This window comes from Vigna unguiculata, chromosome 5 (assembly GCF_037176805.1).
Source record: "Vigna unguiculata cultivar grain cowpea cultivar isolate G323 ecotype 2 chromosome 5, ASM3717680v1, whole genome shotgun sequence".
NCBI classification, from domain to species: Eukaryota; Viridiplantae; Streptophyta; class Magnoliopsida; order Fabales; family Fabaceae; genus Vigna; species Vigna unguiculata.
In genome coordinates, this window is record NC_140796.1 from 22,518,580 (window position 1) to 22,590,668 (window position 72,089).

At 36.1% G+C, this 72,089-nt stretch overlaps 2 protein-coding genes and 2 pseudogenes across 2 annotated transcripts; all 4 read left to right on the plus strand.

Annotated features, from left to right (window-relative positions):
- Window positions 1-4,866: 4,866 nt before the first annotated feature.
- Window positions 4,867-7,407, plus strand: LOC114184486 (uncharacterized). Its single transcript, XM_085673042.1, has 2 exons — window positions 4,867-5,332; window positions 5,420-7,407. Exon 2 carries the CDS (start codon window positions 6,454-6,456, stop codon window positions 7,405-7,407), a length of 954 nt encoding a protein of 317 aa, XP_085529168.1. The 5' UTR covers window positions 4,867-5,332; window positions 5,420-6,453.
- Window positions 7,408-13,680: 6,273 nt separating this feature from the next.
- On the plus strand, window positions 13,681-43,618 carry LOC146886240 (uncharacterized; annotated as a pseudogene).
- A 137-nt stretch (window positions 43,619-43,755) lies between these two features.
- Window positions 43,756-45,663, plus strand: LOC114184487 (uncharacterized; annotated as a pseudogene).
- Window positions 45,664-62,333: 16,670 nt separating this feature from the next.
- LOC114183953 (uncharacterized) lies at window positions 62,334-63,469 on the plus strand. Its single transcript, XM_028071160.2, has 2 exons — window positions 62,334-62,628; window positions 62,919-63,469. Exons 1-2 carry the CDS (start codon window positions 62,531-62,533, stop codon window positions 63,193-63,195), a joined length of 375 nt encoding a protein of 124 aa, XP_027926961.1. The 5' UTR covers window positions 62,334-62,530; the 3' UTR covers window positions 63,196-63,469.
- The last annotated feature ends 8,620 nt before the right edge of the window (window positions 63,470-72,089 follow it).

The following is a 72,089-nucleotide window of genomic DNA, read 5'->3' on the forward strand; positions in this document are numbered from 1 at the left end:
CTTGATACCCCCCCCCCCCTCGCAAAACCGTCAACCCCCAAACGCCGACATGACCAAATATTGCAAATACCATCGCAATAACGGTCACATCACAAACGAATGCAAGGCGCTACAGGATAAAATTGAAGAACTGATACGCGTCGGCCACTTAAAAAGATTCGTTAAACGAGAAAGTCATCCTAATACCAGACCCATCAGCCATCGTGACTCAACCAATACTAGACCTACCGGCACCCACCAACAACATGATGACACAACAACAACGCGCAAGCCCACACCAATATCGCCTCTGCAGACCCTCCCCGCTTATGCAGCACTATCAACACCATATCTAGCAGATTCGCTGGTGGGGGGGTCAACTTCCTCTGCCAGGAAGAAACATCTTCAAAGGGCACAATCCGTCAACTCCATCTTTTGATCTCATAGAGGCCATCGAATGCCGCCAATTACCTTCACTGATGCCGACTTCCAAGGCATGGATCACGAACAGGATGACCCCATGGTCATCATCTTGGAAATCAAAAACTTTGCGGTTAAAAAGGTGTTGATCGACCAAGGCAGCTTAGTTGACATTTTGTATTGGGCAACCTATCAAAAGTTACAGTTACCTACAAAGGCTATGATCCCCTATGATGAGCCCATTTACGGATTCTCTGGAGAAAAATTATACACACGCGGGTATATCGACCTACATACCCTTTTTCGCGAAGGCCACCAAACCAAAACCATTCCTATTTGTTACCTTGTGGTCGATGCCCACACATCATACAACGTTCTTTTGGGACGACCCTCGCTAAACAAACTATGAGCTATCGTATCCACACCCCACCTCGCCATGAAATTCCCATCCTCATCCGGATACATCATCACAATTCACGGCGATGAAAGGCTGGTGCGGGAATGCTATATTGCCATCTTGCAACCCAAAGAACCCGCTCTGGTTACAAACATTGAGCGACATCCCGACGTCGGCCTGACCCTAGCCAACGAAGATCTAGACCCTAGAATATGCTATGATTCTCACATCAAACCAATAAAAGCCTTAAACTTGGTGTCGGTTTAAGCCGTAGTAACCAAGCCCTGATCGAGGCAACCCTCAACGACAACATAGACTTATTCACCTAGTCAACGACAGACTTGCCCGGCGTAGACCCTCAAATAGCTGTCCTCAAACTCTCAATATACAAAGAAGCCAGGTACGTCTCCCAAAAGAAAAGAAAGTTAGGAGACGAATGAAGCCTTGCAACAAAAGCAGAAGCAACAAAACTTCTTGAGGTCGGATTCATCTTTGAGGCCCATTACACCACCTGGTTAGCCAATGTCGTCCTCGTCAAAAAATCCAGCGGCAAATGGAGGATGTGCATTGACTATACTGACCTCAACAAAGCATGTCCAAAGGACGCATATCCCCTACCTAGCATCGACAGGCTCGTAGATGCCGCAGCCGGTAACCGTGTACTCAACTTCCTGGACGCCTACTTTGGTTACAACTAGATACCCATGGCCCTAGATGACATGTTTAAAACTGCCTTCGTTACTGAAGACACCAACTACTTTTACAAAGTCATGCCTTTCAGCCTAAAGAACGCATACGCCACTTACCAAAGGCTAATGGATAAAGTATTCAACCACCTGTTGGGCAAGTGTGTCGAAGTATACGTAGACGACATGGTTGTCAAATCTCCTAGCCACCTGCAACACTCAAAGGACTTGGCCGAGGTGTTCACATCACTTCGAAAATACAACCTGTGGTTAAACCCTGACAAATATGTCTTCGGCGTTGATAGCTGGAAGTTCTTGCTCTTCATGCTCACACAATGAGGAATTGAAGCGAACCCTGAAAAATGCAGAGCTATCATCAAAATGCGAAGCCCAATGAACATCAAGGAGGTGCACCAATTAGTAGGTCGTCTTACCGCCATATCAAGATTTCACCCCAAACTAGCCGACAAAACCAGACCCATCATCCACCTCCTCAAGAAATCAACAAAGTTTGCATAGAACGACGAATACGAGCATATTTTTCAAGACCTCAAAACAACCCTGGCATCCCCTCCAATCCTACAAAAGCCAAACATCAACCTCCCACTAATAGTTTACATCACAGCCACTAAAGGAACAGTTGGCGTTGCCATCACCCAAGAATCTGCTAGCACCGAATACCTAGTATACTTTGTTAGTCGATCCTTGCAAGACCCTGAAACCAGATACTAGGTGGTCGAGCAGCTGGCCCTATCTTTAGTAAACGCTGCAAGACGACTCAAACCCTACTTTCAGAATCACCAATTCATCGTGAGGATAGTCTATCCTATCTAGAGAATACTCCAGAAGCCAGAATTAGTCGGTCGAATGTCTTCATGGGCGGTGGAACTATTTGAATTCAATATCTGTTATGAACCGCACGGACCTGTCAAATCTCAATGCCTCCTAGACTTCGTCAATGACCTACAACACGCGCCGCAAGAAGAACAATGGACTTTGAATACTGACAGATCTTTTAATCAAAGAGGAGTAGGCATCGACATTGTTCTCAAAGGTCCAAACTAGATACTCATCGAAAAATCACTGCACTTCGCCTTCAAGACCTCCAACAATCAAGCCGAATATGAAGCCATCTTAATTGGCCTGTCCCTAGCAAAGGAAGTTGGAATACGCATCCTCACATGCAAGACAGATTCCAAACTGACCGTGGGACACCTAAATGACGAACTCCAAATTAAAGACTCCACACTCCTCCAATATTACCCACCTGGTCTGAAATGTCATACAGTCCGGATTCGAAAACGTCAAAATAGAGCATATACCAAGAGGACAAAACGCCCAGGCTGATGCCTTATCTAAGCTAGCAAGTACGAAGCATAAAGGAAAGTACAAGTCCCTACTACAACAAACATTGGCGCCACCCTCCACAGCAAACACATGTTTGGTACTCGAACCAACTCACGATTGGATGTCACCATATGTGCACTATTTGAAAACTGGACACTTACCTACTAATGCCAACAAAGAGTGGCAAACCAAAGCGGCACGATTCATGATGATTGACAACGACCTATATAAACGAGGGTATGGACAACCATTACTCAAGTGTGTTACCAAACAAGAAGCTCAATATGTCATAAAGGAAATTTACAAAGGAATATAAGGGTATCATTCAGGCTCGCGGTCCATGGCAACTAGAATCTTAAGAGCCAGTTACTATTGGCCAACTATGGAGTCTGATTGCCACGACTTCGTCAAGAAGTGTATATCGTGCCAAAAACATGGCAATCTTATTCATCAAAAACAAGAGGAGTTACATTCCATATTATCCCCACGACCTTTCGCAAAGTGGGGAATGGACATCTTAAGACTGTTCACTCTTGGTAAACGGCAAGTTAAATTCCTCATCGTAGGGGTCGATTACTTCACAAAATGGGTCGAAGCCAAACCACTCGCCACCATCACAACACAACAGGTTCAACAATTCATCTAGAAAGACATAATATGCAGATACAAGTTGTCGCATACCATCATAACGAACAATGGACGACAATTCATAGATAAAGAGCTCGCGAAATTCTTCACGGGTCTAGGAATCAAACACATAACAAGCTCCGTGGAACATCCGCAAACTAACGGACAGGTAGAAGCCGCCAACAAGGTCATCCTAATAGAACTTCGAAAACGATTAGATGGAGCAAAGGGGAAATGGCCAGAAGAATTACCTGAAGTCTTATGGGCCTATAGATGAATGCCTCAGTCAGCAACCAACGAATCCTCCATCAGCCTAGTTTACGGAACCGATGCTATGTTACCAGTCGAAATTGGAGAACCATGCTTGAGAAAGGAAACGTATGATGAAAACATGAACCAACACAATCTATGTGTCAGCCTCGAATTACTAGTAGAACTCCGAGATAAAGCACAAATCAGAAACATGACGGCCAAATAAAGAGCGGCAAGAAGACACAATTCAAAACTCCACCCACGAACGTTCACTAAAGGAGAGTTATTAGCCAACTAGGAAGGACCCTTCAGGATCCGTGAAGACAATGGCGGAAGTATGAAGGGACAAGGGGAGCCACGGCTCCCCCAACCATTTTTTTTTAATTTTATTTTCTATATATTTAAAAAATAATATTTATAAATTATTACTTTATTTATATTAATTGATTTTTATTTTATTTTCTATATATTTTAAAAAAATAATTTATACATTACTACTTTATTTATATATTATTACTTTATTTATATATTATTACTTTATTTATATATTATTATTTTATTTACATATTATTACCTTATTTATATTAATTTAGTTTGAAAAATCTTTTTTAAAATTTAAAAATCACGTTTTTTTCTCTATTATAATTTTTTATATTCTTTTATTTGGTTTCTCTCTTCCGTGCCTTCATCTCTTTCTCCCGTTTTATTTCCATCTCAATTTTCACCATCAATTCCTTATTATTTTCAAAATCAAATTGCACTACGACAAAATTGAAGAGTTAAGGAACATTTTGGACCGAACAATTTCTTCTTTTGAGTAAGTTCATATTTTCCTTTTTATTTTTGAAGCAATATGTTTCTCTCTTGTATGTGGCTTTTCTACGCTCTAGGCATATCTCTATCTGTTAGAGATCAAAAAATCATGCTTTAATTGTTGATCAAACTCTTCTTTGTGTAGATAGAGCTATTTTAGGCTTTGAAGTTGTGTAAGGGAAGAACAAGATTAGGAATCTACTCTAAGGTAAGGGAAGCTAATCATTTAGAAGTTATTAGTTTTCTTAAAATATTGAGTCTTGCTTTTAAGATTTAATTTGGAATATTCATAATTTTATCTTTTTGTAAATAGGTGAGAGGTGAAAAATTTATATTAGAAAAATTATGATAAAGAGTAAAAGAATTGATTATTTTTTCAAGAGGAAGGCTTGTGATGAAGATGAAAAAAATGCATTTACGTCATCTAAAATTGAGAAACTTCATGAGAATCCAAATATTGAAGAAAACAAAAAACAACTCTCTAAGGTTCCTAAAGTTAAATATAATGAATTTGAAAATACTTTAGAACATGATCCGGGAAAGCGTCTTCAAATTTGGCAATACCCAGCAAATCAAATTGATGAGGTACGAAGGACTTATCTAAAATGGGGTCCATATCAAATGAGTCTAGAAAATTATCCATTGTCTGGTAAAGATGATCATCCAAGAAGATTTCAGTACACATGGTTTAGCTTATTTCCTTCATGGTTAAAGTATTCGCCATTAAAAGATGCTGCATATTGCTTACCATGCTAACGTTTTAGTAAAAAACCAAGTGGACGACCTGACTCAGATGTTTTCATTGTTACAAGTAATTAAGTTTATTTTCATTGAATTCTAATTGGCAATAAGTTTATTGTCATCAACATGTTTTAACTTTTTGAATGTTATTTTATAGGTTTTTAAAATTGGAGGAAAGTTAATAATGGAAAAAATTGTGCTTTCCTTAAACAAATTAGGAAGGATCCTTGTTCACCACACAATATTGCAGTGTCTACTTGTCAAGACTTGTTAAATCAAAATTGTCACATTAGGAATGTTTTGGAAGTGCAAAGCTTAGATCAAATTATGAAGACTCGGTTACATCTCAAGACTTCAATCGACACTGTTCATTTTTTATCACTTCAAGCTTGTGCTTTTAGAGGTCATGATGAAAGTACTGAATCGAGGTACCAAGGTAATTTTCTTGAGATGATAAAACTCATAGCATCATACAATGATGAAGTTGCAAAAGTTGTGTTGGAAAATGCTCCATTCAATTCCAAATATACTTCACCTAAAATTCAAAAGGAGTTATTGAATATTCTTTCTAGTGAAGTGAAAAATCATATTCGTGAGGAAATTGGGGATTCTAAGTTTTGTATAGTTGTTGATGAAGCTCGTGATGAATCAAAAAAAGAGCAAATGGCTCTTGTTTTGAGATTTGTTGATAAAAATGGTTTTATTCAAGAGCGATTTTTTGATATTGTGCATGCTAAAGACACTACAACAATAACTTTGAAGAATGAATTGTGTGTTGTACTATCGCGACATAATCTTAATTGTTTCTAATATTCGTGGTCAAGTGTATAATGGTGCTAGCAATATGAAAGGAGAATGGAATGGATTACAAACATTATTTTTGACTGATTATCCTTATGCATATTATGTTCATTATTTTGCTCATCGGTTACAACTTGCCTTGGTTGCTACATCAAGAGAAGTTATTCCAATTCACCAATTCTTTTCAAAATTGACTTTTTTGTCAATATTGTTTGCTCTTCTAGTAAACGTCATGATGAGTTACAGGCTGCCAAGTTAGATGAAATTGCATATTTGTTAGAAATTGATGAGCTTGAAAAGGGTAAAGGGGCAAATCAAATTGGTACTTTAAAACGAGCTGGAGATACTCGTTGGAGCTCCCATTTCTCTTCTATTTGCAGCTTGATCAATATGTATGATGCAACCTGTTTAGTTCTAGAAAAAATTACTATTGATGGATCCACTTATTCACAACGTGGTGATGCTGATAATGCTTACAAAAGCTTGACCTCATTTGAGTTTATACTAATCTTGTATTTGATGAGAGAAATTATGGGGATAATAGATGTTCTTTGTCAAGCATTACAACAACAATCTCAGGATATAGTTAATGCTATGCATCTAGTTTGTTCTACAAAAGGACTTATTCAAAACTTGAGAGAAAATGGTTGGGATAAGTTATTAAAAAATGTGACTTCTTTTTGTGAAAAACATCATATTGAGGTACCTAATTTTGGGGCTTCTTATGTAGCAAGGAAAGGACGCTCTCGTCACCAAAAGGATCATATTATAGTGGAGCATTATTTCAAAGTTGAAATATTCTTTGTTACCATTGATAAGAAATTACAAGAGTTAAATTGTAGATTTAATGACCAAGCAATGGAGTTATTAATTTTAAGCTTTGCTTTGGATCCTAAGGATGCTTATAAAGCTTTTAATATTGATAAAATTTGCACTCTTGTGGAAAAATATTATCCCATGGATTTCAATGAGCAAGAGAAGATTAATTTGACTTTTCAACTTCAACATTTCATTATTGATGCTCGTCAAGATTCAAATTTGAAGAATTTATCAACAATACAAGAGTTATGTACATGTTTGGCAACAACAAAAAAGTCTGAAGTTTACTACTTGATAGATAGATTACTTCGTCTTATCATGACTCTTCTAGTTTCTACAGCTACAACTGAAAGATCTTTTTCTGCAATGAAAATAATCAAGAACAAGTTGAGAAATAAGATGGAGGCTGAATTTTTAGCAAGCACTATGATAATCTATATTCAAAAGGATATTGCAACTAACTTTAGCTCTGATTCAATTATTGAAGATTTCAAGTCATTGAAAGAGCATAAAGGAGCACTCTGAATAAAGGTAACTTTTATTGATAAACTTTATGTTACTCTTTCATATATATTATTGTTATATTGTTTAGATTCTATTGTCATGAGTGCTTATTTTGAATAAAAAAAATGATGTAAGGAAATTAATTTTTTTAATTAAAAAAATAATTTATATGTAACAAATATAATTTAGCCCCCCTAGAATTTTTGGTCAAGTTCTGCCACTACGTGAACACACAAGAGGAGGTGCTTACAAGTTAGAACAATTATCAGGAGATGAGATATTGAACACGTGGAATGTATCTCACTTAAAATTTTACTTTAGTTAAACTTGCCAATGTAATCATGACAAACAACTTGTAACCTAAGGTGTACTCTTTTTCCTCACGTGACATTTTTTCCCTAAGGAGGGTTTTGGCTGAGGAGTTTTTAACGAGACACCCCAAGTTATCAATAAAAACAAGGGTTTATTACAGATTCATCTGTCAATAAATAATTTTATTAAGTTCCCCATCCCTTACCAAAGTAAGCGACCTGGGTCGAACACTCGCTCGAAATAATTTTATTAAGTTTCCCACTGCTTACCAAAAGTAAGCGGCCTAGGTCAAACACTCGCTCGAAATAATTTTATTAAGTTCCCCACCACTTACCAAAGTAAGCGGCCTGGGTCAAACACTCTCTCTGAATAATTTTCTTAAGTTCCTCACCACTTACCAAAGTAAGTAGCCTAGGTGGAATACTCACTCTCAATGAATAATTTTCTTAAGTTCCCCACTACTTACCAAAGTAAACGGCCTAGATCGAACAATCACTCTCAATGAATAATTTTCTTAAGTCCCCAACCACTTACCAAATTAAGCGGCCCGGGTCGAATACTCACTCTCACTAAATAATTTTCTTAAGCTCTCCCATCACTTGCCAAAGTAAGCGACCTGGGTCGAGCTCATTACATAATCACATCCAACGAAATGAACAATCAATAAATCGTAAGTGCTTCACACACGATCAAAGTAAAAAAATAAATGGTATCAAAACAACACGATAGATGCAACAAAGCAACCATCAAATTATAATATCACGGACGAATAAATGTGAAAATTATTACAAACTTGTACTGAATAAAAATCAAAATATAAAAAGGATCCTAAGCAGCAACATCAGCATCCACTTCCACCACTTTGGCCCTATCATCCGCAAGATTCACGTAATCAGTACTGGCCACGTTTATGTGCTGTTGAATGATATGACCCTTTAAATGTTCAAGCTCACTCTCGAGACCATCGTTCTTTTCTTTCAACTCATCATAATTTGTCTTCATATAAGAATTTTTTCATTGAGCTTTTTCTCAAAGCCCAGACACCTAACCTTCTATGAGCCCAACCGCTTCCTCCCCGCCAGCCACTCTTCCCGCTCTTTTTCCCAGGCAGCTTTCTCTTCAGCATGCTTGGCGGCCTGCACCTTCAACTCCTCCTGAAGCTCTTCCACCTTGGCTTGTCCACCTTCCTTTATCTCTTCTTTCCTGACTAAGCCATGTGACCTACAACATAAACGGTTATCTCTCTCGAATAAAACATGACGATGAAAACACAAAATGATACCTTCTAAATCAACAAGTGGATGCATGGATAAATAAACCCTAACTATATCGTTAGTGGACATTTTATCGCTAAATCTCATCAAACCTCCACCACTTCTCTATCAGCCACCGATAACTCCTCCCTCTTCATATCCTTATACCGCCACGGGTTGTCGGTCCAATTGAACGGAAATTTTGTACTTCCATCTTCATTATTAAAAAGTGAACGATCTCGCTTGTTTACTACAACTTTGAAAAACTTGTCTTTGAAATGCTTGAAAGATTGGGAGCAGGCGTCCAACTTGCTTATCCCTAGGCGGCTTATTAATGACAGCCAAGTAATTGGACTTTTAGGCCGAGTATCGTAAAAATATAGGAAACATTGTGGGGAAGGCTGGAGGTATAGACACCGGCACAAAACCCGGAATGCTTGAAGATAGCCCTAGCTATTATGATGCAGCTTGGTAGTGGCAATGTTCAGTAAGCAAAGCACCCCCATCATGAAGTCGTCGAATGGCACTCGCATATGTAGTTGGGATAAGTGGCACATGTACATGTAAAAGAAACCTTCCTTGGCCCCTTCCTGGCCGTGACATACACAATCAATGATGCTCACTCTTTCCAGAATGAATGTTGCGTTCGCACGTCAGTGGCCACCCATTCATACCCGCCTTTTTCGGCAAATTGTTCTCAGCAATCTCCTCTGCTGGATCCTCTCTAGTTTTGAGAGTAACCTCCATTGGAATTCCCCCCTCACCGGTCAGATGGCCACTATCCTCATCCCTTGACCTTCCACTCCCACTACCCGAATCAGACGAAGACATGCTATCGCTATCACTAGACATACGTTTTTGTAAAGTAAAGATGGCGGTAGATATAGGAAATATATCGAACAAGACACAAATGAAAATGAGGCACTTTTCTCAAATTTGAGCGAATGAAGCAGAATAAACAAATCCTATTCTTGACCTCTATTTATAAGAACATCTATGCTCCAATAAATTTTTTCCCACCTAAACGTTATGAATGCGAAACATCACAAACAAAAGGTGATTGCACAAACCCTTTTGATAAGACCCCTGACAACATATGTCTCTTCAATTACTCCCATCACTTCTGACAGTCTTAGCGACGTTCCCACTTTTCAAGACTGGAGGACTATTATACCCCAAGGAATACCAAGAAAGGAACAATTTTTCTTGCAAAAGTCGACGGAACAACATATAACCTTCGACATGACCTATCCTGCCAAAGGTTGGGGGACTGATGTACTATACCTAGGCGGTCAGGACCGATATGGATGACTATCCAGCCCCAACCACCTACGACTAGTCCTAAAATAAAAAGAATAGATGGTTAGTTAGCTGCACAAGATAATGACGCATACATAGCGGCTAACGCCGCCTACTCCAAAGAATAACACACAAGTAAAAGCCATCAACTCCAAACTTAGTAAATCATAGTGAGGTTTCTAGTGACAAATATCAAACATGGAGTGTGGGCCTGGCCCAGGCCCAGTCAAAGCCTGAACATTGGCCCGACGCAATAAAGAGGGGCCCAACCCATAAAGTGGGAAAACCATAGTTAATATCTCTATAAATACAATGAGAGGTATGCTTTCATTAATTCACTAATCCATGATTTGACTTTTGAAAGCCTTTGCTGACTTGATCGTCAGAGTTCTTTTTGCAAGTAACCCCTTATGGGTCCAATCTGCCAACACTAAAAGAGAACATATCCAAACCAAGGAGCAACCAGTCTGAGAAGTCAACGATTGGGGTAAGATATGATTTGTGATCCCTGATACTTTGTTATTGTTTTCGCAGGAACAGTGTCTAAGTTGTATATTGAGTAAAATGAAAAAATTGAACACCATATATAAAGATCTTTAAATTTATTATCTTTAAGTTTTGGATTGGAGTGGTATTGATATCTTATGTATGAATTGGACTCATATTTTATTGGTGTCGTATCTCTTTGATGAATCTTTTCTTGAAGACCAATCAATTAAATAGTTCAATCAAAAAATCTTACAAGCAGCTTACTCATAATTGCGTTGAACTGAGTCTGAGAGTTGCAAGCAGACACGATGGTTTTAAGTGAAGCATATTGTGCATGTTTGGTGCAATTTGCTTGAACGATTCATATTTAGAAGTCAAAACAAAATTTTGTAGAAGCAACCAACCTTAACAATTCAAGTGTACATGATTAGAAAGCTCGTGAAGGTTAGTGGCTTTGAATTCAAAGTCATGCGAAGAGAGGTTCTCAGAGAAGTATTTTCTTGATAGCGCTAAATTTGAGAGGGAGACATAGTTCATGACCTTGCAGTAAGGAAAGATGTATGTGCACGACTATGTTGCTAGGTTTGAGTACCTAGCAAGATTTTATACTTAGAACATGACTGAAGCATGGAGATGGCAAAAGTTTTAGAAATGACTAAGGCATGAGCTTTGGGAATAAGGAAGTTTCCAATATTGATCGAGAATGCCAAAATGATATAATAATTGGAAGGTGAACCAAGTCGGGTGATCTGAACTCAGTGGGGAGGATCTTCTAAAGGGGTCTTTGATGGTGAGTGGCAAAAGAAACCTTACGACAAGCCACGATAAGGAGGTTTGATGTGTTATCAATGTTGAGACGCACATTACAAAAGAGATTGTCCTTAACTCTCTGGGAATGTGACAAATGTAAAGAAATGTTATACTTGTGAGAAGACATGACATTGCTCTAATAACAAAATGGATGCAGTCAGCGTACACCAATAACAAAATTTTGGGGCTAGTAAGTCTCAAGTAGTTGGAAAAGACTTTTGTTGACTGGAACTAAATTCAATAGGCTAGGTAATCTCATTTGAGATGTATGTTTCTTAGTTGGGCAATATTTAAAAAAGTGTTGCTTAAATAATCATCAGTTTATAAAATGTGACCTTTAATAATTTTAAGCCAGACTTATATATTTGTGGCATTTTCTATGTTTACGCAATAATTTTATACATGTGGGCTAGTTCAGTGTGGTTTAGAGTAAAAATGATGTAGTGCCTCAATTATCTGTTTACTTTTCCCCTTAACCACAACAATGAGAGTCTTTCCTTTAGAAATACTCTCAATACAGTTATCATAACATGCTCATCATGCCCACACAAGTAGCATTCGAACCCTAGGCCCTAACTCTATTTAACCTTCCAATCATGATTGTATGTGTCTAATTGCCTTGAACCATTCTCTTTGGGTTCCCTCGTGCCTCTTGCTCAAGCAACTCAGTAGTTTTGGCCGTAGGACACTACTCAACCGCCTTGATTTTGGCACTACTCAGCCCTAGGTAGGGATGGCAACGGGGCGGGGCGGGGACGGGTTTCGCATCTTATACCCATCCTCATAGAAAAAATTCATCCTCATCCCCAAACCCAAATTCAACGAGTATCAAACTTTTGTCCCATCCCTATCCCCACCGGGTAACAGGTATAATCTCGTACCCATACCCATACCCGTTTTCTTACTACTTCAATATTAATTTTAATTAATTTTTATAAAATAATAAAAAATTACGATAAAGGAAACATAATATTATCAAATATTCAATATTAGGAGTACAATTGTTTCTTTGATATAAAATACTTTGAAATAAATTATAATTATTTACATTTTAGATTAGAATACCAAATAAAATTTTATGAGAATCAAAACATTTATTAAATTTGCAAACGTCAATGGTACAATTTAAAAATTAGTTGATAAAATTTAAAAATACTTTTAAAAAAATATAAAAAGAAAAATAAATATTCAAATAAATATATTTTAAATATTTGTTTACTTCAATTTTTTAATTTCTAATGAATCTATTTTTTATAAACTAATAAAAGTTATAATACATCACTTCATCAAAATGACGTAAAGAACAAATATTAAACATAATAATAACATTTTTGACATAGATCTTGTATCTTTTGAATTCTAATATATCTTGGATGGTGATAAAAAATATTCATGGCAATTACATTCAATTTTTATATTGTAGTAAATTGAAGTTATTTATAAAATTATAGTGAAAAAATTACAATATGATTGATAATAAGTTAGAAAATAAAAAATAATTAGATAAAATATATTGAAATAGTATTCCACATGATGAAAATAAACAAAATATAAAAATATAAAAAAATTAACAAATGTGTGTCTTAGAAACAATTTGAGAGACCAGTGAAATAAATCGCACAAAAATAAATAAATGTAAAATTAAAGGTATGATAAGATGAAAAATACCTTCGAGATCTAAGCAAATTTTCAAATATCAACAACATATATACTTAATGGTTGAGAAATAACGAAATTTATTTTAGCAAAAGAAAATATTTCTTCAAATGAAACAAAAATGAATAATAATAAATATATAATATATTTTTATATATTACCTAGTAAATGAAAGGTTTATGCTATTAAACAATTAAACTAAAAGTATCAAACATTCTCATGTGAAAGGAAAATATATAATAAATAAAAATATGAAAAAATAATAGAAATATTCAAGTGTGAGACATACAATTTTCTTAATTGACATACATCATTTTAACATAATTACATAAAAGTTATGATAAGATGAAAAATATATTGGATATGCAGATGATTTTCATGACAAACCAAATAATTAGAAGAAATAAAAAATAAAAAGTATATATATTACTTAATTAATTGTGAATGTTTTAATAATTCAAATGGGGGCAGAGATATGGCGGGGACGGGTATTATGGCGGGGATATGTACATCCCCATACCCATCCCCATACCCAATTGAAAAAGTCGGGAATTCCCCATACCCATACCCATACCCATTCAATGCAGGGATTCTCCGTCAAAACAGGGACGGGTTCGGACAATACCCACGAGGACGGATTTATTTGCCATCTCTAGCCCTAGGCTACATGCATACCAATGGCATTGCTAATACATGGCAAAAGTTCAAAACTGTCTCTCTGATCACTCATATAATTGGTACCTCATTTAGTGATCCACTAGACTATCGATCACTCATATAATGGGTACCTCATTTAGTGATCCACTAGACTATCACACGTCTAACGACTAAGTTGTCTAATAACACCAAATCGTCTAGTAGCTTGAATTGTCTAATGGACAGGGTAGTCTAATAGCCCAAATCATCTAATAGCACAAAATCGTTTAACAGTCCAAGTTGTCTAATGGCACAAGGTCATCTAATGACAACTGAATCTGGTAATCTGGTTTGACTCATCATATTAACATTTGTCCATCTTATGCCACCTTCAACACATGATGCCTCATTTGGCCTTACTCATTTTTATCCTCCCAGCCAAATAAGTCTAACCCCACACCTAATCTTCGTAGTTTTATACTCACCCTTCTCATCTCCCTTTGGTATTCCCCTTAAAACCTTTCCTTATGGGTTTTGATTGGAACCACCCCGAGTTCTCCACTAGAATCTCAAATTTGAAGTGCACCATTAATGGCTAACATAACCATGCTCATGGCATCATGCAAACAACATTCAACACCCCATACAAGTACCACTGTGTTTTTATCATAGTTATACATTCTCAAATACATAATATCATGTCATCACATAACATCTTGTTATCATCAGCTCACGTGCTCAACGATAATATTATACATACTCATATCCTTCAGCTCATCAAAGTCATCATGCATTCAAGATAAGCAATCATTTTCACGAAGAAAACATTCAAGATAAAAAAAAAAATCACCATTGCAAGCTTCCCTCACCTCTCAACACAAATTTTCTCAAGCTCAATGCACAACTACAAGCTCAACATAACCTTCTCTCAAATGGGAAATTCTCTTCAAAGATAATGCGTAGATAAAATCGAATTACCTACGAAAATTATCCATTACCTATGAAATTTTGCGTAGATAATAAACATATTTCTTGTAGTAATCTGACACCTAGAGGTCTAACACTCTAGCGCATCTAACATTGTAGTCGTCTAATAGACACTTGTCTAACAACACTGGGATCACACCACTCAAAGCATCTAACCACACTCAAAGTGTCTAACTGGAGTAGCCATGCATCTCATTTACTCCTAGCTTCCTTGCTCTTCCTCAAGAGGTCTTACACAAATCATAAAACAAATCAACATCAATTAAGACACAAGAAAGAAACCTTAATACTTATTTATAGTGTAATCATATACATGATAGTAAGAAAAGCCATGAATATAATCTTAACATTGAGTTTTCATGAGTTTCGTATATATGAAAAAAAAATCTTTGATAAAAAAAATAACACAAGGATAATACCAAAAGATAACTTCCAAATGCAAATAGCCAAAACCCTTCTCTTATTGCATAATTTCCGAATGTAGAGGAAGTCGTCCCATCATAGTAAAAACCGCACCACTCTGTCAACAAGAAAATGTGAAACTGCCTAGTAGCAAACAAACAAAATGCAATTTAGAATGACACCATGATGAAGTGCAAGCCTTGGTGAACCTATGAAGCCGCCACCTATCACATATATTGACAACGCAAAGAAATTGCACCCAACAACCTGACAATCAGACATGACATGATAAAGGAAGCAACCAATCTTCGAACGCAACACCATCTCTACTACAGCCCACACGATGTTAGGACTAATCAGCATCCAAGAAAAGCAATCAAACAAAGTCGCAAAGTGCACATATGTGGCAACCAAGCTGCATGCAATGTGGCATCCAAACTACACTGCTACTCGCAATCCCACATCCAAGACCAAGATATGAAACGAGCACACAACATCTCCAACCCATAATCAAGAAACTCTATGATGCCATATTTTATCTCGTGGGAAAATGCGAATGCGACAACTACGTCGCTCTGTACTTTACTTCACATGACTCCCCTAACCTCATTGAACCTAAATGGTCATCACACATACGTCATCAATATGTTGTGAAAATAAAACATTTTGTATAAATATCAATTTTGTATTAAATAAAAGGCTAAATAAAACAATCGCAATATTTCAAATTTTGAAAATAAAAAATTTTGTATATATATCAATTATTTTATAATTTATAAATATTTTATATTTTAATAAAAAAATTTACTATAACAAATAAAAAGTGAACATACACGTGTTTCCATTAGTGTTATATAATTAAAAATATTTTTATTGTTTATAAAATTATAAAATTATAAAATATTAATAATATATATATATATATATATATAATATTTCCTATTTAATTTATAGAATTCGAAATTCATTCATATTAAATTTTATTTTCTATTTTTAATTATAATCATTTTAGTCTTTATTAACTCAGTTATATAATTTTTTAATATTAATTTAAAATGTGTAAATAAATCTTTTTGAAATTAAAAAGTGAAAATTAAGTAAATTTATCAAACAAAATATATTATTTGCAACACACAAATTTCAAAACTATTTTGATAAAATAAAATAGGAACAATTAAGTTAAATTAAAAAAAAACTTTTAGCGTTTAACATTTTCAGCCTTTGACGTCAGATCAAACTCAAATGGCATATTGGGAGATGTCAAATTCTCGTTGGTGTGCAAAACAGACATCTAAGAACGTTGATTTTGTTAAGATCCAATGTACCTTAATGACGGATGCCTCAAAACATTGAGGTCCAATTGTCACCATTTCAAATTAAATTTGGGCAACTTTTGACGTTTGATGGTGCAGTAATCCCTAGAAAAAACAATCGGTTAAAATGCTAAAAAATGTGAACCAAGGTACCTAATCAACTTCCATTTGAATTAAATGAAGGAAAACTCACCTTTCGTGGTGGTCGAAAATGACGTTGTTGTTGTTGTTTGCCTTTAGAAGAGAGAGCAAAGTGCCACTATGTTTTTTTACTAATTAAAGGCGTTTGATATCGGGCATTTGGGGAGCCGACATTCTTGGATGTCGAATATGGTAGAGTTACATTCTTTGATGTCAGATTTATAGTGGATGACATTCTTAGACGTCAAATTTGTGTGATGCTGATGTCAATTTCATATTAGACATCTGTATCACCCGTAGTCGACATCAATATTAACGTTTTAATTACAAAAACGCCACCGATCATTTTCAACGTTGGGTTTTCATGGATGGATGTTGAATGGGTGACGTTATAGAGCCCACCGTGGATCCTGGTAAAACTACTCCTCAACCACATGCTTTCATGGTCACCATTAGAAGTCAAGCATTAGTGTTTGAGCCTTCCACTCCACCAAATGAGATGGAGTCTAGCCTCGTGGCACCTATCCAAAAGCGTCCACAATATCACCTGAAACATCATCTGGTCTCGTGTGACAAGTCACACGATCATCGCCAAACACAAATAGAAAAGGTGAGCTAAATAATTCAAACATACATAAAAGAAGGTAAATCCCCTAACCCAAAATACCTTAATCATTTTCTCATTTAAACATAACCTTTATACCATTCCACTTCGATCTGATAACCTATATGAGATGAGCACACACTCAACCTTAGTCTTAGGGATTGCAATGCTTCCACGAACATGCCCGCTCGTGGTCCAACTCTACGAACCTCCCTTCTCGTAGTCCAACTCTACGAACCTCTTCACTCGTAGTCTAATATGTGTGAACACTTGTTATGAACCTCCCCACTCATAACAACCTCAAGTGTGAGCATAGAACATACGAACCTCCTCGTTCGTATCCCCACACAAGAGTACATCCAATATGAACCTCCCCGTCTATATTAATCACACGTTTCCAACTCCATTATGAACCTCCCCACTCGTAATTTGTCCAAGCATATCCTAGACCAGACCCTCACAACAAACCATGCAAAACGCTTCACTAAAGCCCTTTACCCCTACACTATCGCCTAGCGCAGCATAAGCACCGCTAGGAAAAATTGTGTTGCAGACCGCCTAGCAGTTTCGACTCATCGCCATGAGCCACATGCTCTCGAACCCTTTGTTGGTAGCTATCGCCTGGCGATCTAATCCGCACCATCCAACGCTACACTAGTATGCGATTTTACTAGTTTAATTACTACAAAATCCATGTTTTTACCACCCCAATTATCATAGACACATGTTCAAAATACCAAATTGCATATTTTTACCTTTCAACATACATCAAATTACATCATCACCAATCATATGCATCAATTTTGTTTTAACACCCATACATTGCTAATTTGCACCCTTGAATTTAGCCACACATACAATTATCAAGAGATTCATCATGCTCATATTAGGATTCACAAATAACAACACATTTAAATTGAAAACAACAACAACATTGCAAATAAACAACAACAACAACATTTGCTATAAAAAAACAGCAACAACATTGAAAATAAACAAACAACAACAACAACAATCAAAATAAACAAACAACACCAACAACATTGAAAATAAACAAACAACAACAACAACAATCAAAATAAACAAACAGCACCAACAACATTGAAACAACAACAACAACAATCAAAATAAACAAACATCACCAACAACATTGAAAATAGATAAATAGCAGTAGTAACATTGTTATAAAAAAATAGCAGCAACAACATTTAAAATAACCCAAGAGCAACTATAATATTGTTAAAAAAAAAATCAATAGTAGCAGCATTGAAAATAAACAAACAACAACATTGCCATTATTTAACATTTTTCACAATCACATACACTCTTTAATATTTCTAAAATCTTATACAAGATACCTTAACTTTTATAAACTGTATATTATATCAATTCAATCAAATAACCTTTTATCCCAAATAAAATAATAATTATTTTTTTATTTATAGCCTACCACCACGCTAAAGAAATGATCCCAATTTATATATGAAACAAGGTATACCATCTATAGAGTAATTATAATATATTATAAACATATATAAAATAGATTATAATCACAACGTTCCATTCCTACACACCGCTTTACGTATTCTATCATGTAATATAAACCTTTAATTTTGTTTTGCAACTACGATTTAATCCCCATAAAATTTTAATTTATATTCTAAGATTATATATGTATAAATACCCACATTCCAGCCAAATAAAACCCCAAGCTCATAAAAAATATTATTTTTCCCTTAATATAAGAATTTGAATGGAAGTAGAGAGGCAAAGAATAGTATTGTCAATGCTTTATCTTAGGGTTAGTATGCACAAAACCACGTGTACACATTCAGTTGAAATCATGCCGAAATTTTATCACTACGCATACAACGTTACATAATAAACGCCATAAAATTAACAAAGGAATCATACACAATCAAACCCATTAAGAAAACCCACCGCATTTCCTCAAGCTTAATAATTCTATACCAACCGAGAGTACTTTTATGAGAGATGAAAACGACAATGTCAATATATTATTTCCAATAACAATTTTCGTAGCTGCCTCCCCAAAAACCAAAAACTTAACTCACGCTTATATATATATATATATATATATATATATATATATATATATATATATATATATATATATATATATATATATATATATATATATATATATATATCCTGCCACCACTTCACCAATTTTGATCCCAAAAAAAAATAGTTTTTCTTTCATACCATATAAAATAAAAAACACTGTATGCCCAATGAATCACCATACTTCCAGAATAAAACAAAAATCAAAACCACCATGATACATGAGATAACTCTAAAAGACAAATAATTTACAAAACTAGAAGTAGCTCCCCTTACTTGGAATTTCCTACTCTTAGACCAATTCTAGTGATTTTCTTTGTTCAGGAATTACTCTAGCCTTTGTCTTTATCACCTGGAACCCTTTCTAGTCGTCTATGCACCTCTTAGGTCCCCTTTTGGTGTTCTAAAAATTTTGCCCCCTTTTGGTGTTCTAAAAATTCTGCCCTATGAGCTACACGAATTTCCCCTTTAATTCCTAACTAATTAACCTATTAAATCATTTTTCAGCCATAAAAATATTAAAATTAATAAAAACGCGAAATGATTAATTGTCATTCAATTTTGCATTAACATGGAGGTTTTGTGTGTACTTCCAACTCCATAATTGTTGCTCCTCTACTTCCCCTAAGCACGGCTAGGGTTTTCGATCACTTACCAACATATCAAAATAATTCAAGCGTAAAAGAAAGATTACTTAGCGCTAACCAAGGTTCGAACTCCCAACCACACAATTACCAAGTGATAATGTTAATTTTTACCATTATTTAAGTTACATTTTATTAGCAAAATCATCTCTTCCATAACTTTTAACCTACTTAATCCTAACTTTTACCCTACATTTGTAAATAAATACATTTTGGGTTACATTGATATAATTTTATCATTAATCACCATTTTTTTCTTTTTGTAGATCAGAAGCTTTGTTCCAAAAACCCAAACAAGTGAGTGATAATGAGTAGCAAGAAGAAATCCAAAAACACTAAAATATGGAAGAAACATAAGGCCAAAGCCAAGCGACACCATGGTTCCAGGGACTTAGCGCCTGACAAGCCATAACAAGCGCCATGTGCCAGCCATTCCGGTGGCTCACCGCCTGTCGACACCAGGAGACTGTCGGGCGTTACATGCATATTTTCGAACCTTGTTTTTAGAGGTCGTGCTTGGTGGTGAAAGGCTTCTACCAAGCACCACTTTTTGTGATATGGCAAGTTGGCCCTTTTTCTTCTATTTTCGTGAGGGGAAACTCATCTTGGACGTTTTGGAGCTCGAGCAACACGTTTTGGAGCCTTGGAGGTCTGGTAGGGCTAGTGGGAACTATCCCTTCTTCCTCTTTGTATCTCTTCCCTCTTCCACCTTCATTTTGTAAGCTTGTGCTCTCGATGACAATGAAGTGTTAAACCTATTTTGTTAGGGTTAGATGTTGCCACTAAATTTATATGCTTCTTCCATTAATTGTTAGTATCTTTGTTTCTTTAGTTATTGCTTGCTTTCTTTTAACCATTCATTGCATGATATTTGGGTCATTACGTATTGGAATGGAGATACCTAATGGAACTTGTATCTAGGAATAGAGCTTGACCCATTAGTTGTCTTAAACCCTAGTTTGTAAAGCGGGTTTGCTTATTTAGGGATTCAAGGAATTGACTTTTAATAAGGAAATCTAGGCTCATTCAACTATGGGATTAGGGTTTGAGTAGACTTGTGGGTTGACATTAATGGCGTACATAGGATTTGAACCCACATCCTCTCAACACCACTCCACATACTCAACCACTTGGGCTACCATTTCTCCTTGGTCATAACTCTCCGCATTAATTAATTTATACCTTCCCCCATATTTATTAAATAAATATTTATTTATGTATTTAACTTTCTCGGGTCTTACACACGAAAATCACAAGGCATCAGTTGCTCACTTGAGCGACGAGGAGAACTTCAACATAGTCCTAGGAGGGACCGTAGTACTAGAGGAGATCATAATCCACCACACTAGCACAATTCCAAGGGAAATCGCACTCCTCCCCCATAGTGCGAGAGACCAAAGGAATCCCCAAATTCCATTTTAGGATCCAATAAGCACCTAAATTAGGAAGGAGATCATTAGGCTTCTTGGGTTTTTCCTTAACATATATATTTTCAAGACATGCCTATGCAACCATGTCCTCCCAATGATGAAGACTTCCACCCCTTCACACCATACATAGCCCAAGTTGGCATCCTGAGAGGGTTCACCATGAATATCCACAAGTATGTCAACATGATTGATTTGACACCACATATAAAGGCCTATTGGACCCAAGTTCACATCCACACTAGGGACAAGAAGGTGTATTGTTGACTATTCCCTACTACATTAAACGTTAGGCTTTAGATTGGTATTATGTGTTACCGCCCAACACGATGAACTCCTTTAACATGCTTAACACCATGTTCAAAGCCTAATTAGCGGATTGCAAGGTGAGGCCTACCATTTTGACCTTTTGGAAGTAAGTAGAGCAAAGAGAGAACAAAACCCTAAGAATTTCATGGAGAGGTTTGTTACTACGACGATTAGCATCCTGAACCTTACTCCATCATTGATGATGCATTCATTATTATGTGATCTCCAGCCTTGATTGTTTTGGATTCACTCTTCAAGAAAAATCCAACCAGGATGGATGACATTCGAGAGCAGGAGTGAAATACATCACCATCAAAGAGAGTAGGCTAAAAAGGACAAAGAAGCCCAAAACACTAGTCTCGGGCAAGGTCAAGAAAGGGAAAAGTATTGAGCGAGCTACTACTCAATATAGCCAACACATTCCTCTTAATGCTAGCATGGACACGATAGTCGAATAGGCATGCAACTTAGAGCTCGTTCAACTTCCTAAACCTCGACCACCCCACCCCTCTACGGACCCAACCAAGAAATTCTCTTCACTAGAGCATGAATCACACTACAAAAGAATGTAGGTACATTAATAACCTCATTGAAGAGCTAATTTACTCTAGTGTGTTATGGGGGTTTATACAACAAGGTGGTAGTAGTCAAGGTTGAGGCCATAGAGGTCAACATGGAGGATTCGTCGGTTGTGGTTGGGGACATGCGAAATAATCAAACTTGGTGCTTCAAATCCTCAATCTTGATCTGTAGCCTCAACAACACGGGCAAACCCAATAGCCCGTTCAACCTCAACACTCCGCTAAAAAACAGTGGAACCGCGCTCATGTCCGAGGGAGCATTAACATGATACCATAGGGAGTTGTAGGAAGAGATAGCTCCCGAGGAGTTCAAAAGAGATACCAAAGAAGTATTAACTTAGTAAGCCAGTATCCACCTCGAAGCCTACCTCCCATAACTTTCTCAAATGAAAACTTTTGAATCAACAACATAGATTAAGGTAATTTAGTGGCTGTCACAACAACAATTGCAAACTAGTGTGCGCATAAGACTCTTATCAATCACGGCAACTCAAGCAATGTCTTGGTTTGTCAAACCTTCCAAAAGCTAGGCGTCCCATCCACCTTGTTCTAACCATACCAAGAGTCATTGCTCGGATCTTTTGGAAAGCATATACAAACCAAAAGTTACATTGATCTGTTGACAACTTTTGGTACGCCTAAAGCTTATCACACTGTAATGGTTGAATACCCCTTAGTGGAGGCGGACACTTCATAAACCATTTTGATAGGCCGAAAGACATTGAACAAGTTGGGAGCCATTGTGTCCACCCTACACATGGCCATGAATTCCCAGTCAAAGACCACTCCACAATCATCATTGTTAAGGCAGATCCCAAAGAAGCAAAGAGTTGCTACATGTTGAGCTCAAAGTTAAGACAACCTGCACGCCTTCTACCAGCCCGACAATCATTGGAATTATGCCCCTTGCAACAACCATGGAATAACCTGCCTCTCTAAAAATTGAATGGCAAAATGATAAACAGTGCCACTATGCCAATTAGTGTCTTCACATCACAGTAAAGGAGGACAACCTAAGCAATAAGACCATGGACCTCTACCTCGTGCTCAAGCTCTTTGATGACAAACAACCTTCATTTGACAAACACATGATGGTTTGTCCGTTGGGAGCCAAGCCAACCCAAGTCATGTAGGTCGGTACTGACATAAATGAACCCATCCAAGGTTAGAGATTGTAAGTTCTTAAGCAAAATGCAGACCTATTTCCCTAGTTTCCACTAACATGCTAGGCATTGATCCCGGATTCTTGGGCCACCATATATCCACCCTCTCATAGGCTAAATGTGTGGCCTAGAGGAAGAGAAAGCTTGGAAAGGAGTTTCGAGCCACCATCATGAAAAAGACCGTCAAACCCCTAAAGTCAACTTCATTAGAGAAATAACGTACACCACATTGCTTGCCAATGTCATCATGGTGAAGAAACCTGGTGGCAAATGGTGCATGTGTGTCAATTACACAAACCTCAAAAAGGCATGCTCGAAGTAAGCTTATCCACTACCTAACATAGACTACTAAGTATTCAAGATGCATACTCCAAATACAACTAGATTCAAATGTATCCATCAGACGAGGAAAAGATGACATTCGTGAAAAAAGGGGCCAACTACTGCTACAAAGTCATGCCTTTCGACATGAAGAATGTAGTTGCCACCTATCAGTGCTTTATGGATAAAGTGTTCGCCAACCACATTAGAAGCATAAAGGAGGTCTACATGGACAACATGGTCATGAAATCTATAATTTCAAATGACCATCTACCACACCTGTAGGTCATATTTGATAAGGTACGTCTTTATAACATGAGAGTAAACATAAAAAAGTGCTTTTTTGGTGTAGATGGCATAAAGTTCGTAGGATTCATGATAACCCAATGTGGAATAAAGGGCACCCAAACAAGTGCGAAGCCATACTCATTATAAGTTGTCCTAACAACCTAAAAGAAGTACAAAGCCCCCACGAAAGATTAGTCTCACCCTCTTGATTTTTACCATGCTTGGGATAGAAAGAAAAAACTGATCTTCAAGCTATAAAAAGGAGTTCAAACACAGAACTAGAATTACGAATGCAATGTCATGTTCTAGCAACTAAAGAAGGAGGTGGCTGTCGTCCTAGTCTTAAGTTGTCCTAGGCCAAATACGCCCTTGGTACTATACGTACTTGTGTCATATTCACTAGTCAATTCGATTCTTGTCATGGAGGACGACAACAAGTAATATCTAATCTATTTCACTAGATGAATGCCCCAACTTGTTGAAGAGTGGTATCATACTATAGAAAAGCTAGTTTTGGTACTAGTCTTCTCAACTCAGTGGTTACATGACTACTTTCATAACTTTAGCATTTGTGTTCACACAAATTATCCTATCAAGCAAATTTTGCATAAGCTTTAGTTAGTTGGCCGGATTAGTGCATGGTTGGTATAACTTTCCGATTTTGGATTTATTTACCATAATCATGGCCGATGAAAGCACAATTCTTGGCAGACTTTCTTTCCAAGCTCTAATTGCTAATGGTGACTTATTTTCATGGACAACGACTAATCTACCAAGAGTCAATCCCAGAATAACATAATATTGTTTATCTATTTTCAAAGGAGTCAAGAGAATTTCGTAAAAGAAGAGGAAAATGGGAGAAGAAAGAAAACAAGCTACCAAGGTTGATGTTGACAAATTGTTAAATGTTGGATTCAATAAAGAAGCAAGATACGCAACATCGCTAGCCAATGTTGTGCTAAAAGCAAGTAGAAAGTGGCGCATGTGCATAGACTATATAAACTTCAAGGCTTAATTAACATTTTGGTCTCAAATTAGAGAGGATAAAATTGAATCATTTTAAAAAATTGGGGGACTAAATTGAATCAAAATTGTAAATAGAGGGACTAAATTGAAAACAATAAATGTCAACTTGACACGTGGCACAATCGTGACCTACTACGTGGCACCTTTTTATTTTTAAATTAAAAAAATTAAAATTAAAAAATTTATCAAGTTGACATGTGGCACAACCATGACGTGACACGTGGCACTTTAATTTTTTTAAAATAAAAAAAATTTAAAAATTAAAAATTCCACAAAATGACACGTGGCATGTATGAAAATGGTGTTAACGTCAACTTAACGGCAAAGACCAAATTGAACCTTTTTAAAGAATTAAACGACCAAATTGAACCAAAAAATAATAAGGGGACCAAAATGAACCGAACCAACAAATTAGTGAACCAAAATGGTAATTAAGCCAAACTTCAACAAGGTATGCCCCAAGGACGCATAACCCTTACCAAACATTGACAATTTAGTAGATGATGTTGTCGGCCACAACATTTTGAGGTTTTGGGACGTTTACTCAAGCTATAATCAAATTCCTATGGTAGAAGATGATAACATAAAAATCGCCTTCATCACAAAAGAGCTCAACTATTATTATGAGGTCATTCCTTTTGGCCTAAAAAATGTTGGAGCAACATACCAGAGATTGATGGATAGAGTATTCAGCCATTTAATTGAAAAACATAGAAGTAATGTTGACAACATGGTCGTTGAGTCTCCAACCCCGGTCTAATACTCTCAAGACTTGTTTGAGGTCTTCTTAACCTTGCGTGCATACAACTTACATTTAAACCTAGAAAGGTGTGTTTGTAGTGGATGACAACACATTTCTTGGATTCATGTTGACGCATAGAGGTATTGAAGCCAACCCAGAGAAATACAAAAGAGTGATCGGGATGAGAAGCCCAAAAAACATGAAAGAGAAATAATGGCTCATTGGGAGATTAACGACAATATCATAATTTTTGCTGAGATTAGCAAAGAAGTTGGAAAATTTTGTTAAGGATGACACATACCAGGAGAAATTCGAATAGTTGAAATAGTTGGTAACATCACCTCTAATTTTATGCAAGCTAGATACCACCCAGCTAGTGTTAGTTCACAAAGAGGCCACTACAGACGCCATTAGTGCAAGCCTAGTCCAGGAAATTGATAATGAACACAAGCCAATATATTTCATAAGTTAGACATTATAGGACTCAGAAACAAGAAACCAAATGGTGGAGGAGGTCAAACTATCTTTAGTAACCACAACAAGACGAACCAAACCTTACTTTCAAAGTCATTCCATCATCGTCAAAGTTGATTACCACATATAAAAGATTCTACAAAAACCAAACCTTGTAGGCCACATGCCTTCATGGCTCGTCGAATTATCAGAATTCAACATCCATTATGTGTCACAAGGGCAAATAAAGGCCTAATGTTTGACCTACTTTGCCACTGATATACAAGGAGATCATCTTTTCAAAGAAGAGTGGTGGACCCTATATGTGGAAAACTCTTCCAATCCTAAGGGGCAACAATTGACATAGTCTTGGAAAGTTGAAATGATGTGGTCATAGAAGAATCACTCCACTTTAGTTTTAAGATGTCTAACAATCAGGTCATGTATGAAACCATCATAGGCAGCTTCACCTTATCCAAAGAAGTAGGGGGTACAAAAGTTGATATGTATTATCGATTTCAAGTTGGTTTTTCGTCACTTCATAGGAGAATATCAGGTGAAGGATGCTTTGTTGTTGCAATACTACCACATAGTGAAAGTGCTCCTATGGGGTACTCGGCCTTACTTGATACATGTCGACCCTCTAGGATGATATGTAGTCGACCCACACCAACAAATCGAGACGAGACCATTACCATTCAAAATAATTAAACCTAAGGTTATTACGCTAATCCAATTATCAAGTAATTAGTGATTTGGATCAAAGCCCAATGGTAAGACGCATGAATAGTGGTATAAAAGACACATTTTACGAAGTACATTGATTACGTATTCCTTAGCACTTATTCTCTAACATATCAGACTAACTTGGGAATCAGAGTTTCTTTTGCAGGCACATACCCCTTTCCCCAGTTCGTGACGTTCGAGGATGAGTACTTTCAAAGTTCAATGACGTAGACCCTTGGAAGTTTTGGCATTTGAAGCATCTTAGGAGACTTTATAAGGTATACTTCAGTCACACAAGAACAAAGTAAATTGTGTGTTGTCCACTCAATTATCCTACTTTTATGTTGTCTAAAGTAAAGAGAAATCATGGGCCTTAACTAATTTGAAATGGACATACACAAAAATTGTATTGAATTAAAAGGTAAAATTACCTCTATGTAAATTTTTCGCAAAAATTTACTCTTTATTGTGACTTTTTGAGATTTATTTCAATCAGTTGAAGACTCCAAACATTGTGCTCCAATATTTAAATTAAAGCTCTTTAAGTTAGTAATCCATTGCAACAAAAAACAAGTCAATCAAACATCTAGAAAAAAGGTCTCACATAATCAACAAAGGCCAGTGGGAAATAATTAGAGTATTATAACAAAAAACATAGTATGTTGAAACCAGACGATACAAGATAACCATTTACACTACAAAAAACAGTGTAAATTACGACAATTTTAAAATGATGATTATTTAAAACCGCCACATTTTACAATATAATATGACATTTATTGAACTGCCATATTTTACATGTAAAATATGGCGGTTTTAACCGCCATTTTATTAATCTTGGGAAACTGCCACAATTTCTATGTAAAATATGGCGTTTTAAACTAACATCTTTTAATAAATTTTAGCTTCCCACACTTTAGCTTCTCAAATTTTTATTTCCCTCTACGTGTTTTAATTAGAGTAGCAACTTTTCGACATCATTTCCACTTCGCGGGTTCCGTTTCTCCCTTCCCACTGTTCGACTTGTGGTTAGGGTTCTCTTTCTCCAATGGTTATCCCTTTCCAAGTTCAATCAAATTTCATCTGGATATCTTCCATTGATCGGTAAGTTAATTTTTGTTTTTGATTTAGGGTTTTCATCCTTTGATTTAGAGTACGTTTTGAAGCTTTCAAGTTTTCCCCTCAGTTTGGCATTGATGCTCTCGCTTTTTCACTGAACCCATCACCCACTTGTGCTTCTTTGACTTAGTCTCACATTCGCAAAAGTGTTTTTATACTATTCCCACCAATAAAACGGCAAATACGGTGTGCAAAGGTGTTCATCGACTCAGACTCAGTTTCACTCTTCCTCTCTCTCAACTCACTTTGCCTGCAAAGGTTAGAATTTTTTTTTTTCATTTTGCTTATCGTTTGTGTGGTTACCATATGAATAAAGGGATGGGTTGTTTTGCTTATTGAAAAAATATGCACAATATTTAATATTTAGTATTTATATCATTATGTCAAACTGAAAATATCCTTAGATTATTATGTACTATTTTATAAGCGGAAAATACTAACAATTGTATATCTGTTATTGCATATGATATATATAATTGTAGTTTTGATTACAAGTTGTATGAAATATTGTCATAATTTTTAAAAGGATTTCATTCCAAGGAAAAATTATGTGACTATAACATCATATGACTTATTAGATGTTTGAAAAACACGAACCTAGTATATCAGTAGATATTTCAATCCAATTGTGTCAATCCATTTCTTAGATTTAGGTTATTAGTCAACCTACTGCCCACAAGTTCCAACTTTATTGAACTCATGTCTTTAATTCTTAGAAGAATTTGCTTCCTTTAAACTTTAGACTCCTAATCAGATGAATGAAGTCCTGCAACTCTAGAGTTTGCTATTATTTTACTATTTTGTAGATATATAGTCTTGCGATCAACATCAAAATAATGAAACATCACCTCAAAAGGAGAGGATGCACCATAATAAAACTAAAGAAACAAAGAGATACACTGAATCTCTTCTATTTTATCAATTATGATTACATTGTAATTACACCACAATATTTATAAAAGATCTACATCTCGTTTTTTTAATTATAAAGTTTCAAAGTATTTGATGAATGTTGTTCTTTTACTGTTTTGTTGTATTTCATGCTAGGTTGATTTTGCTTTTTGAATTATAGGTTACAATTTTGCTAGACAATCCTAACATCAGTATCCTTCTTTATTAGCAAAGGTTAGAAATTTTGTTCATTTCTTATAGGGTGTGTGGTTAGCATAAAATAATTGAAATTAGTTGTGGATTGTTACTATTTCTTATCTTTAAAAACTTTTACAAGGTGCATGAGTATCATTTTGCCGGTATGTTGTAAGTTTTACTAATTAATCTTAGTTGATAGATTCTAAATGTGAAATCAACATACTTAGTGTTTCCTAATCTTTTTCTATGTTAAATGGTTAAATGTTAACTAATAATAGGATTCATCAATAACTCACATCCATATAGTATAACATAAACCTGGACCAGAGAAACTAAGATAAGAATGACTTGCATTTCACATATAGAAGAAAACCTTATAGATAATAAGAATATCAGAAAAACCACCCAAAAATAGAAAATGTAGATGTGAATTGTTTCGAAATATCATAAAAAATCTTCAAAGATCAAGAAATTAAAAATCAAATTTAAATAAAAAGTTATATTTAGCATAAATTTCTTAATAGAAAATATTCATATATATAACGAGAAGGAAAGAGAGAACTAACTTTTCAAAGACCCTAGTTCATTTCACTCCCACCCATTCCAATCAACCACACTAATTATTGATAGAATTCATTTTAAACTTCCGTACATAGCATATTAAAGCAATGAACGACTTAATTTAAGAATAAATTGGGACAGTTTTCAAAATGCATCACTATGAAGCATAAAGTATCGTAGCTAGCAAAATTCTTCTTTGGGTAGGCTAACTTACACCAAGAATGTATAGATGTCAATGACATAGTATAATTATCAAAGTGATAATTTTTTATTACTTCAATTCAAGTTTGGATAACAGTAATAATAATAGGTAAACATGCATGCTCATGTGAATTACCCCTAAAAAGGAGACAAATCATTGACTCCACAAATCAATTAACACATGTATATAATAACTAGGATCAAATTACTAGCAACTTATAAACACTGCAGTAAATATTAACCAAAAAAGTAAACGAAGTATTCATCATTAAGATGACCAATGTAAAATTGAAACATTTATATTATATCAAATTACTTGCATGTTTATGCCAAAGAAGGTTGTCAGGGGCGCTATTATCCCTCCCAATCTTCTTTTAATCACCCTTGCCCCATCTTTGTATGATTCCCTTGATAAATAATTATTTTTTTTTTACTTTTTTTGTTTCTTTTGTAGTCAGGGCAATAGATAAATCATGGATTTCTAAACCTCAAAACACCATTGAATATGCAAATGGGTTGAATGTTTTTTTTGGATTTTGCTTTTGAACATGGTAATGGTCTTGTCATTAAGTGTCCATGTTCAAAATGTGGATTCAAAAAATGGCAAACTAGGGATGTAGCTCACGAACACTTAACATGTAGACCCTTCCCTGAAAACTACAAAACATGGTTTTTCCATGGTGAAAAGTAAGTGAGACTACAACTATTAGAAGTGCCGTTGTGGTTGAAGATTTATTAGAATCTCAAAATCAAATGGAAGACATGTTAAATGATGCCTTCGGCTGTTTGCGTAATAATGTCAATGATTTTGACGGGACTACTTGAAGATGCTGGTATGCAAACTAGTACGGTGCAAGATGAAGGGAATACAGATTTTGATGTGTTGTTGAACGAAAATAACCAACCATTATATGAAGGTTGTACAAAGTATTCAAAGCTATCATTCATTTTGAGGTTGTATCATATAAAGTGTATGTGTAGAATGAGTGACAAAGCAATGACGATGATTTTGGAGTTGCTAAATAACGCTTTTTAACATGCTAAGCTTCCTAGCTCATTCTATAAGGCAAAAAATGTTATTAGCAAACTTGGTCTTAATTATGTGAAAATACCAGCTTGCCCAAAAGACTGCATGTTATATTGGGGTGAGGATAATGACGACTTAGAAGAATGCAAACGGTGCAAGACGTCTAAATGGAAAGATAATAAGAAGAAACAATATGCAAGGATATTGCGCTACTTTCCCTTAAAGCCAAGATTGCAAAGGTTGTTCATGTGTTCTAAGACAGTTGATTCTATGACATGGCATGCATCAGAAAAAAAACCTAGATCAATTGATGAGGCATCCTAGAGATTCTGAGGCTTGGAAAAGATTTGATCTATTGCATCCAGAATTTGCAAATGACCCTCAAAATGTACGATTAGGCTTAGCTAATGATGGTTTCAACCCTTTTGGAAACATGAGTACAAGTCATAGTATATGGCCAATGGTCCTCATCCCATATAATCGTCCTCCTTGGGAGTGTATGAAGCAAACCTCCTTTATCCTCTCCATGATAATTCCTAGTAAACAAATGGTAGGGAATGACATTGATGTCTACTTAAAACCATTGATCAAAGAATTGAAGGAGTTATGGTTTGATGGAGTGCAAACATATGACTATTCGAAAAAAGAAATGTTTACATTGCGAGCAGCTTTGATATGGACAATTAGTGACTTCCCTAGACTAGGGACTTTGTCATGATGGAACACACACACTAGTCTTGCTTGCCCTACTTGTAACTTTGATACAGAATCTTCTTGGCTATAAGGGCAAATTTAGTTTTATGGGACATTTTCGTTTTTTACAAAAGGATCACAGATTTACATTCAATCGGTCTCTTTTTAATGGAAGAACTGAACGAAGGGATGCATCAATTCCATTGACAGGGGCAGAAATATTTAAACAAGTTGAGGATTTGAATGTTACATTTGGAAAACCATTAGAAACTACAAATTCAAGTAAGAGGTCTCGAACAAAAAATTTTGAAGTGGTTAGAGCGCCACAATGGAGAAAGAGAAGTATATTTTTTTACCTTCCTTATTGGGAGACCAACTTGTTGCACCATTGTCTAGATGTCATGCATATTGAGTAGAATGTTTGTGACAATGTTTTGTATACTTTGCTTAATGATCCTACAAAATCAAAGGATCATCTTAAAGCCCGAAAGGTTTGTTTATCCTTATGGTGTTAAAATTTATAGGTATTTGGGACACTTAAAATCCTATGTTCGAAACACGGCACAACCCGAAGGTTCTATTGTTGAAGGATACATAGCTAAAGAGGTTTTAACCTTTTACGCTCAATATATGGAAGGGATGGAGACAAGAACTAATAGACCTTCACGTGTGGATGATTATTCTAATTCGGAATGTTCACAACTGAGTACCCTATTTCCACCAATTGGTAGAGTAGTTAGTGCCTCTTCAACTTTTGAATTGTCAACCACGGAGAAAACTCAAGCACATCGATATGTAATATTTAACTGCTCTCAAGTTAAGCCTTATATTCAGTGACTACAAACCTCTTCGATAAATAAAATTATATTTACAATATGTTTTTTATGGTATTATTAATAATATGTTGACATATTGTGCTAGGGAATTTAAAGATCATTTGTGAAGAGGGTCTCAAAGGCGAAGAATTTCTAGTACAGAGATAGAAAGGATAGTGTTCCTGCAGAGAACAAATAAGATAGGTTAGGCACAAACGTCACCTTACCACGTAGTCCGCTATCTCCTTGGTTGGCCTCTTCCCAGTCGATACATGTCAGCTTGAACCCAGGAGGGGTTACCTGCAAAAGAGTCTCTGAAGCTCAAGTAAGTCAAAGCTCTCAGAGAGTCAAATCAGTGATTAATGAATGCGTACCTTTAAATGATGGGGTCCACGTGTATTTATAGAGCATTAATGACGTTTGACCATTTCATAGGCCGGGCCTTGACTTGGGCTCTAGTTTGGGCCATGAGTGGGCCTGGGCCCTAGCCCAGGCCCTTGAGACCTATGGAACGTGGGGGCTTCGATTTTCGCTAAGTTTATTGGAGTAGTCGGCCTGGGCCTTAACCTTACCAGATATGCTCGAGTAATCGGTCTAGACCGACTACTTGCCTAGATGGCTTTTGTTGGTGATATGAGGTGTAGGTTGTCCTCTTAGACATTTAGGTTAGGTTAAAACCGGTACAAGTTAGGCTAACTTGGCCTAGCCTGGGTACTTGGAGGTCTCGATATGCACATTGTTTACTTGGTCGAGTTTGGCTAGGTACGGTACACCAGTCCCCCAGCCTTGTCCGATATGGGTTGTCGGTCAAGGATGATATGTGTTGATAAGCTAGCAGAACCGGCTAGGTGTGATACACCACTCCCCAGCCTTTAAGTGTGGTGAACAGTGTTAAGGCTTAGAATTTGTAACCGTTAGAAGGTAGGTGAAAGGGTGTCAGTTGGTCAAATCGAAAAAGTTTTGGCACCGTCGTTTTGAGGTGTCATATCTTTTGCAATGATGGTGTCGATTGGTCTATGGTATGGTTTTGGCGGGAAGAGGTTCGTCGTTTGGGATTGTGGGCTATAAATATGTGTTTGCAAACAGATGAGGGGTTACTTGTTTCATTTGTGAATTCTGAATTTAAAGACCTTGTGCGCGTAAAAATGTCCGACTAGTCCTCAATTTCGACCGACATCTTCTCGTAAAAAACAAAATCAGGTATGTCCAGTAGTGGTAGCGTGTGTTCGTCTAGTAGTAGTGAAAGTACTGAGTCAGATAGAAGTAAGAATGGGCGACTTGGAGGTGAGGGTACGAGTTCTGGAGTTGTCACGAGCAGGATGTCGATGGAGGTAGTGAGGGAGGTTCGAGAGGATCCTCCCGAAGAGTTGGAGGAGAGTAACTGGCCGGCGAAAGGCGGCTATGGGTGGGTTGCTGCTGATGTTCGTGATCAATCCTCTTTATTCAGGTGGTCTCAACTGTTGAACTCTTGGCTGAACTGCACACCCGTCATGTCCATGGGTGTCAGTGGAGACATTGTTTCACTAGAGAGGGTGAGTGCCGTCGACCGGGTATGCCACGGGCAGGAGGGGGCTACCGAAAAATTCTTCTACATGTATATGTGCCACTTTTCTCAACTTCATGTGCGACTGCCCTTAGACGATTTCATTATAGGTGTGCTGCGGGCGTTCAATGTGGCACCTACCCAGCTACATCCTAATAGCTGGGCCTACTTGCAGGCCTTCCGCATTCTGTGCGAGTCCTTATATTTGGAGCCTACTCCCTATGCTTTCTTATATTTTTATGACACCAGGCCCCGGAGGCCGGCTACTTGGCTTTCTTTAATCAGTCGTCCCAACATCAGCAGACTGGATGCTTTCTTCCAGTCTTTCAAGCATTTCAAAGACGGGTACTTCAAAGTCGTCGTTAAGGAACGGGGTAAATCTCATTTTTTGAATTCGGATGGGAGTACCAAGTTTCCCTTTAGCTGGACCAACAATCCTTCTCGATATAAAGACATGGGAGTGGAGGAGTTGTCGGCTGGTGACAAGGAGGTGGTGGGGATGTTGTTGAAGTTTGTGGATAAGTTGCCCACTAAGGGCCTAGTTAGGGTTTATAATTTGGTGCATCCGATAATAGATATTGAAGGTATCTGTTTATTACTTAAGTTGTGTTAATAATGCTAAGTTGTTTTGATCCGAGTCGTGATATGTTATTGTAGGGCATATGGCGCAATCTGGCAAGAAGAATCTAGCGCTCTTTCAATCACTGAGGAAGGAAATGGCCGCTAAGGCCAAGGCGACTAGGAAAGCTGACGTTCTCAATCTGCAGGAATCGGTTGTGGAAGTGCATGTACATGGCGGGACGAAAAGGAAAGCTGAGCTTCCGCCTCGACCCGGGAGGGCAAAGACGTGAAGAAGATAAAGGCAGCTCTTCTTGCTTGAAGCCGGGTTGATCGAGTTGTCGGAGATATCTGTTAGGAAGGATATCTCGATCGACCTTCCAGATACCGTTGTTAACTCTATTGATAATATGGAGGTGGATCATATTGTGAGAACAATGGTAGAGTTTGGAAGTAAGGCCTTAGTCCTGAGTCGGCGTGTAGGGTCTCTTTACAGAAGGGAAGTAAAGGAGGTGGGGGAGTTGCAGGGTAAGGTGGATAAGCTTGAGGAGGAGAAGGAGACTTTAGAAAAGGAGAAAGAAGGCTAGGAAGCGGAAAGGAAAAGGCTGGCAACATGGAAGGTGCGTTGCTTGGACTCTGAGGAAAAGCTAAACAAGCGTATAGGGGAGTTGGAGGAAGACTATGAGGATTTGAAGGATAAGTATGATGGGGCTGTTGGGGAACTTGATGATCTGAAGAACAGCGTCATCCAAGAGCATATTAATGGTTTCGAGAAGGGGTTGCGGCAGGCGGCCTTCTTCCATCCGGATGTGGATGTCTCGGATTCAAGATTTGACGTAGATAAGGACATAGTTGGTGGGAAGTTGGTGAGGGAGGATGAGGGGGATGCTGAGGAGGTGGAGGAGAAGGCGGCAGAGGAGAAGGATGCGGAGGCTGCCGTGAGGGGTGATGAGAACAAGGGGATGTAGGAACTTTATTTTTTATAATTTGAAACTTGAATTCTGTTTGTAATAATCCATACAGTATTTTACTTTGCCCTTAATATGATGAATTCCTTGTGTATGTTATGTTTTTTATTAGATGTCGATAACTTGCGTGATAGTGGTGCGTTAGCGGATGGTATAATTATGAGTGGGTTTTTGATGTATGTGATGTTTGGCGATTTCGACTTGTTTTTGAGGGTATTCGACCCAGGCCGCTTACTTGGGGTAAGGGTAGGGAACTTAAACGAATTAACCAAGAGTAAAGGGTGTTCGACCCAGGCCGCTTACTTGGGGTAAGGGTAGGGAACTTAAACGAATTAACTAAGAGTAAAGGGTGTTCGACCCAGGCCGCTTACTTGGGGTAAGGGTGGAGAACTTAAACGAATTAACCAAGAGTAAAGGGTGTTCGACCCAGGCCGCTTACTTGGGGTAAGGGTGGGGAACTTAAACGAATTAACCAAGAGTAAAGGGTGTTCGATCCAGGCCGCTTACTTGGGGGTAAGGGTGGGGAACTTAAACGAATTAACCAAGAGTAAAGGGTGTTCGACCCAAGCCGCTTACTTAGGGTAAGGGTGGGGAACTTAAACGAATTAACCAAGAGTAAAGGGTGTTCGACCCAGGCCGCTTACTTGGGGTAAGGGTAAGGAACTTAAACGAATTAACCAAGAGTAAAGGGTGTTCGACCCAGGCCGCTTACTTGGGGTAAGGGTGGGGAACTTAAACGAATTAACCAAGAGTAAAGACATAGAGTCATAAAGTAGGGAACCCTTCTTTTTATTTATTGAATAGGGGTGCCTCGTTAAAACCTCCTTGGCCAAAACCCTCCTTAGGGAAAAAAGACCAAGTGAGGAAAAAGAGTACACCCGAGGTTACAAGTATTGGGTTCGATTACAATATACATTTAGCTGAAGTAGAACTTGAGGTGGGATACATTCCATGTGTTGGGAATCTCTTCCCTAGATAACTGCTCTAGGCGATAAGTTCTTCCTCCTGCATCTTCTCGTATGCGGTACGGGCCGTCCCAATTGGCGGAGAACTTGCCATCCTTCTTTCTAGCACTGTTGGCCATTCTCCATACTAGGTCCCCGACGACAAATGATCATGGGTGTAGATTTGCATTATATTTCCTGGCAGCTCGTTGTTTGGCAGCTAGATTGTGTATTTGGGCTTTTTCTCTGAGTTCGGGTAGGAGGTCGAGATGTAAGGCATGTTTTGGTGGTTGTGAGTTGGGTCATATAGTTCTCAGTGCAGGGATGGTTCGCCAATTTCTACCGGTATCATGGCGTCTGCGCCGTAGACTAGGCTGAATGGGGATTCGTTTGTTGATGATTGAGGGGTGCATCTGTAAGCCCATAGTACTTCTATTAACTCTTCAGGCCATCGGCCTTTGGCGATATCCAACCTCTTGCGCAGCTCAATGAGAATAACTTTGTTTGCCGCTTCTGCTTGCCCATTGGTTTGTGGATGTTCTACAGAGCTTGTGATGTGTTTGATGCCTAGGCCGGTGTAGAATTTGGCTAACTCCTTGTCAATAAATTGTCGGCCATTGTCTGTTATAATGGTATATGGTACACCATATCTGCATATAATGTCCTTCCACACGAACTGCTCGACTTGCTGGGTCGTGATGGTGGTCAGCAGCTTGGCCTCGATCCATTTGGTAAAATAATCAACGGCTACGATTAGGAATTTTACTTGCCCCTTGTCGGGTGAGAAGGGGCCGAGGATGTCCATTCCCCACTTAGCGAATGGCCATGGGGACAGTATGTGGTGTAGTTGTTCCTGTTTCTGATGGATAACGTTGTCGTGCTTCTGGCATGGCTTGCACTTCCTAACATGATCCTAGCAGTCCGCTTCTATAGTGGGCCAGAAGTATCCGGCTCTGAGAACTCTTGTAGCTATGGTGCGTGCGCCTGAATGATAACCACAAATTCCTTCGTGTAATTCTTTGATGATATATTGGGCTTGCTCTGCCGTGACACACTTAAGTAGGGGTTGACCGTACCCGCGTTTGCAGAGGTCATCGCCTACCATAGTGTACCTGACAGCCTTAGCCAGCCAAGTTTTGTCCGCGTCGAGGGGGGGTTGCCGGTTTTGAGGTATTGAATGTAAGGTGTGGTCCAGTTTTGGGTTTGGGAGGGGATGACGTTGTTCGATGGGGTGTGGGTTAACGTTTGGCAAGTGTGTATGATGGAAGGTGTGGAGAGTGTTTGCTGTAGTAGGGATCGATTACGGTTTTTGAGTTTGGTGCTGGCTAATTTGGAAAGGATGTCGGCTTTGACGTTGTCGGTTCTCGGGATGTGTTCGACGCGAACTTGTTCAAAGGCGGATTGAATAATCGCACGGACTAGATGGTAATACTGTTGGAGGATGGGGTGTTTGATTTGGAATTCATCATTTAGATGACGTACAGTGAGTTTGGAGTCGGTTTTGCATGTTAACTTCTTGACGCCGACTTCACGGGCTAGGGTAAGGCCGGCGAGGATAGCTTCGTACTCGGCTTGGTTATTTGATGTTTTGAAGGCAAAGTGAAGAGATTTCTCGATGCGGATGTCGTTGGGGCCTTCTAAGACGATGCCAGCGCCGGCACCCCTTGGGTTTGAGGAGCCATCTACATGAAGTGTCCATTGGTCCTCAACGGGTGTTTGTTGTAGGTCATTGACGAAGTCTAAGAGACACTGGGCTTTGATGGGGCCGTGGGGTTCATAGCAGATGTTGAATTGTGACAGCTCCACGGCCCATGATGACATGCGTCCGGCTAGATCTAGCTTTTGTAATATTTTTTGGATTGGGTAATCGGTCTTGACGGTTATGGTGTGGTTTTGGAAATATGGGCATAGGCGGCGTGTTGCGTGGACCAAGGATAGGGCTAGTTTTTCTACCATCTGATACCTGGTTTCAGGATCTTGTAGTGTTTTGCTCACGAAATACACAGGATGTTGCGTGCCTTCTACTTCTTGGACAAGGGCTGCGCTGACGGTATGGTCGGTGGTCGTGATATATACCAGCAGGGGTTGGCTGATGTCTAGTTTGTGGAGGATGGGGGGTGAGGTTAGGGTTGTTTTGAGTTTTTGGAAGATCTGTTCACAATCATCAGTCCACGTGAACCGGGCGGATTTCTTTAGGAGCTGGATTATGGGTTGAGTTTGTTCCGCTAGTTTGGGTAGGAAGCGAGAAATGGCCGTGAGGCAGCCGATTAGGCGTTGGACTTCTTTGACAGTAGTGGGGCTGCGCATTTCGATGATAGCCTTGCATTTTTCAGGGTTAGCCTCTATGCCACGTTAGGTTAGCATGAAACCAAGGAATTTACCCTGGTCGACGCCGAATACGCATTTATCGAGATTTAGGCGGAGGTTATATTGGCGGAGGGCAGAGAACACTGCCTCCAAGTCTTTAGCGTGTTGATGATGGCTTGGGGACTTGACGACCATGTCATTGACGTAGACTTCGACACAGTGTCCTGTTCGATGGCTGAAGACTTTGTCCATTAGTCGCTGGTAAGTTGCCCCGACGTTTTTGAGGCCGAAGGGCATGACCCTATAGAAGTAGTTGGCATCGTCTGTGATGAAGGCGGTCTTGTGCATATCTGCTGTGGCCATGGGGATTTGGTTATAACCTGAATATGCATCTAAAAAGCTAAGCACCTTGTTTCCTGCCGCGCCGTCTACGAGTCGATCGATGTTGGGTAAGGGGTAGGCGTCGCGACGGCATGCCTTATTCAAGTCTGTGTAGTCTACGCACATCCGCCATTTGCCATTGGCTTTCTTTACCAAGACTACGTTAGAAAGCCAAGTGGTGTATTGAGCTTCTTCTATAAACCCTGTGCTCAGTAACTTGTCGGCCTCTAGCTTGGCCGCTTGTCTGCGTTCTTCCCCAAGCTTGCGCTTTTTCTGGGATACGTAGCGGGCTTCTTTATATATCGAAAGCTTGTGGAATGCCACCTGGGGGTCTACTCTAGGGAGGTCGGCGGCTGACCAGGCGAAAAGATCTGTGTTATTGATGAGGATGGGTGTGATTGTGGCACGCTCATCAGAGTTTAAACCGGTGCCTAAGTTAATAGAGTGGCCATTGGGGAGTTCCAAGGGAGTGGTGTCCTCGACTGGTTCGAGGCGGACATCCCGGCCTATTCTGGGGTCAAGGTCCTCGCCGGATAGGGCTATGCGGGAATCAGGGGGTCGTTCGATATGGTTTGTTTGTTGGATTGGGAGTTGTGGTCTTAAGCTTGCCATATAGCACTCGCGTGCCAGGCGTTGGTCACAGTGTATGGTTAGGATGTCGTCGGATGGGGCAGGAAACTTCATGGCCAAGTGAGGGGTAGAGACGACTACGCCAAGTGTATTGAGGGAAGGACGACCCAGGAGTATGTTGTAGGATGTTGGCGCATCGACTATAAGGAAGCGGATTGGGATGGTTTTGGTTTGGGTTCCTTCCCGAAAGACGGTATGGAGGTCTATGTAGCCCCGGGTGGATATTTGTTCGCCGGAAAAGGCATATATGGGCTCATCATATGGTATCATGGCGGTGTCAGGAAGTTGTAACTTTTGATAGGTGGCCCAGTAGAGGATGTCAACTGAGCTGCCTTGATCCACAAGGACTTTCTTAACGACATAATTTTCGATTTCAACGGTGATGACCATGGGGTCATCCTGCTAGTGGTCAAGGCCATGGAAATCATCATTCGTGAATACGATGGGGGGCATACGACGTCTGTGATGGGAATGAGTGATATGGTTGATGGATTGTATATGGCGGAGGTGTCTCTTTCTGGCAGACGAGGTGGAGCCTCCACTTACGAAGCCACCAGAGATGGTGTTAATGGTGCCTCGTAAGGGGAGGTCGGCAGGGGTGATGTTGGTGCGGGCGGGTTCTGGCTGTTGGTTGTTGGGTTAGGTGGGGTGGCTATTGTGATGGGCGTCGTTTGGTTGGCGTCTGTGGTCATATCGTGGGGGGTGGCGGGATCGGGAGGAGAAGGAATGGTCATCCCTACGGATGAAGCGGCGAAAGTGGCCAGCACGGACCAGTTCTTCTATTTTATCCTGGAGCGCTTTGCATTCTTCCGTAGTGTGACCATGGTTGTGATGGTACCGGCAATATTTGGTCATGTCAGCGTTGGGAGGTGTGGTTGTCTTGCGTGGTGGGGGGAGGAGGTCAGCTTGTAGGGCCTCGTCTAGGATGCGGGAGCGGGCCACTGTGAGGGGGGCGTATCTGGTGAAGCGAGGTTGGCAGGGTTGGCGGAGGCGGGTATCAGGGCGTGGGTGAGGTTGTGGGGTGGGGTTGGGGGTGGGGTTGGAGGTGTTGGTGGCGTAGTCGTTGCAGAATTTGGTGTGAAGGGTTTGCATTTCCTCCATGCGGACGTAGTCGGCTGTACGTAGCTTGAGTTCGTGCATGGAGGTGGGTGGGTGGAGGTAGACGTTGTTGGCGAAGGGGCCGGGCTGTAGGGTAAGAGTCATACATTGGAGTATCATCTCCTGGTTGAGGTGTGGTGTACGAAGGGCGGCTTTGCTGAAGCGATCGATGAACGTTCTGAGTGGTTCATTGGGTTCCTGTCTGATACCCAGTAGGGATATGGTGGTGGTTTGATGTTGGCGGCTTCCAGCGAAATGGGTGGAAAATATGTGGGAAAGGATGTCGAAGCTATCAATTGAGTAGGGCGAGAGGGTGGTGAACCATTCTAGGGCAGGGCCTTTGAGGGTAGTGGGGAAAGCTTTGCAAAAGACTGCATCCTGGGATGTGTACAGGGCGACATGGGTGATGTAGACTTTCAAGTGTTCGTCAAGGTCGGTTTCGCCGGTATAGCGATCCAGGTTGAATGGTTCCCATTAGGCCGGGAGAGGGGTGTTGGCGATAAAATCCGTGAATGGGTGGCGGCGTCTGGGCTGGTGGGGGGGGCATGTGGGATGGGGGTGGGTGGTTGATCATAGCAGGAAAGGTGGAGGTGATGTTGTGAGGAGGAATGTGGGTTGTAGGAAGATATTGTGGGTTGTAGGGTGGGATATATGTGGTTGGAGGGCGATGGGTATGTTGTAGGGGGCGTGGGTGGTGGGGATGGTGGGGGCGGGAGTTGGGGGTGCGGTGAGCCCTAGTTGACCGGATGGAAAGTGATGGGGATGTGTAGAGGTAACGGGTGTCTGTTGGGTGGTGGTGAAGGTGTGAGGGGTGGGATTGTATTCACTTTCTTCCTCTGTAGGCTGGAAGGTCGGAGACTTCACAACTTCAGAGGTTTCTTTGGTTTTTCCCTTCAGGTTGGCGTCTGCCTCGATCCTTCGCCTGAGGCGAGAGTTCTCTTGTCTCAGCGCTTCCATTTCTTCAACACTACGCTTCTTCAGGTCTGCGAGTTCTTGTTGCATCTTTGCCTGGCCGTCTAGGATGGCGGCCAAGTCAGGGGTGATGCTGGGAGGTCCAGAGGGGCCAGCGTCCGCTTGCTTGTTCGCTCTAGCTCTGCTGCGGGTAGAAACCATCTTCGGAGAAAAAACGGGTACTAAAGGTGTTCGTCTCGGCCCCACGGTGGGTGCCAATTGTTCCTGCAGAGAACAAATAAGATAGGTTAGGCACAAGCGTCACCTTACCACGTAGTCCGTTATCTCCTTGGTTGGCCTCTTCCCAATCAATACATGTCAGCTTGAACCTAGGGGGGTTACCTGCAGAAGAGTCTCCGAAGCTCAAGTAAGTCAAAGCTCTCAGAGAGTCAAATCAGTGATTAATGAATGCGTACCTTTAAATGATGGGGTCCACGTGTATTTATAGAGCATTAATGACGTTTGACCATTTCATAGGCTGGGCCTTGACTTGGGCTCTAGTTTGGGCCATGAGTGGGCTTGGGCCCTAGCCCAGGCCCTTGAGACCTATGGAACGTGGGGGCTTCGATTTTCGCTAAGTTTATTGGAGTAGTCGGCCTGGCCTTAACCTTACCAGATATGCTCGAGTAATCGGTCTAGACCGACTACTTGCCTAGATGGCTTTTGTTGGTGATATGAGGTGCAGGTTGTCCTCTTAGACATTTAGGTTAGGTTAAAACCGGTACAAGTTAGGCTAACTTGGCCTAGCCTGGGTACTTGGCGGTCTCGATATGCACATTGTTTACTTGGTCGAGTTTGGCTAGGTACGGTACACCAGTCCCCCAGCCTTGTCCGATATGGGTTGTCGGTCAAGGATGATATGTGTTGATAAGCTAGCGGAACCGGCTAGGTGTGATACAGATAGTTAATAAGGATTTCATAAATTGGTTTCCTCAAAGGGTATGTAGAATGTTTTTCTCTTTTCTTTTTTTTACAAATTCTAAATTAAAGTTTTCAAAATATATTGACATATAAAATAATTATTTTAGATTCATAACCCAGACATATCAAATTCAGTGTCAAATGATCTCAAGTATCTAGCTCAAGGTCCCACAACACATGCTAGAAGATTTACTGCCTTCAATGTGAATGGATACAAATTTAGAACTGAAAGTCGAGAACATGGGATGAAAAGTCAAAATAGTGGAGTTTTCTTAACTTCTTCAACATCGTGTGTTGCAAGTAGTGTAGACAATAACATTAGAGAAGCAAATTTTGCATACTATGGAAAATTAGAAGATATAATAGAGCTTAATTACTATGGTCATTTTAAAATTACATAAAGGGTTTAAGAAAGATCCATTGGGTTTTAATTGTATTAATTTTTCACGATTAATTTACACTGGAGATCGTGAGGAGCATGATCCATACATTGAGGCTTCACAAGCTGAAATGGTCTATTATGTCAACGATGAGGTCAATAAGGATTGGACAATTGCAGTCCATTTGAAACCAAGAGACTTTTATGATATGGGAGAAGAAGATATTGAGATTTGTGAAGTTCAATCATGTCCACAACAAGACTTGAATCAGTTTTTCAATGACTCTGAACAATTGCCATTGTTTAGGGACTATGAAGATGATGACTTATTAAATGAGGACAACCATAATGATGACCTTGATGACAATGATTCAATGTAACAATAGTAATAGTTGTTAGGTATGGCTCTATGCTATAGAACTTTTTCATACATGTTTACCTTATAATTAATTATTGATTTTTTTTATTGTAATAATTAATTATTTACATCTTGATTGTTTCATTTGTATATGCAGATATGCCTAGAGCTAAAAGAATTAGGAACTTGCTTAAGGCAGCCAAAGGAACCCTTGAAATTCAGCACATTTCACCTAGTTCAGAACATTCTATAGGAAATTATGTGGAGGTTACTTCAGCACAACCAACAACTGAGCTAGGACAACAAAGAATTGAATCTGAACAACCAAGAATTGAATCTAGATAGCCAAGAATTGAATCTGGACAACCAACAATTGAATCTGGACAGCCAAGAACTAAACATGGAGAGGCAAGTTATGAACCTTATTTGCCAACTTATGAACCTGCACAACCAACACCCCAATCTTCTGAATCTATTCCACCAACTTCTGAATCTATTTAGCCAACTCCTGAATCTGAACCTGAAAGAGTAGGTCCAAAAAAAGGAAGGCAATCAAGCCATTATTGGTCGGTGGAAGCTATAGGTAAATTTAATAATGTGTTTTTGTTTTCATTTATTAAGTGTCAATTAATGTATTTAATATTTATAGATGAGCATGGACTTAGACAAAATGTGAAGGTCAAGGTTAAGGATGCTCTTAATATGCCTAGTGGATTACGTGTGATCGTAAATTATGACGATAAATATCAACCGATTGGAGAAGCATCCGCTTTACTTGCAAGAGTGTGTGGATTGCTAGCAGCAAATCATATTATGTTCCCTATAAGTTTTGAAAGATGGTCAGCTATGCCAGATACTTATAAGGATAATATGCGAGAAAGTTCCTTAAAGGTAAAATAACCAGCCATTAAACATCTCTAGCATTATTTCTTTTATTCAATATAGATTTTGACTAACATTTGTATTATTTCAAGACAAATGAAGACTTAGCAAAAAGAGACGTTTTGTTTAAAATTGGAAAACTCTGGAGGGAGTATAGATGTAAGCTATAGGTAAATTTAATAATGTGTTTTTGTTTTCATTTATTAAGTGTCAATTAATGTATTTAATATTTATAGATGAGCATGGACTTAGACAAAATGTGAAGGTCAAGGTTAAGGATGCTCTTAATATGCCTAGTGGATTACGTGTGATCGTAAACTATGACGATAAATATCAACCGATTGGAGAAGCATCCGCTTTACTTGCAAGAGTGTGTGGATTGCTAGCAGCAAATCATATTATGTTCCCTATAAGTTTTGAAAGATGGTCAGCTATGCCAGATACTTATAAGGATAATATGCGAGAAAGTTCCTTAAAGGTAAAATAACCAGCCATTAAACATCTCTAGCATTATTTCTTTTATTCAATATAGATTTTGACTAACATTTGTATTATTTCAAGACAAATGAAGACTTAGCAAAAAGAGACGTTTTGTTTAAAATTGGAAAACTTTGGAGGGAGTATAGATGTAAGCTTTGGAATGAATTTTATGACCCACTTGTTAGCAGAAATGAACTCATCAAGAATGTTCCAGAAAGTCTTAATATGGAACAGTGGGCTGCTTTTGTTGATTATCATCTCAAGCCTTCCACAATGGTATAAACTCTTGAATTAATATATTTACAACCTCGTGAATTAGGATATTTACAATAAGCTTCTAATCAATTTTAAATTTGTAGGATTTGTGTAAGAAAAATAGAGATATCAGGAAAAGACAAAGTATTCCTTACACTGGTGGTGCTATGTCTTTGTCAAGAAGAAGGGATAATTTGGTACCTTTTATTGATATTTTGTTCTCAACTCTGAGTTATATATTCTGTTTTCTTTTTCTTATAATATTTTCTTTGAATATATAGAAAATTGAGACTGGTAGGAATGTTGGGCGAGCCGAACTGTAGAAGATAACTCATAAGAGAAAGAATGGCACCTATGTCAATGATGAGGCTATGGAGATTGGAGTAATTTCTTTGTTAATTTCTCTTTATGTTGTATATTAATTCTTAGATTGATCAGGTAGAAGTATAATGTAATCATCATATATTACTAGTGAGAGGTTCAAATTTTGATGGCTCAGTTTTTGGTAATGATAGAACTTGCTGCTAGTGAGGTAATATGTGGCGTATGAGTTAGAGCAAATTGTTAGGATAAAACTGTGGTAAGCTCACAAGTCACAATTAGAAGTATTATTTTTGTGAGGGACATTGATAGAAAAAAACATTAAGCTCATAAGTGTCACTCTGATCACTTTACGTAAATTATCTTGAAATGAAAAAAAAAATAGAATGAAAGGAATTATATTAAAGCTTAGAAATGGAACTGCACGTTTGATGTGTAGCCAAGTGCATCAAGGTGAGTAGCCATGGCTTTGTTCATTGCCTCTGGACAACAACTTAGTATTTGAAAAAATTTAACCATTTTTATTTCAAATATATGATCATCAATGAACTAGCTACATCTATTCTGAACAATGTAAGAGTGAACTATTTATCTTATGATAAAAGTATCGTTCAAAATTGGAAATAACCGCCGGAATTCACATACTTTTTTGTAGTGATGAAAGGTCTTAGTAATTTTGATGATAACAAACACCTTATAAAAATGAAGATAAATTTGGTTATTCATATAATATGTTTAGTCTTGCATATGAAAGCTCCATAGTTGTTAAATTGTAGAATACAATTATGCAAGGACTAAGAAAAACTAGATTAAGTAACCAGTAGACTAAATACCGATTATACGACACAATGACTAAGTGTTGTATGAATTGTGATTATATATTTGATTATCTAATGTTTGTTCATGAGTTTTAAGCAAGTCATGTCAAAAGCGTAGTTAATGCATATTAAATGAAATATAAAGATTGTATTAAACATGTCTAAAAGTGAAGAGTAGATGAGCTCAATAAAAGATGTTGACCAAAAGAGTTTTGAAATTAGATGAGTCAACATGGCATTAGACGAGTTAACATTTGTTAGATAACTCAAAGAAACACAATGAAGCATAAGATGACTACATGCATTAGACAAGTCTGAAAGAGCGACGCTATTTTAGCTAAGTCATTTCTTTCATTTAGTTATTTATTGCATATTTGAAGTAACAGATTTATTATATTATTTGGAATCAAAATTATTGAAAGAGTCACAATGTTTAAAATGATATCTTGACAATTAAATTTGAATTAAAGGATTTCATCAAAGAAATTATATTTTGAAATTAAAATAATTGTCAAATAGTCATGGAAACATTTTATAAATGACCAACATTATTTTGATTACATATTCTAAATATTTATTTGATTTGTATAATTTATGTATTAGATCATATCTTGATTACATATGACTATATTTGAAACTATTGCTAATGAGATATTACATAATCTATTTCCTAAGTTTCCTTTGGTAGATGATTTCTTAATGTTGGAGAGAAGATAATATCAATAATTTTTGCATCAAATGCTCTCTAATATCAATAAGGAAACAATGGATTAAAGCTTTAAACAATATATTTCATCATACAATAGCTTCAACAAAGGATATCTTACAAATGAAGGATTACAAAAGATTATTTAAAGAATTGAAATGAAGAAGATTTAAGTAGAGAAGCTACAACGAAAAAACAATCAAAATAAGGAATATGATATACAACATATTTATAAAGACGTAAATTCCCACTACAAAAATTTATGATAAATATGGCAGTTTTAATATGACGGTTCTAAAAAACTGCCATAATTTATTACATATTATGATATTTTTATAACTACCATATTTTACGTTCAAAATATGGCATTTGAAAGTGTCATTTAATAATTCTAATTTTTTTTCTCCCACAATGGTATTTTCCTACATCGTATCACTATTGAAACAAGAATTCCCTCGGAGTTTTCTGTCCTAAGAACAAAATAAACTTCCAAATTAACACTTCCCACACTTGTTCTCTCTTGTCCAAAACCCTAGATCTTCCTTGCCTAGAACCTCTTATCATTTTCAAAACACTAAACACGCTTCACTTTCGAGCCTTTTCAAATTGGCTCCTCACTATCGAGCCTTTTCAAAATGGCTTCTCACCTTCGAGCCTTACAAACACTAAATCGTGACCCAAACCTTTGTTGGAACTCTCATCGAGGCTCATCGGAAATGCACACCCTCGTCGAAAAGCATTATATTGAACCTTGACCACCATCCTTCATCTTTAACCCTCACCATAAACCCAAATAGTCCACTGTAAACCCTTAGTGCAAAACCCCATCTTGAACCCTCACTACATCTTTACCTTTTCTTTCGCTCGCAAATTGGGCATCTTGGCAAAGATTATGATTAGTGGGTTCACGACCCTATCGTAAGCAAGGAAGGCCCTTGCTTTAATTTCTAGAGGTACGCACTTTTCATATTCTTGCTATAATTCAAGATTTTTGTACTCTATGTTTTTTTGACCTAATTTTTTAGGGGATTTAATGATTTATGAGTGGGTTTGTTGATAATAGTTGGTCATTGATGGGTACCGATGGCATGGAAGATGTGACTGTAGTGATAAACTCTTCTCCAAACTATTTTTTGGGGTCCAATTAAAATGTTTTGTGTTCCCAACATTTGGAGGTGGGGTTTTGTGTGCCAAGGCATCAACGCTCATGTAGGTACTTTAAAAGCATATAGTTATATGTGCAATTCCTCTTTCTTCTAATTTTCTAAGTATCTTCTAAATGTTGATTATAATATGCTCTTGAACAATGGTTCCTAGCAAATGTTCCACCTGCATTGTTCATTTTTTGGGAGAGCATCGATCATAAAGGGTTGATTACGGGTACAAACTTGAGCAAGTTAAGGCTTTGGAAAGGGCCTATGCTGAATTTCCCAAACCAAGTTCTTGGCAAAGGCTGCAACTAATCAGAGAGTGTCTCATCCCTTCTAATATTGAACTAAAACAAATCAAAGTTGGGTTTGAAAATAGAAGGTGAAATATTGTAATTTTGTTTTATAATAAAAGGTCTAAACATTGCTTAGTGATGTTTTAATATTGGACTACCCTTCATATGCCTTGTAGTTTAAAGATACTTGAGCAGATTTTATGCACCACGGAGGTAATTCTTTGTTTGAATATGTTTTTATTCTTAACAATATGAAGTCTATTTATGGTGGTATTTATTTATTAATAATAGTATATATATATGTTTGCTCACATGAATAAAATTTCAATAAGAAAAAAATTACAGTTTTAAGCATTGAAAAATGTTTAGATTTAAAAGGCTACGTTGCCAACTTGGATGGTGTTTGACTATATTGCCATTTTGCATTATCAATTTGAAAACGAGACATGGCAAGTTTGCTAAACTATAAATTTGGATATGCTTCTACTTTACGATTAACTATTATATTTGTAGCAAGATTTGTTTCTGCAGATATTTCCAACAAGGGAGAGGGCTGCACCGTGGAAGCCATATAAGGCATGGAAAAGAATATGCATGAACATTTTGAAAGGTCGATTATTAGGTGGAAATGAAAGCAAAGGTTTCATTAGCACATTCAAGAAATAATGGCACTATATGGAAGAGGGTCCTATATATTAGAGGTTAAGTAGTTTTGGCACCACTAATGTGGACTGGGTGGGGGCAATGCATTGTAATTTTGTTGGCTTTGATGGATTCCAGCCATTAGTGTCAATGGGTGCACTCTGTATTTGGCTTAACTATCACTCAAGTGTTAAATATAGCAATAAAATCATAATTTTAGTTTCTCCCTTCTGTTAAATTGAGATTTTATAAAAGTATATGTTTCACTATAACTTTGTATAACTTTTTACTATTTTTATTTTATTTTATGAAAAGTAGTTTTAATAAATTATGAGGTTATAAAATAATTGAAATAATTTTACATTCAAATTACAACAGTTCAAAACGTTGTATTACATTTTAGTATAGTGAAAATAATGACGTTTTTAGGTGTCGCTTTTTGCATTGGAATGCTTTTAAAAATAAACAAATTATGGCGATTTTAACTACCATTATTTGTATAGTGCATTAAATGGCGGGTGTTACAGCGATTTTCATTAGACTGCCATATTATACATTGTGGCGATAGGATTTATGGCGGTATGCGGACCCGCCATACGCACAACATATGACAGTCATAAGTGTCATTTTTAACATGATTTTTTATAGTGTCCAAAGGGCAAGATATCAAGATTATATTATCTTGAAGATTATATCAATTGAGTGTCTCCATATTACAACAATAATACATGAGTTAAAGCATGAAGATCGAAGAAAATCCAAAGAAGGAAAGGAAGAATAATTCTAGATAAGGAAGACCATTAGATGAGTCAACTCAACAAATAATGCTTAATTTCAAACATTTCTACTAGACGAGTACTTCCATTAGACGACTTCAACAGAAGAATAACTAGAAAAGTAATGTAAAGACATCCATTAGATGAGCCAGGTTCAAATCAATAGATAGCACAAAAAGGTTAACAAATTACAATGTGATGCAGAGATCAAGTCTTACTTGATCAACGAAATATGGATGCTGAAATTGTTGATCAAATCAATTTTAGATTAAGAAGTCTCAACTTTATTTGAAAATATTTTGATTGAGATCTGATTGAATGAGATATAAAATGAAATCTTCTTTTATTGAAGATTGTGAATATTGTTATACAATTATCAACCAGTATCGAGAAAGAAAAACCCATGCATATCAAAGAATACAATAGAATCTCCAAAAAGTTGAAGCCACAACATTACAAAGTTTGAAATTCAATTTTTGAATGGCAGAAAAGGAAAAAATTGATGATTCACATGAAGTAACACACTCTGATTGTCATATCAAGTACATCGAAATAAATAAAGAAGAAGATATTGAAGATATGAAACATTGAATATGCAACAATGGTCAAATGGCACAAGATGATGATAAATATAAAGAACTAGATGAAGAAGATAAGAAGAATATGAGAGAACTGCCAAAGTGTTGAAACACTATCAAATATTCAAGAGAAGTTTAAAGTTAGAATACTTTGAGAGTATAGAGTCAAATTCATATTTTGTATAGAGTGATATTAGGTTGAGTAAAGAAAAGGAAAAAATTGATGATTCACATGAAGTAACACACTCTGATTGTCATATCAAGTACATCGAAATAAACAAAGAAGAAGATATTGAAGATATGAAACATTGAATATGCAACAATGGTGAAATGGCACAAGATGATGATAAATATAAATAACTAGATGAAGAAGATAAGAAGAATATGAGAGAACTGTCAAAGTGTTGAAACACTATCAAATATTCAAGAGAAGTTTAAAGTTAGAATACTTTGAGAGTATAGAGTCAAATTCATATTTTGTATAGAGTGATATTAGGTTGAGTAAAATCCATTATAATATCATTAACATTGTGAAATAAACCCTATGAACTTTGTTGTACTCTCTTGTATGAGAGATTGTTATTGTTATTGAAAGTTCTCGATCTTAAGGAGAGATTGAGAAGGACACCTAGAGAGGCTTATACTTGTAACTAAAGAAGGTGGTACTCATGATACCTGGAGAGGTTGATATTTGTTGTTCCTCAAGGAGGATTAAACTCGTTGTAACTTGGAGAGCTTGATATTCATGCTAGTCAAAGGTGTTGATTAGTGAAATATTTTAACCAAGTTGCTTAAGAGACTGACGCAGTCTCAAGGTGTGAGGTGAAATAGTTAAAATTTTGTGTGCCATCTTTTTCGTATACTCGTATTTTTATTAATGAGTTTATGAACAAAATGTATAATTATCTATGTGCTCTATTCATCCCCTCTCTTTTAAAGCCACCTTACACCAACAAGAAAGAGAAGAAAGTTGGATAAGAGTGTATGGCTTGACAATTTAATACACTATTGTCCCTTCAAAGAGAAAGAGAGCTTAAACAGTATTATGGTATAATTTTGTCTCGTGTTGGGATGTTGTGTAGAGCATGCTAGTGGCACTGTATTGTCCCTTTCGAAAAGAAAAACAGGGCCATATTAGGTCAAAGGACAAAATGTTAAGACTTGTATTTCCTTAAATTGTGTTACCTCATTTTACAATGTTCCGGTCCTTCTCTTTGAGTCTCTTCTTCATTGAAGCTCGTTGTGGTCGTAGAGTTACAACATTGGAAGCCTAGTCTTAAACTAACATTGTTTCTTTGGTGGTTCTGTTGTGATACTTGATGTATTATGATGTTGAGGTTGTGAACTATATGTTAGTTTGTTGTGTGTACAATGATTAATATTGTGTTGTTGATGTTTTATGATGATAAAGTTATGAAATTCATAATAGTATGTTATAAACGTAGTGGTGTCTTTATCTATTGCATGTGTGTGTGTGTGGATGGGTGTATGGGTGGGTGGGTGTGTGTGTGTGTGTGTGTGTTAGGGTGGTTAGGTGTATGGGTGTGGGTGTGGGTGGGTAGCGAGTTTGTTGTGTTTGTGTGTGTCTGTTTGTGTGGGTGGGTGGGTGTGTCTCTGTGTGTGGGTGAGTGGGTGTGTGTATGTGTGGGTTTGTATGTGTGGTTGTGTAAGTGTTAGGGGTGGTTGGGTTGGGTTTGTAGGTGTGTATGGGTTTGGATGTGTGAGTTCTTGGGTGTGTTGGTGGACTGTCGGTTTTTTGGTGTTTGTGGTTATGGGTGTGGGTGTGGGTGTGGGTGCGTGTGTGTGTGTGTGTGTGTTTGGATGTGTATTTGTATGTGGGTGTGGGTGTGTGGGTGTGTGGGTGGGTGTGTAAGTGTGTGGGTGTGTAGGTGTGGATGTGTGTGTGTGTGCACGCATGTGTATGTGTGTGTGTGTGTGTGTGTGTGTGTGTGTGTGTGTGTGTTTGTGTGTGTGTGTGTGTGTGTGTGGGTTGTTTATCCAAAATTTGCTTACCCTTCAACTTTTTGGTTTGTGTGGTTTTAACATGCTATAACCATATTGTTGCACGCAAGTAGATGATGTTTCCCAGTAGTAGCCACATAAATGAACCCTTGTATTTTAGGACAATTTTGTATACATATTTTATTCCTCAAGACAATAAAATGTATTCAATGTAAACTTGTATTTTGTAAAACTTTTTTTTTATGGAATGAGGAAGGCATAAGTTTATATGTATGCTAAATTTACTATGCTATGCGTAAAATATCACTTAGGAGACAATGCACCCATTTTTACTCCATTAGGCTCGTCTAATGGGTTAGCCTCTAGTAGATGACTCTACTATTCGTGCCTCGTTAGACGACCTTCTTGGTGTGGTGATAAGGGTTATGTCAAATTGATTTTGAGTTGTTACAATTGTTTGATAGTCTTGCGATCAATATTAAGTCAAAAGTTTATGGAAGCATTCTACTTTGTGTTTTGATAATTCTTGATATCTTAGATTGTAATTTTACAATTTTTAAATTGACAGTGATTTTCACTTTTGCTATTAGACACTTAATTTCTACAGATTAGATAATTAGATTTTGTATTCTTGAATTGATTGTCTTGTATGTTTCATTCTTTTTGTTGTTATTTTTGTTTTTGTTTTCAATTTTTATTTACATTTCTTGTGCTTAGTTCTTTTAGTTTTCAATTTTTTATTTATGCTTTGAGTTTGAATATAAATTTCCAATTTCTATGTCTGGGTTTTCGTTAGTTGTTTACGGTTAATTCGACTTTTAGTTCTTTATTTATGTTTCATTAGTTTAATGATTCATTTCATTACTCAATCTTGTCAATTTTCGAATTTAGTTTCCGTTTTCTTGTATTTCATTCAAATAGGTTAATCTCTTCGATCCTTTGTTAATTATACTATTCATTCTTTAAACCAAAATCCCCTGCCCAATCCTTATTTGTTTATAGAAGAAAATGATGCAATGGACATATCTTGAGAGTGTCCTTAGGATTCAACTCATATTACATTTCATGGAGAACTTAATTGTTTTTAAAGTTCATTGTAACTTAAGGTCTATCACACTCCATGCAACATTACTTGTTTTTTTTTTTTATGCAACTTCTTCTATAGTTACTAATAATTATATTTCTGGTTACAAAACTCAATTTGACTTGTTTAATTTTGATTCGATGAATTAATCCTTAAGGATTAGTTCTTTATAGATGAAGAAAAAAAAATGAAGAGGAGAAGAGGAATGGTCTAAAAAGAAAATAAAAAGAAAAGAGAGAAAAGGAGATGAAGAGAATTTTTAAAACTAAAAGTTTAGTAAAATAATTTTTGTGTAGAGCACATGTAGTCTAATTAAATCCTTTGAAATATGATGCAAAATTAGACCTAAATGTAGACTCTAATTAAGTTCACAAGTCCAAATACAAATGTTTAAGCTAATACAAAGAAAATATGATCTACATGGACCACTTTACAAAATTTCTACACATTTGTCTAAACTTTAGAAAAATCATAATAAATAGTATAGAACTTCAAATTCAACAAACCATATATTTATTTTCAAGTCTTTAAAATTTAAATCGAATACAACTATGAAGAAAGATTAGAAACATTAAAAATATAAAATTAAAAAAATATACACAATAAATCTAATTTATTATTATTAAAAGAACTTAAAATAAAAAATGAAAATAAAATATATAAAAAATACATTCAATGTAAAATAAAACTATAATGTCAATACAAAATATACATGTAATCACATGCCACTCAAATTTGATTGTTTGTTGAATTTCGTTAAAGTGGCTGAAGCATAATTAATCTAAGGAGACATTACAAGCGGCAGAGGTTTGGCAAACAATGCAGTTTGCGTTTTCGGCGCCTTCCGTAGTGAAGATGAGGCAGTGGGTTCACGTTGTTGGTTCTGTGGTGCTTTAAAGTTCTAACTTCATGGGTAATGTGATGTGTCAATTTCTAGTTTGTCCTTTGGCAACCATTTTCCCGATGCAATTGAAGCTCACCATGTGGTTGTGAACTTTGCCGAAAATGTGAATTGCATGCATTTTAATTGAATTAAAGCTGATCACGGAATTGGAAATATTAAATCAGTGTTCTAGTTCAATCAATTTAAGCGTGGCGAGTAGCATTAATTTGGTGTGCCTGCCCAACATATGTTTTTACTGGGATGTCAACGGGGCGGGTAGGGTACGGGGCTACATAAATATTTGTCTCATACCTGTATTCATATTCGTCGGGTATTCGTTATGCGGATATCCGTCTATTTTTTCATACCCGCGGATATCTACGGGTACCCACGGGTATTTACAAAATTATTTAAAAAATAAATATTTAATCATAAATTCAAATAAAATAAAATAAAATACATCACTGTCATAAATTTTAAATAAATTTTAAACTAACTCAAGTCCAAATAATTATAAAAATAAATATAAAATGACATTCAACACGATGAAAATTCTTTAATTAGTGTTTTGATCAACAAGTCTACTTTCTCCGATTGATTCTTGAAAAATAATCAAATAATAAACTTCAACTGTCACGTGCCAAATATTCTTATTTTGATTCCATCATTTGACAACAAGCATACCATAAACGTCACTATCTATATATGGTTTGATGTATATGCCCAATTTCAAAGAAGGAGAAGAGAAAAATGTTAAGGGGTGTACTTGAAAGAAGACAACGTACCAATACTTGAAGTTGGAAGAATGAAGACAGAAGACAAGATGTGCAACTTATAAAAAATTAGGACAAAATGGTTTTTACTAATATATATATATATATATATATATATATATATATATATATATATATATATATATATATATATATATATATATATCTATAAGGGTATTTTTGTGAATTAAAGTTTAGCGGGTACGGGTATCCATGGATACGGGTACTATGATACCCGTACCTGCCCCGTTAACATGCGAGTATCGAAAATACCCGTACCCACGGGTAGCGGGTATCCATTTTTAATATCCATTTCTTATCCATTACGGATTTTATTCGCGGATACCCACGGGTACGAATATTTTTGACATCCCTAATTTTTACATTGAAGCATATTCAATTGTTAAAAAAGGCATTAAACATGTGGAATTGTGTTTTTCCATTTTTAAGAGTATGTGGAGCCTTGTTTTTCCATTTTTATTATCTTTAGTTTTTTTTTTATTTGGATTTGAGTCTTTTGTTTATAATTTTCTTTTGAGATCTTAATTTTTTTTTAATTTTAATATACATAATAATTTAATAGTCGTCATTATAAATACAATGTTTATTTTTGTCTTCTAAAGTATTTTTTGTCTTTCACATTTGATGGAGATGTGACAATAAGTAAGGGCAAGGATCCACTTGAAAAACTGGGAAGACTAATGAGTTCATATTTATGTCCTCATTTAATGTTTAATTATAGATATTTAATTGAATTTTTGTGCTTAAAAGAATGTCTTAATTAACAATTATGATAATTAGGTTTATTGAATTTGTGTGATAAAAATGAATTAAAAAGTGATTTTAGTTGCATAAAATATTTTTGGATATTCTAACATTTTTTGATACAGCTAAAATTAAATTTGGTTCATTAAAGGTGTGAAATTGAATTGTTCAGAGTTACAAAATCAAGTCAAAATCATGTCATGTCATCAATCCATCACTTTCAAATATGGTCAAACTTGGTCAAAGTAGTCAACTCTGAACAAATCCTAGTCAGTGTTGGTCAAATGGTCAAACAAGAGGGGCATTATTTGAAATTGGACAAAAATTAAGTTGCTAAATGATTAATTAAAGACTTTTAATTAATTATCTTTTGTATATCTCAAATTATCAATAAAGAAAATCTTCCAAATATTTTAGAAACCAATAAAATCTATTAATTATTTTAGAGATATTATATCAAAAGATAAAAGATTTCAGCAATAGAAAATGTAAGATTCAAGTCCAATCAAGACCTATATAAGAGACCAAGGGAAAGCAAAAAGGGAAGCTCGGTACTTCGGAATTTAGGAGCCGTTAGGGGGACCTAATTTCTCTCTCTCTCCATTATTCTTCTATATTTCTTTTATTTTGATTTTATGGAGTTCTAAGCTTCTAGGTTGGTTCCATTATAATTTCATTATGGATTCTGAGGTTAGAATGAAATAATTTCTTTATTTTTTATTATTGTTTTGTTTTTCATTCATCTATGTCTTTTATCCTTGAATCACGTAAAAAGTAATAACTTTAAATTTATATGCATGTTGATCATATGAGTCCAAGAGTTTTTAAATTTAATTGAGACTTTACTTTGATTTTATTTATAAGCTTTCATGTCATTAAATGAGTTTTTACCAATAACTGAGACTGTACTTTGGTTAAAGGTATTTACTCTAACTAAAATTAGTCAAGACTTTACTTTGATTAATTAAGCTTTTTATTTGCTGAAAAGATAAAAGAATAGACATGATTAGGCATAGTAAAATTTGATTGAGACGCTAACCCTGTCTAACAATTTTAAGTAGTTAGGCCTAGGGGAAAATAGTCCTAAGCGGTAGATTTTACTTGCATTTTGACAAAAATCAATGTGTATTTTGTCATATTGGTTAATAAGTTTGGTGGAATCTAAGCGTGAAAAGTAAGGGAATGCCTCCAAAAAACTCGTAGTATTTAAGGGGGCCGCCAAAAGCATATGTAATTAATGTCGCTCACATTGGGTCTCGTAGATCTTCTTGGATTCTTCCTCCAAGCAGAGAACAAGCACAAAGAGTCATCCATCAAGCACAATCATGTTGGCATAGGACAGTGACAAGAAAGAGGCGCTCTTAGAAGAATTCGTTGAAGTAATGTAAGAGGGAGAAGGAAAATATTTGGGTTTGTTGAAAAGGATAAATACAGGAAGGATTAGAGAGAAAGAAAGGAAAAGTGCAAAGATGGGCGCATAAAGAAGCATGAAGAAATATAAGAAATATTGTAGGAGAAGATTATAAAAAAAAGTGTTGCAAACTGAAATTCGAATGGGTCGAAACCAATTTAGGGAATTAATATCATATTGCTACTTTAGTTATAGTTTGGCGATTACACTCAAGTAGGCATGGACAATGCATTAAAGACAAAGGTGGTGAAGAGACGTGTGATGTTCCTAATCAATGCGAAAACATGCAAGGCAAGAAGGTGGAAAGGCTTGAAAATTAAGAGTTGAATTGAGCATCAAGAGAATACTTAATCGAAAGAGTTATGAATGAGTATTCTCTTGGGGGACATTTGTTGAGGGTATCGAGAAATAATCAAATAGAAGGATGCGACAAGCATGTTGCCATGTAAAAAGGGGGCAAAGGGATGTGTTAAGGCAAGTAGGATTGAAAGGGGAAATTAAGTAAATAACACTGTTGAAACATCAAAAAAAGCTCGATCGAGACACAGGACACAAAAAGTAGCAAGAAGTAGAGAAAAACATTGAGAAAAGGATAATCAAAATTTCGAAAGGGAGATTACATGCAATAACTGCTGCAGAATGGGGAAGCAACGAGGATATTTGACATAATGAGGGTAGTTTTAGGACAATTGTTCCAATTTATATATTTTTCTTTTATGCCAAGTAACTGTCATAATAGGGGGAAAATATAAATAGTTATATCAAATGGAAACAAGGGGTGACAAATTATGGATACAATTTCGAACATTCTAAGAATGTCACGAACAAGAAGAAATGACAAATTCAATATTGATTATAATAAGTTAGGTCACTGCTTCCATTGATTTCCTTTACCAGTTCTTATTTTATCCTTGATTATAATAGAAGTTATATGAGCTTTAATGATGATTATATATATTCATTAGTGTTGACTATAATTACCACTATGTTAAGCAACATGGTCTTCGTAGCCATCCATTAAACAAGAAAATTACATTTTGTTCAAAATTGATTTTAATTATACCTTCTTAGATCAAACATTTTGGATTAAGTTGTTGGACCTTGCTTCTAGATATAATTTCTTACTTCTTCATTTGAATTATATGCTATTATGACTTAACTTTGGATGTGCTATTAGAACTTTATTAGATTGTTATGTGCATCAATTTGATCTTCATTTCAATAAATAATGGTAAAAGTTTATGTCATTTTAACTCTATTACGATTGAATTATAAGAATATAAAAAAATTCTTATAAGCACACACATTACATACAGATTTATTTTCGTATGTAATGTCTTCATCAATGACATACAAATTTATTCCATGAGTAATGTCTGCATTAGTTACATATGAATTTATTCCGTATGTAACATTACATACGGAAATTTTTTTCGTATGTTAAATTACCTACGCCTGTTTTATATACAAATTCTTTTTCGTATGTAATCTTTCAAAAATTTTCAATTACATTACATATTTAAGGCTTTATATACGAATTTCGTTCGTATGAAAATTAGTTTTTTTTTTTGTAGTGTTACTTCTATGTAATTTACGTTTCTACAAACCCTTCATTACCACTCTCTTCTTCATTTATCTTTCTCCCCTATGTCTTTTATTTTGATTCCCCTATGATTCCATCTTTAAAAATAAAAAATAACAAAAATATAATTCCTGAAAAGAAATTAATGAATTGTTGATTGAAGTTAATAGTAAGCGAGAGTCTAGTGAATTAAAGATTTTTGTAACTTTAATCCATAACATAAGTTGATTACTCGTGAGGTTTGTGCTATAAGAGTGGACATATAAAACACTTAAACAATCAAAATATCAAATTGAAAAACATAAAGTTTTCTAGCCACCGAAAAGGATTTTGTGTTGAGTAAATCACTACAACATTTGGTAGTTTAGACCACACTAAATTAGATAACGACTAAATAAATGTGGCCTAAACATATAATAAACAACATTTTTATAAATGATGTATAAATCATGAAAGTCCATGATTATATAACTGTTGCTTTAAACTATGTGGGCAAAATCAGTAAAAATGTGGTTTAAAAATATAGGTGAGGTCTAAAATCAACTTGAAAAACGGTTGTCTATTGTGAGGATTTTAAGCAATGGTTTTAAAAGTATTGTCGCACTAAAAATCGTTGTTTACTATCTATAATTACACTCACCTATACTACGCTTAAAAAAGTGTAGTCTAATCTTTAAATCACGATATTTATAATTTAGATCACAATTTTATGCTATTATCTAAAGTGATTTTTGTTGTAGTGAATTGGATTTATTAAAAGGTATTATACAATGATCAAATCCAAATCCTCCAAAAACAATGAGATAGGAGAATCTTAAACGACAAGGTTCAAATGTTCTTCCTCACTAAAGTAGAAATATCCTACGATCAAGAAAGTAGGTTTTCCGCTAAACAAGGAAAAATATACTGAATACCTTGTTTGAAGTCCCTAACTTTGACTAAAACAATAGCAAACACATAGTCTACGAAATACCAAACACATAGTTTAAACAATACGTACAATTTTATCATAGTTTTATCCATTATGAAAATAGTTTGTGTTTGCAAATTGTCCTTCTCACGAGGAGCTGGAGCTACTGACTCAGATTGAATTTGCCTTCCAAGGATTCGCAGGTAATTGTCAGTTGTTGGGGATATGCGGATTTGATTGTCCCCATTCACATCCAAGTAGTTGGAGAGAACCTTTTTTTTTTTCTTTATCTCTGTCACTGATTACAAGACACATAAAATCCCATTTATTTTGTTCATCAAATATATATATTATATATGCGAAATATTATTAAATCCACTCCAGATTACACGTCTCATGATTTGGTTGATTAGTTTTAGCTTATGAACTATAATTAATCGATTGAACCAAAGACGTATACCAGAATTGAGTATATTGGAAGGGAATAAAATGAAATACGCAGTCAAGTACGTTTAGAAAAAATTAAAAACATAATTGTTAGTATTTCCATATCATGAAATTTTCTTTTTGGTTTGCTAAGGAAGTCTACCCAATGTTGGAGTGAAGAAGATACGTTAAAGTAAAGATAAACTGCCATAATGAGTTTGAGGAAAACATTGAGATGTAACATACGAGCAAAAACATCGAGTTAAGCATCATATCACTGTATTTTTCTTTTCTTTCTTTTTTAAATTTTTTTCTTAAAAACCCTTACAAAATTTGTTATGAATAATTTGATTTTTTTTTAAATATTTTTCACAAAAACATTTTTTACAAATAAATTTATAAAAAAATACTTATAAATTTTATAATTTTGTAAGAAATAATTATCCACAAAAAAGTTACCTATCAATTAAAATTTTTTGAAAAAATAATATAAAAATATTTTCTTTTACAAAACTTTATGAAAGAAAAATCTCATAAAATAAGAAAAATTCTAATAGGACTCAAAAAGTATGCATTCTATTTTAATGTTGTTAAAAATAGGGAAAAAAAAACAGTAATGCTAGCATTACCTATTGAATAAACGTCTAGGGATATTTGAAGATTAAGATGATCTTAAACTCTAATTAACTAAAATACTAAAGGAATTTAATAAAACAATTTATATATTATACTACATTAATTTTCGTGAATCATTTCTACAAGCAATTATATCTGATTAACAAATTATTTCGTTCTGGAACCTAAGACCGCCTCTTATACACTTTACTTATCATGAGCTCATCATTTCACAATTATTTAGAATTTATTTATCTACATATTTTAAAGTTCATAAAATATCAATAATCTTTTCTATACTGCAAGCTCTTCTTTTCCTCCTCTGCCTTATTTTCAGTCTCTTTATTTTAACATCATAAAAAATGTAACCGCGTTAATGATTATTATTGCCTCAATTTCTTAAGTTTGTTTTCAACTCCTAAGTAAGCTACTTTATTTTAAAGTATTAAGGACACGTATAATTTTAAATGATTCGTATTTGTATTTCCTAAATTTTAATTATTTGAAGTAAAATATACCCATGGTACGTAGTGTTGCAAATAATTTATTATATAATAATAACTATTATTATTGATTGAGCGTTGGTTAACTTGTGATATGTTAAGTGAAGTAGTCTATTATAGTAATTATATTATTAATGTATAGAATGAGCTAGTTTTGGCATATTATAATCTCGAAAATGAAGTATTTTTATTAAAATGTCTCCTTTTGATGACAACGTTGTATCTCACTAAAATAAAAAAATAAAAAAAGGCGTGTTTAATATAGATTAATAACACAGATAATGACATATTTTTTGTTGAAGATGTTAAATAGGAAAGTGTGAGTAAAATATAATTGCGTTGCATAGGTGTTAACTCTAGCGTGGTATGATTATTACTAATAATAGGGTTGTTTAGGCTTGCGTTGTTAGTTATCGAAATGGTGATTTGTGCAGGAGTGAAATGTTGATGACATGGCTACACCCTCTCATCACCAACTAAGGCAATTCCAAAATCCACAAACAGGACAAAAGCTGATGAAAAGGGAAAGATAGGTAAAAAATGATAATCAAACAACCTCAGCCATGGGTCATAACTGTCTTTTCCCTCACTTTCTCTGCCTGCCCTAACTGAAAATGACTGCGAGCAACCTGTGGTCTACCTGTGAATCAATATAAATATGCCTATTTTATTTTATTTCTTTCTTTAGGTTATAATTATAAAATTTATGCTTCAATTTATTATTAGTATCATCCAAATTCGAATCTTATGGCAATTGATTAAGAAATTGAAATCGATATCACTTGTGCGAGAATAAATATAATTTTTAATTAATTTAATAAATGAAAAATGACTTATAATACATCAGTTTCCAACACCGACTCAACATGCGCACCGGTAATCTTTCTCTATATAAATTATAAACTCTTCCTATCTCTAATCCTCTCTCTACCCTCTTCCTCTTCTTCTTCTACTTCAACTTGGGGTTTCTCTCTCCTCGCAGTGATCATATTCTCTCTTTTTTTTTTTTTTTTCTGTGTTCGTGTGCTCTTTGGCTTTCTGGGTGCGTTTTCTCTCTCCTTTCTCCCCTCCAAATTCTCTTTTTCTCTTCTTTCAATCTTCGGGGCACGCTGAAAACAATGGTGGATCTTCAAACGGTTTGCTGCATGTGCGGCGACGTGGGTTTCCCCGATAAGCTTTTTCGCTGCAACAAATGCCGTCATCGCTTCCAGCACTCGTATGCTCTTTTTCTTCTTGTAGATCATCCCATTCCCTTCTTCTTCTTCTTCTTCTTCTTCAACACGTGCTCACTAAATCACACACATCATCTACTCATAATCATCTTTAATTTTCAGAACCTCTTTTGCCTTCACAACCATCTTACACGAACCACGATCGTGGTCCTACTCATGCTAGCTTTTATCTTCATGGGTAGTTTCATATAGAATATGTATGGTTTTTAATTTTTATTTTACCTTTGTGCTTTTCGCTTTTGAGTATTGGAGTTTAATCAGTCTAGTCTTTCAGGTATTGTAGCAACTACTACGGAGAATTACCGGAGATAGAACTGTGCGATTGGTGCCAGAGCGAGGAGAAGAACCTGAGACATATTGGGTCGAATTCGAAGAAACCGGTGACTGGAAACGAGGCCGGAGCCACCCACCGTTCGGAATATTCCGGCGAGAAAATGATCAAACAGCATGATCATCGTGAAGAGAGTGGTTCTGAGAAGGGGAAGAGTCCCACACCGTCGCCACGACCCGGCACACGCAGGTACAAGCTTCTCAAGGATGTAATGTGTTAAGAGAGGGAAAGGAAACAAAGCTAGAGTCACATCCAAACCAAGAAGAAGAAGAAAAAACAAGATAATATTATAGGTGACTTTTGTGTCTTTTAAAGATGTTTTTGTGTTAATAGCGTGTAGTAGCTTTGCAAAGAGTGTGTTTCTTGAGTGTTTTTCTCTACTATGATCCTTTCGTCTTGATGAGTGGCTTTTGAAGCAAGTTGTGAATAAAAAACAATGCTACTTTAGTATCTACTATATAGTCCCGTAATCTATGGCATAATTAATTAGTTTACGGCTCTTCTCTCCCCTTCTTATCTATTATAATCTTGGTGTTTTTAACTGTATATATTATGTAATTAAGCATAAAGTATATTCACGAATAGCATCAGCAAAATTAATCATGCTGATTTTCTTACGTTTCTTTTTTCTAAAAAGACTACCGAGGATAATGCATGGTACACATGAAGTAGGTTTCGTGCATGAGATTGGTTACTGAAGTGATTGAAAAATAATATTTTAATGGAATCCAACTTGGAGACGCAAAGGGTAATTCAATAGACGCATATATAAAAGCTAAAACTATTAAACACTATTGTATGACTTGCTGGGTTAAGAAATATTAGTGAAGTTAAAGTGAGGTTTTAAGTGAGTTGTTTGTTTTGATGGTTTGCTGGGTTAACTTAAGGGTCTTGAGATGAATTGAATGCATTGGTTTCCTTTTGGGCGAAGATTTCATAGTACCAGAAAGCCTGCCATAACTTTTTCAGATTCATTGATAGCCTTTAATTGCTAGGCCCTCTCTATTATTGTCCATGTCAAAGAAAATGAAGGTTGTTGATGTAAAGATTTTCACCACGTATTTTTGTTTGATGAGCATGTTTATAAGAGATGAAAGTGTAGGCAAGAGTTTTGGTTGTTGTTGGTGGAAAAAGAAAGTGTTGAAGAGTTGACACAGGGTGATTAGACGAAGTAGAGTTTCCAGTTGCGGTGGTTGTTTGTAGACCATACATTTATGTGTTGAAAATGTGTTGATATTTTTGTAGGAAAAGTTTGTACAGTGTTGACCCGTAGTTTGTGAAATATCTCTAAAGTACACAAGCTGATAAGGCCTCTCTCCCTGTGCCTGTTCTGTCCATTTATTAGAAACCAACAAATACTTTCTTGTTGTGGTTTTGAAGAGACAATAAATTCCTCTTTTCCCCTTCCCTTCTCTAAAGTTTCACCTAGCAAAATTCACTCTCTTACTCTCTCTCACTTTTCCATATCTTTGTCTGACCCTCATGTTAGTCCAATTCCTATACGGTTGGGAGCTTGTGAAGTGACAACAAAGAGATGAACTTTATGTGTTCCACTGTGTCAGTAACAAAGACCAACTCTTGTGTACAGTGCCTAATCAAAGATAGTGTGATTAGAGTGTGTTTAAGTTTGATGTGAGGGGTTATTTGGGGATTGAGTAAACTGGGTAGAATAAACACATGATGACCCCAGTAGCGGTCTCCTTCATCTATTCACACTTTCCTTTCTCTCTAATCCATCATCAACATGAGTCACGTGCTTCCTTGCCTCCCCTCCATCCCCTCTACCTTTCCTTGTCCAACTTACAAGCAACTTTCCAAATGTAGGATCTAACACATATTTATACATGCAATAATGCTCATTCCACATGCAATTTCTCAGTCAATTCCCGTTCTTCAATGCAATCATTTAAATCAATACCAACCGCACATTTCCGTTGCAAACTATTCAAGCTACCTAGCTCCTACCCTCATCATTTTTTTCTTCTTCCAACATGCCTCCCATGCTTCTTCTCTTCTACTCACCTATTCTTATTTTCTTATTCTTTTAATATGAAGTTAAGTTAGACTTAAAACACAATTTTATTTTACTGCTTTTTCTTCTGGTGTGATAGAACATGAATACTCATATATGTTGCTCTGAGATTAGATGTACCAATTATTTAGACTTAGAGTCCGTGGTTTAGCCTTACCCCTATAGTCATACTTGTGAAGCACTATACAAAGAATGTGAATTTTAAGTTTCACGACATCAAAGTCAGATGTACAAAAAGCTTAAATGTGGCTTTTTAAGTGATAACTAATGTTAGGTACTTTTTCATCAATTAGAGGAACCTAAGCAATTAGTTGAAATATGATAAAATGATGGATTTGGAAAATAAAAGGATATATTTAGGAGGAGAAAAGAGCCCTACGTAACTTGCTGGTTTTCCACAATTGGATGCACTTAGAAAATGAAATCCACCAGCATACCAGTACTTTAAGTATGTGCGTCAATAGAAGTTCTGTACTTCAAAAATAGTTTGTTTTAAATATATCAATCTCTTCTGTGAATCTTAATATTAGCAATGACTAGTTTCTAAGTCCCAATTTCACTCCGGGTTCAAAAAAAAAAAACATTAGTATAATAACAAAAATTTATCATGTTTATAGAAAAGGTTGATCAAAATTTAACATACATTTAAAAAGAATAAAAAAAGGTAAGGATAAAAAAAAAGTATATACTAAGCATATATAAAATCAAGATATACATGGATTATTTAGTAATAATGTACAAGAGAGATTGGAAAGGAGATAGTAATAACTTTTTTAAAACATAACAATTCATAAATAGCACGGTCTATATTTATTGCTTCCGTCCCCTTTCATTATAAACACCCATTTTACTTGACTCTTTGTCATCACACAATGAAACAAAGTGAAGTTGAATCATTAAGTCATGTAAAAATTATTAGAAAAATTAAGTAATAAATATGTTTTTTTGTCTCTTAAATTTCGGTTAAATTTTGAATTAGTTCTTTTTCTAAACTTTTGTCTAATTTAATCCTCTAACATTTAAAAATATATAATTTAGTCATTTTAATCATATTTTGTTAAGTTTATTTGGCTTTTTAAACACATTTCAGGATAGCATTAAAATTTTTTACATCATTTGACACATTTTCGCTTCAATATTAACTCAAAAATATGTTTGAAACGTTAAAAAATTTAACAAAATTTAGTTAAAAGGACTAAATTCATATATTTTCAAAAATTGGAGGACTAAATTATGTTAAAGTTTAAAAAAAAAACTAATTCTAATTTTAATTAAAAATTAATAGACTAAAATCATATTTAACACAAGAATTTAATCACATAATTAATAAGTCACATACAAGCGGCCTTGTATTTTCTGTCTATCTGTATATTATCAGGTTGTCTAATTAAGAAGAAAAACAAAACTTTTGTATTTTTTACTCAACAATTTTCCGTCAACTGTATTCTACAAACTTTTCACCAAGAATGAATGCTTTAAGAATATAAGAATATCACCCTTGCTTTCAAGTAGATCTGAAAAAGAAATTCAACTTTATACTTTTCCTATTTCCAAATGGAGGATCTTGATGAACTAAATCTCAGTTAAACGTCAAAAGGCGTATTTTTCTCCATAATATTTTATGAGAAATATTCAAGCAGACGCCAATGAGAAACACACCAATTAGAGATACTAATTTTATAATTTTAAATTAGTGAAAAAAACACGTGGATAATCTTACTTTTAACACGTGGACAGCATTTGGATAGAAAATGTCAACTCTTACCACTTGAAATCTAAGGAATTAATTTAGTCATGATGGAGGTTGATATGATGGGACGAAACGACCACGAGACATATATTTTACTAGTATCAGTTCATTCCTCGGATTTCTAAAAGATGATCTCGAAGCATAGTAATTATTATATATTATTGGGACAATGTTGGTCATTCTTTATATTTAACTTTGTACTGTGTATAATTGTGCTTAGGGTTGTTGTGGGTAGAGACATAGATGTTGATTATGAATAACATTGGCACTAAATTTGCTACATATGGTGGTCAATGTCTTGGTTTTATCATTTCCATAATATATAAATAAATAAATAAAAATATATATATATATATTAATGTGTTTTTATGTCCCTATGTGTACTGTGCACGCACCTAGGCAGTGAGCAGAAAGTGAGAGAAAGGCAAGGGGCAATCGAGGACATAGTCCAATGAGGTTTTTCAACATTTGAAAAGGAGCATGAATTATATTTTCTATTTTTGGATCTAGCTAGTAGTACTAAGAAATAGAGAGGTGAGTGAACCAATTATTTTGCGACCATGGTATATAATATTTTTACACTTTTTCCAGTGGCTTCAATAACGAGAGGAGACAATGAATTAGCTTCTAAAAATTTACTTAAATAGGATTTTATTGGAGTCACATAATCCGATGATAGAGCAATATAAAAAAAATTAAAATTTAATTTAAAAATCAAAATCATTTGAAATTTTATTTTTTATTATGTAAGATTTTTTGATAGGTCTAATTAACACTGAGTTTTAAAAAATCAGTATAAATGAAATTATTAGAGTTAATTAAATTAATTTTATGATAATATAAAATATTTTCATAGTATATAAGTGAGCACATACACTCAGATACATCATACCCATAATAACACATATACAAACCATTAAGTCACATGCTTTCTCATAATAACATGTGCACCACAAAATTATAAACACATATTAAATAAAACAATAACTTAAATCACTCAAATAATTATCTAATATTTCATAATTAAATTAAATAAATCAACAATTTTTCGTCCTCAAAAATTTTCTACTCAAGAAAGTAAAAGCATCATGTGTAAGGCCCTCTTTAATTCTGCCCTAGAATTTAAGGGCCTATCTAACCAGTTGGGCCTGAGGCTAGTCCATAGGGTGTCCAAAGACCTTAAACAACCCTAACTCCCTCATTTCAGCTCACTTTGCCTTGCTCATGTTCAATTTCTCTCAATAGTGCTCTGCTAGGGTTTGAGTGACAACCCTTTTTCTCCATGTTTGCAGTACGTTGTCCTCACCTAAGTTAGACTTCACTTTCCTCTTCTCCTTTCCTTTGCTAGTTGCACTGTTCTATTTTGAGTCACCCTGTACACTCATTCTTGCTCTTGTGTCCGTGCTTTCAGCTTACAAAGTTGTTCTTTGAGTTTTAGTACCATTCCGCTTGCTTAAAGCCCTCTCGGTAGCTCTTGATAAGGTAAGGGAAGCTAGAGCTCAAAGATTTTTGAACTGTTTATTTGTCTTTCGAATCAGTTTGAGTGTGAAATGTATTGGATGTGTATTGTTTGCATTAGGACTGAATAACCTGTTGATTTGGACTGTATTGGCTGGTCTGCGTGCGGGAACAGTGGAGGAAATCTGGCATTCTCGCCCAAGCGAGTGACTCTCGCCTAAGCGAGAGTATCAGAAACCCTCCCAGGTGCTTGCGCGAGTTGTCGCTCAGATGATGAGCTCCAGTTTTTAGCGAGAAGCCATCTCGCTCAGGCAAGGAGGTCTCGCCTAAGCGAGAGAATGCGACAACACCACTATTCCACTCTCCGAGCTCTCGCTTAAGCGAAAGGAGCTCGTATGAGCGAGGGAACCCTCTTGCCTGAGCGAGACCTTTCAGCTTGAGCAAGAACTGGCCGAGAATGTGCCCAAGTCTTGTTTTCTTCTCTGTTATTGGATGTTTGCCACATGTTTGGTTGGATTACTATGATAAAGCATGAAATGAGTGATTTTTCATGTATTGAATGGTTTATGGGCTGGAATTGATGAGTTTGGCATGATCTTGGCATGTAACGTGAATAGGATGGTTGGTTATAAATGTTGATATGGAATTGGTATGTATAATGACTTTATGTTGGTTGAAGAAAACATGATTTTGGTGTGGTCAAGACGTAATTCCATGAATCGCTAGGTGAGATCTCATGGTGGTGTCTCATTGGTCAGGACGTAATTCCACAAGGGTTTCGTGGTGTTGCCTCATTGGTCAGACGTAATATCATGACCCTTGTTAGTGGGAGCTCATGGTGGTGCCTCATGCTTAGGACGTAATTCCACGAAGTTCGTGGTGGTGCCTCATTATATAATTTAGTAAGGATTCAAGTAAGGATTGCATCCTGACACTCTACAGAGTTAGTGAGTCTCGTGTAGAGCGTACTGACTCAAGTAGTGTGAGTAACAGGAGGCCCTAGTCTTTGACAGGATAGTGACCTTAGATGTTCGAAGGCTAACCTTGTGAGTGGTAAGGTGAAACCCATTGGTAATTGGCTTTGCAGAGCAGTAAAGGCCACCACAAGTGCAAGCATCCGGTGAATCTGACTAATTATATGTATCCGGATAATCGTGTCTTGAGTCATAGTGTCTTGTTTGTGAGTCTTCACATGCTTGGTTGATGTATGTATCTTTGGCTGTACAATTGTATGCAATGGTATGATAAATTATTTTTCTACTCTAGCTTATCCTTTCTGTTTGTTTGTATGTGATATGTGTGGTTTTTCTCCTTTTGTGATGATCATCAATTTATTGAGCAAATGTGAGAACTCCCCGTGGTCATTAGGGTGATGGAGGTTTCGCTGCTTAGTTCGTCTTGGGGTCAAATCCCACCTATCTTTGAGTTTCCTTTTTGAGTTGTAGTCCTTGTATTATTTTTCTCTTGGAGTACTTACTTTAATATCGTTAAATTTCTTTCTCTATCTTGATATTGGCATCGTGATGTGTCTTAGTTTTCCTTCTAAGTACTCTTGGATAATTGTAAGGAGTAACGTTTATACTCATGACTTTGACTTTTATTATTCATCGTAATGTTTTATTTAATTACGCTATTATTTAAATGGGACATTACATCACGCATACCTAAAAATTTACGCATTTACATGATGAAATAAAAGTCTCATACCAAATAAATTTGCACAAATAAAACATTTACTATCAATATAAAATAAAGACCTCGTATTTCTTAAAACAAATTCTTACCCAATAAAACAAAACCATCCATGAATTAACCTAAATAAAATATTATTGATAAAAAAATATAATCTAAATACAACTTTTCTTTTCCTTTCAAATTATTTCACAAGTAACTTTATACATGAGGTCTTTTCATAATATTTTTAAATAAAGTTATAAACCACAAATCAACTAAAAAAATATACAAAATCCATATTATTATTTAAATTTATCAAAAATAAAACAACCATTAAATAATTATATAACAACATAAAATTATTACACACCTTTAACAAAAAATCTCATATAGAAAAACAATAACTTACAAAAGCTAAAATCATTTTAGCTTTGTCCTAATAGAACCTCACAAAACTTTTCTCGCCTGATCCCAGCATATGCATAACTCCATCAAGATAACAACTCGAAACATGTTCCCAAAACCAAAACATGCAATCATCAACATATTACCACAAAATAATATCCAATGGTATGCCATCCTCTCATAATCCACCATTCTACCTATCCTGCACAACAATGCCTCTTGGAAAGAGTCTTTCCCCTACTCTTCATAGACTTACAAGCAACAACTCTACCCGCTCAACAAAGTCTTGGGTAAGAGCACTCTTGCTAAACTCATGTCAAAGACTTATGGCTAAAAGAAACCATTTTATCCTGACTCAACATAATACCTAATTCACCCATCATCACATAGTATAACATTCTCTCATACCCAACCATTTTTATTTCCTACACACCAACGCCTCTTGGAAAGAACTTCTCACCTTGCGTACCAGCGCCTCTTGGAGAGAACTTCTCACCTTCTTTCCCTAAGACTTACAACCAACACCCCTTACCTGCTCACTAAAACCTAGCAAGAGCACTCTTACTAAGCTTAGGCAAAAGTCTTATAGTAGAACAAAATCCCATCTCACACGACTCACCAAAGTCCTATGGGTAAAAGTGCAACTTGGTTTTACAGATATGTGAGAATTCATATTGTACATCACATACACAATCAAGTATAACATGCTTCATTACCACAACATTCACCAAAACTAGCATCCAACTCAAGCATGCATCACACCTATGTCACCAATCATACCTTACGTATCATGTAAATATCACTGAATAAAACAAGTTAAACCAGAGAAAAAAATAATAAAATAACAACTTTACGTGACCCATATTTCCAACTACAGACCTCCCAAATCCAACAACCAAAATTTGAACAACACTTAAATCTAACCAAACTATCACATTTACCTTTCATGTAATACAACACTAATTAGAATCAGACAACATCAATTAGATGAGCTCACTCCCCACAATTCCAAAGTTTTTTTTCGAAAATCTGGCTCTGATACCAAAATGTGACATCCGAATTTGGGGTGTTACAAGTTTATTCTCTATCCCTTGCATGAACCTTAGATCCTTAAGTAACAAGGTCAAGGGCTTTTCATTTTTCCATTTCCAGCAAATATCAAATCGCAAAGCTACTATCATACCTACATAGATGCATTTTGGAGGCATTAAAGGTTCTAAAAAGATCTCGGCTTGTTAAAAAAGAAGGCTGGATTTTGTTTTTCTCCAACTCTTGTTACTTCATGTTTGTAGATTAATCATTTGTAAAAACCAACTCACAAGTTTATACTAAATAATTGGACATTTTTCTCCACATGTGAAATCCCTTGTGTTTTTTTTTTTTTTTCCTTTTTCTTCTTTTTCCTTTACCTTTGTTAAATAATATGAACAAATTTTCTAGATCCAAAATTACATGTCTCCATACACTCTTCTTAGAAAACAAACATCAATGTTTAAATATTGCATGCACATTAACTTTTGAGAAAATTAGCTAGCATATATTATATCCACTTATTAAAAAATAAAATACATTGTGTTGAATCGTTGCTAATGTTATTTGATGAATCTAATTTATCCACATTCTTAATTAAATTAATTGAAGATCTCATGAAGAAGAGAAGAAAAACATGAAAAAGTGAAGAAACAGTGATTTTTGAAAAACCATTTTAGCTAAACCAAATTGAATTTGGCTAAGCCAAAAGGGGTAACAAGCAACAAAAAATGGATGTTGTAGTTTTCTATATTTTTTCCACAAA

What these genes read in the sequence shown, in the direction of transcription:
- LOC114184486 (XM_085673042.1), top strand. Translation starts at nt 6,454, where the DNA reads ATGTATGATGCAACCTGTTTAGTTCTAGAAAAAATTACTATTGATGGA.
- LOC114183953 (XM_028071160.2), top strand. Translation starts at nt 62,531, where the DNA reads ATGGTGGATCTTCAAACGGTTTGCTGCATGTGCGGCGACGTGGGTTTC. An exon ending in CGTCATCGCTTCCAGCACTC is followed by an intron (nt 62,629 to 62,918) that starts GTATGCTCTTTT and finishes CTAGTCTTTCAG; the next exon opens with GTATTGTAGCAACTACTACG.